This window comes from Plecotus auritus (assembly GCF_963455305.1).
Source record: "Plecotus auritus genome assembly, chromosome: 11".
NCBI lineage: Eukaryota > Metazoa > Chordata > Mammalia > Chiroptera > Vespertilionidae > Plecotus > Plecotus auritus.
Window position 1 is genome coordinate 26,744,438 of NC_137777.1, and position 72,089 is coordinate 26,816,526.

General features: G+C 40.7%; 1 protein-coding gene across 1 annotated transcript; it reads left to right on the forward strand.

Annotated features, from left to right (window-relative positions):
• Nucleotides 1-35,126: 35,126 nt before the first annotated feature.
• MAL2 (mal, T cell differentiation protein 2) lies at nucleotides 35,127-59,268 on the forward strand. Its single transcript, XM_080646129.1, has 5 exons — nucleotides 35,127-35,358; nucleotides 49,567-49,737; nucleotides 53,948-54,103; nucleotides 56,960-57,054; nucleotides 58,265-59,268. Exons 1-4 carry the CDS (start codon nucleotides 35,227-35,229, stop codon nucleotides 57,029-57,031), a joined length of 531 nt encoding a protein of 176 aa, XP_080502255.1. The 5' UTR covers nucleotides 35,127-35,226; the 3' UTR covers nucleotides 57,032-57,054; nucleotides 58,265-59,268.
• Nucleotides 59,269-72,089: the final 12,821 nt, after the last annotated feature.

Genomic DNA, 72,089 nt, shown 5'->3' on the forward strand with positions numbered 1-72,089 from the left:
TCTTGAGACCTTTGCACACACAATGCTTATTTCCCTGAGTCAACATATAGGCATTTGCTCCTCTTTTCTGTGCCAACATCCTCTACATGTTACAAATTAATGATCTCCAGCTCAGGGAAGTTTCCCTTGTTATCCCCACTCCCTCAGATTAGGACGTAAGTATCTCTGTATCATATCCTGGTGCATGGTCAGGGTTCAGAAATATTTGTTCACTGACTTTTTAATTCACTCTCAGCTCCTCGAGACCTGACAGCTACTAAAACTTGATGTGAATCAGGAGCAAGTGAAGACTGTCCACCCTAGCAGGTGCCCATTGTCAGTCATACGCGCAAGAGCTACTGTAGTTGGAAATGGAGAACTCCCTACCACCCAGCTGTCAGAAAAGGCCCATGTTAATTTGCGACATGGCCAATTGCTGTCAAAATTCTCAGTTCCTTCTTCTGCTGAGATGTGGTAGCTAGGCAACTTCAATAACATTTGGAATCCAACCCACAAATATCTCACTCACTCCAAGATGGAATAAAATGCCAAGATAGTTGGTTTCCCTTGAGAGATACTCTCCTAAGGCTATAAATATGGGCCAAATGTCTGTGAAGAAATGTTTATAATTGCATATATTTTAAGCGTGCATGGGTACATTGTATTGACTTAATTATGTGGCATAGTGTGACTCATACAATACGTGAAAGACTTGGATTTTCCTACTATAAAATGAAGTCCATATGTAAATAATTATCCTGTTAATATAGCATTTATCTGAAAAAAAAAACTGGCTGTATATGGCAACACTGTAAATTTAGCAAAACAAGCAGTTATTTCAAGAGAACTTTGCCAAGCATAAAATCCTTGTTGTAAGATTTGTCCTATAAATAACAAAGTTAAATGAAATAAATCAAATGTCTTGTGCATACACACTTTGACTGAAGAAACGTGCCTCAGCAAATAACCTGACCACATAATGATTTTAAAGTAGAGGCAACTATTGCAGCAGGCTTATTTCAGACAAACCTTTATCTTTTCACAAGTTAGCTGGAGATTGAACATATTCACTAAGGGACTCTCTGAATGTCACCAACAGTAATATGATTGAGTTATCATAGATTTTAAAGATGAATAATGGCTACTTAATGCTCTGGACCCTCTAAATTATCTAGTGTGAAGTGACAAGTTCTTACTTTTATTTTTTTTTTTAATTTGTAAATGTATATGTAAAACTGTAATGAGAAAGTGGTAAGCCTAATGATATCCATGCCCTAGTACAAACAGTGTTTTAATACATAATTAAAAATTCCCAACTGGTGAATTGCAGTGATATGGTGGAGCTGGATGAACACAGAAAAGTCATTTTTTCCTAGCTATTTATTAAGCAACCTAGATAATCAACTATTTTTCTATTTCCCAATTGTTTTCTTGCCTGAAATTATAAGCTCATTCTAAATTTCCCAATACTTTTTATTAATACCAAAAAAGTGTTTTATTTCTAACAATGTAATTAATGTTGTTCTTTCCTAAATCTATCCAGCTATTAAACCAAAGCAAGCTCGTTGTCTCATATGATTATTCTTAGCCTCTAATGAATTTTTAGCCTGGGATTTGCTCAATAAAGCAAACACATTGCTATAAACACAATGATTATATATTTCTCAGCCTCACATAAATATATATTCATGGTGCATACATAAGCATCTAAAAATGTAATAAAATCTCTTAACATATAATAAAATATCCAAGTATTTAAATACAGATTCAAGTTTTTAAAATTCTTCTCCAATATATTCATGCAAATTTAACAAACAAAAGTTCTACTCTGTAGAATAAACATATTTTGCTAAATCAGTTTAACATAGACAAATAGCATGAGTCAAATTATCAGATAGAAATTGGGGCATATCTATCAGATATCAGACGGCAGAATCATATCCAAGAGAAGTTTGGTGCCAAGTAATTGAGAAATTGCTTAATGCATTTCAGGCTTTGATTTCAGAGCAATTATCCAGAAGTTCAGTCCTGGGCCAATTACACAGTATCATGCTTGGAAAACAGGAAACTGCCTTAAGAGGAAGTTGTTACTGTCATTTGTAAGCTATCTCAGACAGCTCATTTAAGGACAGATAAGGTATTTTGTTGTGAAGCAGCTGTATTGTACTGGAAAGCAACATAGTCACAAGAAATGGAAATGGATCTTGGCTCTCCTATTCCCATGTATAATCTTGGGTAAGTCATTTAATGTTCCAGCCTCAATTTTAAAAAAAAATGGGGGGTAAGGGGGGGGGCTAGAGTACCCACTTCAAAGGATTGCAATAAGGCATATAAGATTATAAGTGGGAAAGAGTTCTCTATTCCAAAGGACTACTCATATAAGAGATGATGGTTATTATTCTCCATATGATAGTGCTTGCCATAATATTAGTGAATTTATAACCTTGAATGTTGAGTTTTGAAGATCCACTGAAAGACCTATAATTTCTTCCTCTTGATGGTATGAATGAATCAACATATACAGCCCATCTGAGAACTGTTAAAATAGTAATCTGGAATGAGATGAGTTTATGTCCAAATTTTGAACTCTTACATATCATTACAGCAGACAAAACCATGCAATATTAAATTCATTGGACAATTTATTTGTGCTTACAAGTTTGCTTTCTTTATATAAGTGATGTATCCTGAAATGTTAAATACAAAGTGACTCATATTTAACTATTTTGGGGAAAGGTTGTTACCGAGATTAAAGAAATGCTATAGTAAATCTTTTGAAAAATAAATAATCCTTCAGGTAAAAAATAATAAGCTTGCAAATTTGAATTTTTATATGCCAAGTATTCTAAAAGTGGGAATATAACTTCTTTAGGATTTTTTTTTTTAGAGCCTCACTCATGAGCTAGAAGTGCATACATCAGATCAAGAGACGAAACAAATAAAGAATGAAAACATCATTTGAAAATTATCTTCTTGAAATCATTGTCTTGGGTGAGATGATATTCTGTTCATTTCCAAACACCCATTTAACAGCGCCTTTCCCTTCTGCACGTGGTGTCCCAGCCACCCTTGACTCAGAGCACTGGCTTCTTTGTATCATGGCAGGATCTGTGATACAGATGCTGATGCTCAGGCACTGATACAACCACCCACGCTAGCCTGCCTGCTCTTTTAATTATGTCCAGTCACAGACTCTGGCTCCTGACTCCTTTTATTTGTCTGAATGTTTGTTATTTTTATTGTTTACTCTCTGATTGTGCCCCTAATGGCTAGAAGATTCATGTGGATGGGTTCTTACCTCCCAGCATTTTCTTTGCCCCTATCTTCAATCCCTGACAATTTAGGTCCATGTTTAGAGCTAGATAAGGGCAACATCCACTCCTCAACAGCCCTGACTTCAGGCTCTCTTATTCACTCACATTCTAGAACCTCCTGTTGGCCCTGGAGTGAGGATTTATGGGGTCTTGATTTTTTGTAAAGGATTTTCTAAGTCAGGTTTACTTCTAGTTAAAAGTGACAGCAAGCCAACAGAAAACTAGTTGAGGAAAAAAAAAAAAAAAGGAATTTATTGGAAGACTTGTAACCACACAAAAAAGCAAATATGGCCCAGGGGCCAACTGGGAATAGAAACTTCAATGTCTCCAGAAAACACTACATGTCTTCTATCCACATGTTGGCTTTATTTTCTTAGGAAAGGTTTTCCCACTAACAGAAACTATAGAATCTGGCAGCAACTCCATCTTCAATCTTTCATTGTCATCACCAGAAAATGATTGAATCCTGCTGTCTCTTCTTTTCAAGTTAAAAAACTAGTTTGTCCAGTTTGAGTGAAGGGTTCATTCCCAGACCCATCAGCTAAGGTCAGGCAGCGAGTCTTGTCACTCTGGATTTATTTACTCATCTCAGATCCTTACGTGTGGCTGGGACTTACAAGAAGCGCCAGCTAGCCAAAACCGGTTTGGCTCAGTGGATAGAGCGTCAGCCTGCGGACTGAAGGGTCCCAGGTTCGATTCCGGTCAAGGGCATGTAACTTGGTTGCGGGCACATCCCCAGTGGGGGGTGTGCAAGAGGCAGCTGATCGATGTTTCTCTCTCATCGATGTTTCTGACTATCTATCCCTCTTCCTTCCTCTCTGTAAAAATATCAATAAAATATATTTTAAAAAAAAAAGAAGCGCCAGCTCCCATTCAGACTAGATGGCCAAAATGGGAGAAAGACCATTTCCCAGAAGGAGGGAGTGAGAGTGGAGAAACAATTTCCAGGAGGAGGGAAAAATGACCGGACAGACGGGCAATGACTGTTCATTGGGGTATATATCCAGTTGGCATATTATCCTTTCCCTTTTTTGTTTTCCTATTTTCCCCATTAACCTCTGCTTCTGGTTTGTATCAAAAAATTTTTAAGGTCAAGGTGACTAATAGTTAGTAAAAGCAAACTAACCTGAAAAAGCTTTGTAGGAGAATTAACAGTTTTTTAGTACTGGCTACATTCCAGAAATGTCTTCAATAGTCTTTTCTTTCCTCCCCCAAACAGCCCTGAAATTAGATATCTTAATTTCCAGATAAAAACATTAATACTTGGGAATAATAAATAACTACTTCAAGATGATAAAATTAGCGAGGGCTATGCTAGAACTGAAGAGCTGTATCTATCCCATTGGAAAGAGGGAAATGCAATGGGGCTAGGTCCAGTTTAATTCATGATGCCAATTGTGAGGAAATAGTGTTTGGTGTCTGGGGCTTATTTTTACACATCAACCCCACAAACTAGACTTGCTGCTTTGCAGGGATCAAGTCCAAGAACAAACTCAGGCCATCTTATTCCGTTGTTAGTACAAGAAATTTAAATAAATGATTGCTCTCCTTTCTTTTGGGGGGAATCTATTTTACTCACCATCATAGTATTAAGAAGGAAAGTTGAGATTAGTATGTAGATCTAAAGAAATGAGGCCGAGGAGACAAGTTGTCCTACTGACTATAGCCCATGCTAAAAAGACTTTCTCATAGCATTATATGATAAGAAGACTATATCAGGACGTGGTGGAAAGTCTTTTAAAAAAATAAACAGAATGATTTTTCCTAGAATATTCTCTTGATATAATGCATTCTGAATTAATGAAGGTGTTAGCCCGCTATTGGAAAATTCCTGGGCCTTGAGTTCTTGTCAAATACAATTGCAACCCCAACAGCAAGTGATAAAAGATGATCATACATATGAAAGATGAGAAGATATTCACTCTGTATCCACAGAATACAGTCGAAGCCCTTCCTTATATTGTACAGACCTTGTTCTTGGCTCTAGGCATACAAATACGTGTCTGTTCTCTCAACTCACAGTCAAGTGGATGTATGTTGATGCACCCCTGAGTTCAAAACTTTAAATGAATTCTCGAGATAATTTTGTGATGTGAGTACCAAGTATGCAGAGTGCTAGGCATGGATCACAGGCCACTCTGACAACAGGTTTATAAAGTAACTAACATTACTCCCATGTTATAGGTGAAGGAATCATCTGAGAGACAAAGATAGAGACAGTGAGTACCTGACCAAGGCAGGATTTGAGTCTATCTGCCCCGCTTTGGAGCTCACCTACTTATCCCATTCCTCCACGCTTCCATGTTCAAACTGCAAGTTGGAAATGAAGTCTTATCTTTCTCTTCCTCTTCTCCCCTTACACATTTGGCAGAGACCTGGGAAATAAATCTGGGCATGTGTTGATTGACCCAAGCGCTGACACCCAATAGAATTAATTTGCTTTTGACATTTCACTTCATATTTGTTTGAGCTTATATTTAATTTATGATAAACCTGTAAAAGAGCATGGCCTGGAAAATTGAGATAAAGTTAGAAATGTTTCCCCTACCTAATTTTCAAGCCTGGAATTACAACCAAATCTAAAAAGTCAATTTAGTTATTAAAAGAGTTCTGAGATAGAAAAATATTGCTCAATTGAACAGTAATATGCAAAGAAATGGCTCTGATGTAAGAATAACTTCTTGACTTTAGCCTTTTATTCTTGGTACATTCTATTTTAACAAGTGTTACAGAATAGAGAGAGTTCGTCCACCCAGCACTAGCAGAGCCAAACACTAGACACTAAGAATTACAGTGGAGAAATATTGGTTATTTTATTACGAATGGCGCCACCCAGAATGGGAAGCGAATGCTCAAAAGGCCAAACTCCCCAGTGGCGTGTAGGTTACAGATTACATAGAGCAAAATCACAAGATTGTGGGTTAGAGGGCCCGGGGTCTGCTGGGAGCTATTTTGCTGGAGGTGAGGTAAGGGTAAAGAATCATTTTTTCAGGTCTTGGGGACAGCTCTGAGGTCTTGTCTGGCGTCCCCCTGTCCAGTCTCATGGGAAAGTAGCCAGGGGTCCTTCCACCTTAGTGCTCAGGAGCCGAAACATAACTTAGGTCAAGACGTTATCTTTAGCCTGCCAGAGGTTCGGACAGTGTCACCATTGTCAGGGCCAGCTACTGTCTTCTGCTGCATCTGGGGGTTGCTAGTTAAGGGGAAAGGCTAGGTCTAGGAGGGGTATAGACAGTAAAAGAGAGAGAGAGACAGAGACAGAGAGAGAGATGATTTCTAGAGCTAGGATTTAAAACTAAATTTAATCAAAGACATAAGGACTCTGAGTTTCCCAGGAACTTCTCAAATGACCCTTTACTGTATGAACTCTCAACTTTTTCTGTTTTTTTCAGGACATTCTGGTGTTACCTGGCAGTGTTTTTGATGTGCAAATTCTAAAACCCTTGAATAGAACTTTGCCATTTTTTATTTTAGCAAAGCCTCCTGATTAATTTATGCTCGATCGACAACATGTACTACCTATTTTGATTATTTATCTTACATATAAAAGTGGGTCTGTATAACTTTCAGCAGTTTCAAAGATATTAATTCTTAATGGCTTTCCCTGGGAAGGAGTGAGGGGTAAATGTTATGACCTCACTGTTTTCCCCTCTTCAGTTCCCTAGGGGTGCTCTGCAAGCATGGCATGAAGCCAGAGGGAAGTGGCAGCAATTACATCAAGTAGCAATAACAGACCAGCCTCTTGGGTGTAGAGCAAGATGGACAAGGTGGGGGAAAGAACATTTGGAGAAGCAAATGAAAATAGTGGCGGAAACTGAGTTGACCAGGGCTCTGCTGTCTTGTACCTGACCTTTTGTTGACCATCTTGCTGCTGCCTCTCTGTTGCACATGTAATCCTGTGCATGTTCTTTGAGGCAGGGACTGAGAATCTAGCTCTACAGTGAATCCGCTACACTCAAGACAGTGCCTGGTACATGACAGGAGCTCTATAAATACCCATTAAATGCCCATTCAGTTCTTTTTTTTTTTTTTTTTTTTTTTTTTTTTTTGGAGCTTGTGTTTAGAGAAAGGCACAGAGCACCTACACAGTAAATATTTATCAAATTCTCTCATTTGAGTGACTTCCTGAGCATAGACTCAGGCCTAGAGAAGCACACCTCTGACTAAACTCCATTCACAATCCCAGTATAATAAATGCTCAGAGGCAGTCCTCTCGACTTCCGATGTGCTCCAGAAAAGGAGGTTGCTTAATAGCAATCAATCAACAGCTTTAGTTCTTTGCAGTGACTATCAATGTGTCTTGTAAATCGCTGGCTTTCAACAAATACTGCTGGCTTTGACAAAACTGAGTTGAAAGTTCCATTTAACTTAGATGGTGTTACGCATATAGTAAATGTGGATCCCAAGTGCCCCTCACCATCTGTCTCATTTCTGGAGTGAAAAGGAAGGAAATTGCAAGTGGGCATTGCAGTGGGAGTCTGAACATCAGTGCTTCCCTAGATAGTAAAAAGGATATTACTCTGTGGGAACGCACGCTGCAGGAGATAAGACACAGCACACTCCCTCACCTTTGGCATTTTTCATTTTTCATGTAAACTTGGTCTCTTGATGCTTAGAATAGGCTCAACTAAATACATCAGAATAAAACACCTTAGACATTTGTGTCTTCAAATGTTAACAATAAGAAATGTACTGGTATCATGAGTTTAGTCTCAGTAGACTAGACCAATAGCGTCCACTATAATACAACCCCCAGGTCTCAATTAGTGCATTGCAAGTAAGGCAGTGATATATCTATTATCATTATTACTCAAAACCCACCTAACATATTTTTGCTAAACCTTGTTTAATTTTATAAAATAGTAGGTCTTAGGAAATTGTCTGCCATATAAAAATATATATAAAAACTTATTTATGATAAGTCAGATGTAAAAAAGCAAATACTGGGTGGTAAGACTTGTTTGTGGAATTTTAAAAGTCATAGTTATAGAAACAGAGAGTAGAATTGTAGTTGCCATGAGCTAGGGTGTAGGGGAAATGAAGAAATGTTAGTCAAAGGATACAAGTTTCCAGCTATAAGATGAATATGTTCTATAAATGTACACTATGTTAACTTTCCTATATAATAAAAGGCTAATATGCAAATTGTCCCCTCGGGAGTTCGACTGACGGGGAGTTCCACCACTCACTATGATGTATGCTGACCACCAGGGGATGGCATGGAACAAATGAAGGCCCCGGCCGGCAGCCAGGAGGCCCTGATGGGTCCTGATTGCCAGCCAGGGGTAGGGGCCCTACCCATGCACAAATTTCATGCACCGGGCCTCTAGTAGTTAATAATACTGTATTGTACACTTAAAATTTGCTAAGAGAGTACATCCTAAGTGTTCTTACCCCAAAAATAATAGAAAAGTATGTAAAGTGATGGGTGTCTTATTTTGACTGTGGCATTCATTTCACAGCTATACATATACCAAATTATTACACTGTATACCTTACATATATACAATTTTAATTGTCAATTATACCTTAAGCCTGAGAGGAAAATAAACCTATCAGCGGAAATTATCCTAAAAAATCTTATTGATAATGACACAATAATCTAAATTTGTTACTTTACCCAAATATAATTAGTTCTCCAAAGAAAGCTTTGCATACAGTTGTTTTTATTTCCAAAGAGACCCATTCTCTTTGCCTCTTGTTTCCTGTGACCTTTCTGAACTGTTTAAACTTACAGGTCTTGTAAAATGTCAGTTTTCTGGTGATAAATATTAGCTCCTATGCTTGCAGAAAACAACTTACTAATTTGCAGGACAGAGTTAACAGCAGAACTGCATCCTTTTCACACTGGGGCTCATTGTACTCAGATGTACTAGAAAATCCTTTCATGAAATTTGAGAGATTAACCCTCCCAGAGACAGACACACACAAGTGTCTCATATGTTACCTTGTGCTGCTAATGCCTCTGCCTCAGTGATGCTTCTCAAGGCAATGGAGGGTGGGGTTTGGAATCATATAGAGCTTAAATCCCAGCACTGCCACTAGCAAGTAACATGGCCCTGGACAAGCTACTTACACTCTCTGTGTCTCAATTTCTTTGTCTGTAAAGTGAGGATAAACAGCATTGATGTGTAGGGCTATTGCCAAGATTAATGAGCTAATTCCAGCAAAACACTCTACATGATGAAATCCAGAGTCCCCTTTTTTGTCTTATAACTCTGAGTTTGCTTGCATTCAGTAATTAGATGTAGCTATTGTATTTACAGGGCAAGAAATGACTGGAGACGTGGCTTCTAGCCATGGGACTCCCTCATCCACGTGATCTTCCTGGCTTCCATGATTAGGGAACTGAAGAGATGGGGGTGGGGTTCAGAACCAGTCCCTGACACTTAAATAACTTAAATAACTCTTCTCCTTAGATGTTTTTATTCAACACACCTTAATTAAGAACCTTAGATTGAATCATATGAAACTGCCAATGGTCTACATTGGGTAATTTCACACATTTGAATATCATACCCCAGGCAAAAGGTTAAGGAAGCCAAGATTAACAAAACAAACCTGGACTCTGTCTTCACAGAACTGATGATACAGATGGTGAGGAAGACAAACAACATACTAATGGGGGAAAAAAGAAGTGAAGGGGGTTATGGCAGCAAATAGCATTTACCCATGAAACATACCCAAGGGGCAAGAGGCCAGGAATATTCAGAAAAACATCTCTCCTTATGGAAACCAAGTGAATGGGTCGCCATGGTTTGGAGGGTGTATTGCTGTAACAAATTACCACAAACTTAGTGTATTAAAACATTACCTATTTATTCCCTTACAATTCTGGAGGTAAGAAGCCCCAAATCAGATTTATTGGCAAAATCAAGGTATAGGGAGGGTCAAGCTCCCTCTGGAGTCTCTAGAGAGGAATTTGTTTCCTTAGTTTTTCCATCCTCAAGGGCTGCAGTCCTTGCATGTCTTGGCTCATGGACCTGTTCCTCCAACATCAAGGCCAGCAGCACAGCATCTTGCCTCAGTGGTCACTTGCCTCTTCTGTTTGTCAAATCTCCCTCGTGTAAGGATGCATGTGATTGCATTGGGACTCACCTGGATAATCCAGAATAATCTCCTTACCTCACGATTCTTTATTTAATAACATTTTCAAAGCCTCTTGTGCCATATAAGGCAATGTTCACAGGATCTAGGCATTAGGACCTGGATATCTTTGGGAACACTATTCAGTCTATTACCCAGGAGTTAAAAGCTAATTAATTGCAGGAGAGATCTTGGGGGACACAGCAACCTAAACTGAGATCAGTCACATGCAGAACAAGGAAGGATATTGCCCAGGTGGATGGTCTTCACAGAACCCAGGAAACTGAACATTTCACTGACATTAATAATAACAACATTAAGTGGTTACCACCACTTATTTACTGCTTATTATGTGTCAGCACAATGTTAATATTTCACTGTATTATCCATTTGAGCTTCAGGAAAACCTCTAATATCCTAACTAATTTTAACATTTTTTCATAATTTCAATAGGCTTTTATGAAAGCAGATACACACATGTGTACATAAACTATAAGTTTGATTCTATAATGGTACTTCATGGCCTTATAAAGGCTTTTTTTTTGGCATCTACACAATTTTAAATTAGTTTTATTCAAGAGTTACTGATGCTCCAATATGTGCTCTATTACCACCAAAATTGCTCTGGATTGTTTTTGTTGCTGGAAAATTTTTTGCTCAGGGTCAGTTTATTAACAAATATTTATTGAATATATACTCTCTTTCAGGTACTTGGGATACAGGGTTGACCAGATAGTTCTTGTCCCCTCAACATCCACAGTTTTTTGTGGTTGTTGTTGTTTGTTTGTGTTTTGTTTGTTTGTTTTTTGGGGGGAGGGGATAGTATATAGATAATTACTGCACAATGTGATTTTTTTTTTTCCCACAATAGAAGCAAGTACTGGAAACTATAGAAGCACATGGTGAAGAAGACAGTTGGCCCAGTCTTAAGAGATTTGAGGAAGACTTCCTGGAAGAAGTGACTTCCGAAGTAGGATTAAAGCATAAGTAGGAGTTTGAAGACAAACAGTGTGGAAGAAGAAAACTATTGCAGGTAGGGTGAAAATAATTTACAAAAATCCAAAGAGAACATGGGATACTATCGGAATTTTAAATAGTTTAGTTAGGCCTCAGGCTAGTACGGGAGAGATAGAGCAGTAAAAGATGAGGCCACACACTATGCTAAAGGGAGATCATAAATGTTTATCTGACATATTAAAGAATTTGGAGTTTAGCCTCAGGATGCTGGCATGTGGAGGAGGGATGTGGAACACAGGGTTATAACCAAGGAAATGACACCACAGAATTTAATTTTAGATCAACTTTTTATTGTGGAAAATTATTTTTATCAATTCCCGTCCCTTGTAAGCCCACCCTAAATAACACATTATGTAAGTAAAGACAGTACACTTGCTTTGCAAACACAGCTTCTAAATGGCTCTCCTGTCTCTCCATACCAGCCATTGCACACGGATACACTCCTCTCAGTTGCTCCTAGAAGAAACTTCATTGACAATGAAAATAAGGCCAAGGGATTGCAAACAGAAACTGACCAGGATTTTTTTTTTTTAAGCAGTAAGTTATTTTAGTTCAAAATAGAAAGTATCCCACAATCCTGTCCTGACAGAAATTTCCAGCTGAAAGCTACTTCTGAAAGGTACCAACAACTTAAACATACACCTCCCTGCACCTGGCAAATTCCCAGCCCTGTGTCAGTATTTTAGCCTTTTTCTCCTGCTCCTCGCTTTCCTTTCAGCCTACATAAACCACTGACCTTTACTGGTTCTCATCCTTCCTGGTCTCCTGCCCCAGCTGAAAGTAAATATGGAAGATCCTTATCGAAAAGAAGAAAGAGAAGCCAGTATTTACGGAGCACTGGTTCAAGGCATGTTAGGTATTTCCTGATATCTTTACTACATTCATTTATTGTGTCCTTATGTCAACCCTGTGGAGGCAGGTAAAACCCCTGTTCTGTACATGAGAAATTGAATCTCCTGGTGATTTCATTTCTCCTTTCTCTGTGCCTGGCACTGGGACACTGGGCTAGAAGTTCGGGGTCACAAGGCGTGGTTGGGGAGGAATTTGAGGTCAGATTCTTTTGGCTCATGCCTTTCCAACTACATCATAAACAGGGCTTGGCCCCTGTTATCGAGGTCTTTGTTGTTGGTGCCAGTGCTCACACAGCTTGCTGAGTTTCTGGTTCCCTGGTTTTCCCTCCCTGTGGTGTTCTCAGTTTATTACCTGCCCTCTCAGACTTTGGAAACTTCATATTACTTTGCCCTTGGGTGCCTGTAGCCTCCTGATTGCTGGCTGCTCACCTGGGTACACCCCATTTCCTCTTCGGTCTGTTCCCAGCTCTGAGCTACTTACTTGGTTTCCGTGTCTGAGCTCCACTCTGCACACCAAAACCCCTATCTGCCAAGCCCAATATCTTCCTAGTTTCCAAGCACCTGTAGAACTCTCCAACTCGAAGCCTGCAGGTCTGTTGTATCCTATTCTTTAGCAAAAGAGCTTTAGAAACTACGGTCTGTTTCCTGCATCTTCTACCATTGAGCATTTAAAAAATGTTTAGTTCTTTTTCCAAATTAAGTCATAAAAAGCTTTACAATTAATTAGTAATGCTCTCTGTTTTGATCTAATTAAACCCAGTTATTTCTTACAAACTTAATGCAAACAATACAACCTGGCTTATGAGTAAATTTGGTCAAAGAATATAGCTACAACTCTGGCCTGGGGGTCTGGTAGGTTGAGTGCTGTCCCATGCACCAAAAAGTTAAGGGTTCAATTCCCAGTCAGAGTATATAAGGGAAGCAACTGATCAATGCTTCTCTCTTAGATCAATGTTTTCTCTCTCTCTCCCTTCCTTTCTCTCTAAAAAACAATTTGAAAGCGTATTATATATGTATATATATATTAGTATACATGCCCACATATATACATGTGTACATGTATACATATATACATATATATCTGTCCTCGGGTGAGGATTAAAAAATAACAATAATAAATAATAAAATAAAAAGAATATAGCTAGAGAATCACAAGGCTATAAAATCTTTGAAGGTCCATTTGGCTTACCTTTAACCTTGAGAAAGAAATATGAGAGAGAAAATAAGAATTTTATATATATATTAACTTCAGGGGATGATCTGTTTAGGGTATTTTTCATCTAGGACCATTCATACTGGAGCTCAGCAGATTTAAGAAAGAGTCTTAGCTCCATAAAAAGCAGGGTTTGAATAATTTTCATAAAGGGAGTCTTTCCAGTGGCAGTTACCCAACTTGTAAAATTTAGTATGTAATGGCCAAAACTCAGGGCATAGTACTGGTTTGATACTTTAAAAATATATAGATAAATTTTTAACTAATAATAATGTGTTTTCTGATCCAAGGCAAGATATGAATGATCAAATCTCATGCTTCAGGCTATAACGTAATTACTCCAGAGAACACAGTTCCTTTGCTTGTGTTGTGGGGGTCGGGGGAAGAGAGAGAGAATGAGAACCGAGATGCACACTGAGCAAACCCATCTTCCTTCCTGGAAGCCTGAGCCATTCCAATTTTGTAACCAAACTGCCCTGACTTTGACACAGGGGTAATATAGCTTTAGCCACAATATATAAAGTCTGATTTTTGCCAGACCTTTCAAAGTCTTCCCTTTACTTGCCAAGGTAAACCCCTCCCTCTAAGTAAAACAAAAGTATTGTTTTGCTAGTTAATATAAAGACAGTAACTGAATGCCCATGTCAGTACAGGATGTTTTTAAGTAGTGGAAGCCTGGTACGGAGGCTCCTGTTTAAAATGGGTTATAACGACTTCACGGCAGTGCAGGCACTGTGCCAGGTGGCACTGACTTGTAACTCACGTTTAAATCCGATTTGTTATATCCATCATGGTAATCCAACACATAGTAAGTTCATCTGTTTGTTTATTTTTTTATTTCTTAAGATCGTATTCAAACTAAAATGATAAAGCAAAACAATAAGCACAAAAACTTTAGTTTGGGGATTTTCATTTGACAGGCCCAGATTTTAAGTTAATGCTAACCAATTACTAGTTGGATAGCATAAAGCAAGAAATTTAATCTGAAATTCTGCAGCAGAGATTACAATAAGAAATATTAAAAAATCACAAATAATGATACTAACTACATAGTGTTATTGGGAGGATTTAAAGAAATAAAAGGCAGTGTCCAGTATATAATAAAATGATTAGCAAATGATCTTATATTCTTATAACTAATATAAAGTTCTCATGCTTGTACTTGGGTTTAGAAATTAAGAGAAATTCCTATACTGCTTTCACCTAAAATATATATTTTTGTGAGTAGCAGTTTCAGTAAATAGGAGCCAGAAATTCCAGACTGGGTCCACTTATCATTATATCGTTACTTAATAATTAAACCTTCTTATGCCATTGAAATCAGACTCCGTGGCTGAAAGTACGGTTTCTAAGTTCTTATTACTCAAAGCAAGTTCAGACAACCAATTTATAATCTCAGGATTTTCTAGACTACTGAATCAGAAAATGCATTTAAACAAAATCTTCAGGTGATTCATATGCACATGAAAGTTTGAGAAGTATTGTTTGAATTTAGCATGTACCTGGAGAATTGGTTAAAATGCAGATAGTTGGACCCAACCCCAGAGTTTCTAGTTTAGTAATTTTGGAGTAGGCCTAAGATTTTGCATTACTAACAAGATGATGTGATGTTGCTAGTCCAGGGACCACACTTTGATAATGGCTAGGGCATTCAGTAGAGACTCTGGAAGGGTTATACTTGAGTACTAAGACTAACTAGGCTTAGAGTAAAGACCCACTCTAGACCTACTATAATAAGGTTTAAGAATAAGCCTTGAAAGTATCGAATCAATCTGTAAGCAACAAAACTACCTGCCACAAAAAAAGCTCAACGCTCCTTAAAGAAAAATAACAAAATCCAAACAGTCAACAATATAACATTCAAAATGTTGACCATCTAATCAAAAATTACTAGCCATCCCAAGAAGCAGAAAAATGTAACCCTAAGCAAGAGTCAATCAATAGAAACAAACATAGAAATGAAAGAAATGATGGATTTGGCAGAGAAGAGTGTTACAACAGCTATTGTATGTATATATTTCAATATGCTCAAGGATTTAAAGAAAAACATAAACATAAAAAAAGGAAAATGAAAAATATATTAAAGAAACTAAATGAAATTTCTAGAGATGAAAGCTAAACTTAAAAAAATGACTGAATGAATTAGCAGCACATATATATCCAAGAGAATTAAAAATATATCCATACAGCCTGGCCATTGTGACCCAGTGGTTAAGCACTGAACCACAAACCAAGAGGTCACAAGTTCAATTCCTGGTCAGGGCACATGTCCCAGTTTTGAGCACAATCCCCAGTAGGGGATGTGCAGGAAGTAACAAGTTGATGTTTCTCTCTCATTGATGTTTCTATCTCTATATTCTTCTCCTTTCCTCTCTCTCTAAAATCAATAAAAAAATAATTTTAAAAAATTTTAATAAATATACACATAAAAACCTGTATACAAATTTCCATAAGAACATTATACTCAAAAAATAGCAACAACTCAGATGACTATCAACTAATGAACAGATAAACAAAAGGTGGTATGTCCATTCAATGAATAGTATTCAGTCAAATAAACAAAGTATTGCTATAATATGCTACCCATGATTGAACCTTTAAAACAGTGTGGTAAATGTAAAAAGCCAGTCACAAAGGCTATGTTATATGATTCCATTTTTATTAAATGTCCAGAATAGATGAATCTATAGAGACATAAATAGAATAGTGATTTTTTTGGAGCTGGCAGAGAAGCTTGGGGGGGAAATGAAGAATGTTTGCTAGTGGATATGGAATTTCTTTTTGGTGCCATGAAAATGGTTTAAAAGTAATTGTGGCAATGGTTGGACTCTTTGAATATACTAAGAGCCATTGCTTTGTATACTTTAAGTAGGTCAAATGTGTGATATATGAATTATTTCTTAATAAAGTTGTTATATTAAAAGATAGAAAAGAAAAAAGTTAGCACTGGTTCTCACACCTAGGAGATCATTAGTGACCTTGGCTTGAACAATTTCAGTCTGAGATGAGAGAGTAAACAGAAGCCAAATTTATGTTGTGTGTTGTAAAATAAAGGTGTATGGGATAGAGGAAGTGGTAATATGCAAACCATGATAATAGACCTCCCTCTTAAGTTTAGCTGTAAAGGGAAGAAAACACAATGTAATTTCGAGGACTTTGTGTGAAAGGGAATGAGATAATAGGAAGTGGGACAAAAAGAAAGATACAGAGAGTGGGGGTGGGAAAGAGAACTGACTGAGCAAGGTGTGAGAAGAGATCTAACCTAGAGAGATAAAAGGGACTTATCTTTCATATGAGATTACTCTTCAATTGATAAAGGAAGGAAGAAATAAAGAACAAATGTTCTGCCCTTGAGTTTCTCACTTGGGGCAGCAACTTGTCTGTCTGACTGAGAAGATATTGCTCAGAGATCTCTAAGTATCTCCAACGTTTTAGTACTATCCCTCCTGACACCTGGGGTGATACTGGTGGTGGTAGTAGTGGTGATGTGTGTGCATGTCGGGGAAGAGGGAGACCATCCTTCTCAATGAGGAAGTGACAATTCCCACAAGGAAACCTGATAATTTTGAAGGCGCAGCATCTATGGGGGATGATCAAGCCAAATGCAGAGATTCTAAAACAAGAGCTGCAAACTGAACTGTCTACAACGTCCAGGAAGTTAATAATAACACCCAATGTTTATTGAGCACATATTATATGCAGGCACCAGTCTAAACATTATACATTAATCAACTTACTTAATTCTTACAACAACCTAATGAGGTAGGTATTCTTAACCCTACTTGACAGGTAGAAAGAACACTGAGGCACACGAAGGTAAAGGAACTTGCCAAGGACGCAGTTAGGAAGCTGGTAGAGCTAGCTTTTGCAGCTAGGTGGTCTGACCAAGAGCACATGCTCTGAACCATGAAGTTACACTGTCTTTCTTAAAGAGATATGAACAACAAAATGGGGTGGGCTTCTGGGGACAGAAGAGCACATGACCACACTGAAGGGAACAGCCTTATGTCCAACCCATTTCTAACATGCAAAAATGTGGGCTCAGTGTTCCCAGATCATAAGACTTTTTTGAAGCAGAAGGTAAAATCTGAACTTGTAAATAAAATCTAACAATTTTTAAACATGGGCAATTTACTTTTAAAAGTTTATATATTTTATGGCAAACATGCTTATAGGACAATTATGGTTCATGATGAGCCAGTATGTGTCCTCTGCTTTAAAGAGACCTATAGATTTCTAATGTGTCCAACAGAAAGAGAGATATGCATATAAAATATTAAGTTTGATAACTTTAGAACTTTAGAAGTTCTATATGTCTACAAATGGTATTTTACATGTACAGTGTAAAGGGGAAATGTAAACACATTAAGAAATAAGCAAACAGCCCTAACCGGTTTGGCTCAGTGGATAGAGCGTCGGCCTGCGGACTGAAAGGTCCCAGGTTCGATTCTGGTCAAGGGCATGTACCTGGGTTGCGGGCACATCCCCAGTAGGGGGTGTGCAGGAGGCAGCTGATCTATGTTTCTCTCTCATCGATGTTTCTAACTCTCTATCCCTCTCCCTTCCTCTCTAAAAAATCAATAAAATATATTTAAAAAAAATAAGCAATCACACAAATATGCATCAAGAATAAAATCAGGTCATAACAGCCCAAATGCAAAGAAGAGAAGAAGGCAGGCATTCTATTATTTCAGAATAACAGACAACAACTATAAAAAAAAAAATGCTGGGCTACTGTCATTGACAAGGACAATTGCTGTAAAAATCCTGTCCCACTTACATCAGGCATATTGTACTCAATAAGATATAAACAAACAAGGGCAAATCCATCACTACCTCACAAGATCATTGTAAGAAAGAAAGAAAAAAAGAGCAGATATGTGTGGGCCTGATGTACCTGATACAAATAGGTATAGGCCTAAATACACCCCTTAAAATAATTACTTAAAAATATGCCAGATTTTTTCTTAGGGAGATACAGTCATAAAATGTAAACAGTTCCCCAAACCCTCACCTCAAAATAGTTTAAAAGTTAGTATAATTTGCCTGGCTGGCATGACTCAGTGGTTGAGCGTCAACCTATGAACCAGGAAGTCACAGTTGGTTTCCCGGTCAGGGTACATGCCCGATTGAGGGCTTGATCCCTAGGGTGGGACGTGCAGGAGGCAGCAGGTCAATGATTCTCTCTCATCATTGATCTTTTTATCTCTCTCTCTTCCTCTCTGAAATCAATAAAAATATATTTAAATATATATATATATATTTAAATGCAAAATGTTTTTAAAAAGTCAGTATAATTTTAATTTTTTAATATTAAAGGTTGAATTTTTTCATGTGTTCATTAGAGCATTTTGTCCTTATTTTGTGAATAATCTCCTTACCCTTTGCCATGTATCCATTTAAAATATGATTTTGACTATTAGCAATTTTTGGAAAGCAATTTGATATATGTATCAAGACAGTTTCACATATTTTTACTTAATAATAATACTTTTATGAATATATGCTAAGAAATTCACCTGAAAGATAGAAAAAAAGTTCTATGAACAAATATATTAAAAATAAGAGATATTTATAATAGTGCAATACTAAAAACAGCCTACAAACACACAAAAGATAATCACTTGTGAATTTTTTAATAGTGTGGGAAATGTTTATGATATATCATAAAAGAAGAAAGCAGTAAGTTGTTTATATGCTATTATCACCACTGTGCAAATATGCATAGAAAAATTATTGGAAAATGAAAATACAAGTATTGGCTGATATGATTATGGATAATTTTCTTCTACTCTAATGTGTTTTCCCTATTTTTTCTAACAGACATGTAACCTTTTTAATCATACACATTTTCTATCATGAAACCAGAAATGCCATCATTAGAAATGCATTTCCTTAGATCTTGAAGAATTTGATCATAAAGACTTCTAGAGAGATGGCTTTTTGATCAATGGATTGATGCCTGAGTAACGTAGATGGTAAGTGGAAGGTAATAGGTAGGTGGCAGGTAGATGATAGAAAGTTTGTCTTAGAAGATTATTTAATGGATATATATATCCATTAAAGATCCTATTTGAAATTGAGAGAAACTCTCATTTTACACATAAAAAGGTATTCTTAAAAGCTATTGAGTTGCTCAGGGAATCTCTTGAAGAGCCCAAGAATAAAGGTGGGAAACATTGCTTCCCCTCCCCCACCCCCCCCAAACAATACTGAAAGTCTTCCTAAATGCCTGAGGAAAACACCATGGCTGCCTCCACTGGGCTGGGCCACTGCATTTTATCCCACAGATAATGGAAGTTGTTACGAGAACAGCTGTCACCACAACCACGGGAATTCGTTGGTATTTATGCTACATAGATGGTCATTCTCATCATGATAGATTCTGTGTGGTCTCAGCTTCATGTCAACATTGACTTCTATGTCAAAGCCTGAAGTGGGCGCATCTGATCAGGAGATCCTATATAACATGCTCAATCCAGACTACAAGGGAGCTCAGAGAGTGAGTAGCTAGCATTTTTACCTTCTGCACTGGAAGGTGGGCTTTCCCTCAAGGTGGGGAGGAGTCCCCAAACAGGAAACTTGTACTACCCACAAAAATAGGGACAAATGTTCACTAAAAATGGTGTATCGCTCAGGACTTTCGAGCGAACTGCTCCATCGTGTGACCAGAGAGCTCGCATATATCTGGACTAGCAAAGTCTTTTCTGAGTCCTGACAAAAGAACTTGTGATTCACCAGAAACACAAGAAAAGAAAGGTCTCTAAGAAACAACTATGAGGCCATCTACCACTTACCTTCCTATCTCCCCTCCTTGCCTCCTGGACTTCTGTTGAACATGGGGCTTTTAGTCCACCCTCCTCAAAACAGAGATGCAGAATAGAAAACATCTTATCTGCCATTTAGAGTGGGCTCCTCAGCAACAGGGGGTCTTGTGTTCCCTTCATCTGGCTCCTTTTGTTTTAGTGTCATCCTCTTTGGTGCATGGGACACAGACCTGGGGAGCTGGCACCTTTTTCTTACTCTCCCGATTGCTCTCTGTGTAAGTAATAAACTGTCTGAATCTCAAACGGGCCCACTGTATGTTTACCAGTCAAGTCAGTTAGGCTTTGGCCTTGGCCTTTCCCTGTCTTACATGTGTGTCTAACCTACCTGCTCAAACAGAAGGAAATGTACTGATTCATGTAACTGAAAATGGGGCCCAGTTGAACATGATCAGTTCAAATGAAATGATCATGATGCAGTCTTTCTTCTCATTATAGACTCAGTTTTACTCTCTGTTTGGCTTTGCTTTTAGACTGGCTAGCTCCATAGATGGCCCCTGGAATGACCAGGTTCACAAAATCCTTAGAACTAACTATCCAGTGGAACCACAGGTTCTCTTCCCAAACACCCCAACATGAATCACAGGACTGACTTTCACGGGACTGGTTTGAGTTGTGAATGGAATATGAAAATCATCTCTGGCCTTGCCATGTTCTTGCCGTTGGAGGCAAGAATTGAATTATCCCCACCCAGGCTACATGGATTGAGATGGGGGAGTTGTGGCTTATTAAAGGAAATATAAAGCCCTGAGAAAGCCAGAAAACACTGACTTGGTGAACATTCCAATATCTCTGTAACAGAGGCCAAGGTACCACTCATTCCATGATGCATATTTTTTTAATATATTTTATTGATTTTTTACAGAGAGGAAGGGAGAGGGATAGAGAGTTAGAAACATCGATGGGAGAGAAACATCCATCAGCTGCCTCCTGCACACTCCCTACTGGGTATGTGCCTGCAACCAAGGTACGTGCCCGCAACCAAGGTACATGCCCTTGACCGGAATCAAACCTGGGACCCTTGAGTCCGCAGGCCGACGCTCTATCCACTGAGCCAAACCGGTTAGGGCCATGATGCATATTTAAGAGCCTACCTTAATGCAGTTAAATGGGTAGACACTTGAGAAGTCAGAAATAAAACATATGGACCAGGCAAACATTTATGAGAGATCTTGTGATCTTGGTTAAATGTGCATTCTGAGTCTGTAGAGTTGAGGTGAGGCCAGAGACCCTGCATTTCTTACAAGCTCCCAGGCAATACTGAGGCTGCTGGCCCATGCTGGTAGCAAGGATCTAGGATGCAGAAATGTACAATGGAATAGGCACAGTTCACAGGTAGTGTAAATCAAATCCTGCTTTTCGTTGTTGGCTGGTTTTGGTCTCCATGCCAAGGAGCATACATCTAATTGGTCAAGCTTAGATCACATGGTCACCCCTAAACCAAGGAACACTAACCTTAGCATTGCTGGCAGAAAGAAGTTCCCCAAAAGCAAAATTAGACTGCTGCTACCATGAGAAAGAGCAATACATGCCATATGGTCCTGCAGGGACATAGGTAGTAAGGCACCCCTCTGAAAGCTAAAAATAGATCTCCAAATCAGGTCTCTTCCACAGCAGCTTAGGAATACCATACCTAGAATGATGTATCTAAAATAGTGCCATGCAATCTGTTCACAGCCCATTTTCAAACACTTCTGTCTGCATTGAAAAGATGGAAGGCACAAACCAATGTTAAAGTAGGCAGCAATCATTACAACACAGTCACTACAACATGACCAAAGGTATCAACCCACACAAGAGTCCATTGTTAGCACATCATTCACTTCAGGCCTTGGTGCTTGTCTGGGAGAAACGGTTTTCTGTCCCAAGAGATCTGTCTTTTATTCTCACAGGCAAAGTTACCCTTTGTTCCAGTAAAGAAACTCTTTCTGCCTTCAATCCTATGCTACACTTCCTACCACTGACTCACAACTCTCCATCAAATCCCATGACCCTCTCAGCCCAAGGTTCTGTTTCGCAGAATTGCTAAAACAACACAAACAGCAAAATAACAGCAACGTTAAAGCATGACCATTGTATGAATGTGCATCATATGTAGGAGCTGTTCTAAGACTTCACATGTATTGTCCCACTTACTGCAAAATTGGGGGGTTGTACTGGTCAGTGTACCTCAGCTGGAATCCCATTTCCTGGAGTCCCTGACCTGTGTAGTTCCAGGTTACATTTGGCCACAGGAAAGATTTGGTTGAGATCTGAGAGGTGGAAGTGAAGTAGCTAACATGTTCTGGTTATCATTGTCTAGAGGTGATGAGGGGCAGCTACAGAGGTGCCGGTGGGTTTCAGTCTATTCTTGAATTCCCTTGCTCCATACCCAGCTCTCCATCCCAACTTCTGGGCCTGCTGACCAAATGTGACCACAGACTAGGGTTGCCAGATTCAGCAAGTAAAAATATAGCGACATTGAGCTAAATTTAGATTTCAGATAAGCATCATTCTCTAAAAAGTGTAAGTATCTCCCATGTAATATTTGGCACATACTTATACCCCAAAATTATTAGTTGTTTATTTTAAGTTCAAATGAAGTTGGCATCCTGCAGTTTATCTGGTAATCTGCATAGAACTAACTCAAGCGTTTTTACTGAGAATTCACAGAGCCAGCAGCCACAAAGAGCCTTCCATAGACTTCTACAGCAGCTGGAATACCCAGAATCTGTAAACCCTACTTCTTCACTCGTGTCAGGACTGCTGACTAACAACTTTTTTTCTCCTCCTTGCAAATATTTATTTCTCCAGATTTCTCCCAGGGTTGTGTAAGGTTGCATTCCTATAGTGCATTCTTCATTCCATGACACTCACAGATTTCTACTCCCTGATTAAATGCTAAGACTCATTCTGACTTTAGGAGGAAGGTGCTATTACTATTTCTATTTCACTGAAAAATAAACTTTGACACAAAGAGGTAAAGTTGCTTGCCCAGAATCACACGTCTGACAAATAGGATTTAAACACAGGATTTTGCTTAAATAGCTGGCTTACTGGTTAACTACCATAATACATTGCCATAAAAGAATAAAGAGAGAAGTATTATATAATTGTCATAACAGTACACATAGAAAGAGGTACCATATATTATGTATATCTAGTATATATCATATATAAATACATTATGTAGAATTATATATGTGACATATATGACATATGCATATGGACTATGTAACTGATTATAGGTATAGATATTCACCTTATATATAAACTTTAGCTTCAGTATTTCATAGATATTAATTTTTCAACTGTACTCACTAGTGGGTATCAAAATGCCACCATTGTAAAATTGAAAATATAAATACACATTCTCAACTGCATACATTCGGTATTTATTAGGGACAACAGTTGAAAAACCAGTTTATTTAAAATCCTGGAAGTAAACTGTCATATAAACAAGAAAGAATGGGTGAAATTGTTTCTTTGGATAATATTGGTGACTCAAAAAAGGAAAAAGAGTGAGCTCATTAATGTTTGAATGAGGATGCATTTGAACAGAGAAGGTTGATAAGTTCTCTGTGTGGGAGGGTTCCTGAGAAGAGTTTAAGGCTGTGAAAAAAATCAATGCTTAGAAGAAAATGATAGATAATTCCAGTTAATGAGTGCACAACACACTAATTATTGTAATAAAATATGTTTAATTAAAGGGAAGTCTGCTTTCTAATGATTGTACTGACTGTAAATCAGTTTGGAAAACCCCAAAGATAACTAAAGACAATATGTAGAAAGGCTGCAGGGAAAGTCTATGCAATGAGGATAAATATGTGTTTACTAATGTGTTTAGAGTTAGCATTCTAGCAACCCTAGACTCTTAATAAAATGTTCCCTAATTTCTTAAGGCAATGCCCAGGCAAAGAGAGAAGTATTTGGAAATAAATTTTAAAAAGTCTTAAGAGAACCGTTTAAATATATTTAAATATAATTTTGGAAAGAAAAATACATTTTAACATACATTTGCAGAAAAAAATGTGAAATTATAACAAGTCTATTCAGACTAAACTCATTCATATCATCAAAATATCAAACAAGCCCACTCAGTCCCGGTTTGTAGAGGGACTGAGGAATGACATATAAAGCATATTTTCATGCTCTACTACAGTCACACAATCATTGGTGGTTCAGTGGACAGGGAACAACTGTAGAGAGTCATATTGGGAGTTTCAACCCAGAGCTGCAAACACGTGACCCTTTCTGCCTCTGATTCTTATGAGTGTATAATAGTGTGTGTGTGTGTGTGTGTGTGTGTGTGTGTGTGTGTGTCAAATGTTATCAGGCATATCTTCAAGAAAATTTCAATCTGGGGAGAACCCATAATGATTCATTTTCTGGGCGTATTCTGCCCTTGAACCAGCTACTTCGCTTGCCTCTTCCTGGACAAATGGTGGAAGGAGGCAGTGGTGTCCTGGGGCCCGCCTGTACCAGCTCATGAGACTGACTGTCAGATTTCTGAGAAACCCTCAGGCTGCTTATTAAACACAGCCATTTTTTAAAATTAAATTATATAAACTTATAAGTAGGTAAAGTATACCATGATAAAGGTAACAACTATTGGATAATTCCTAATTGTTTCCCTGCTTTCTTGTCATCTGTGCTCTTGAGGTGATCTAATCTGTCATATCTGTGTATTGCTGTACACCTCTTCATGCCTCCACTTTCAGGGACTTCACGTGGATCGTTCGAAATTGACCACGGTGGAAATGTTTGCTCACTGAAATCAGCGTGTGCTACAAATGAGAGCTCACCTGTGCCCTAGATGGTTGTTAACCATTTACCAGCACACACCTGGATAGAGGCCATGGTGGGAACTGAGTCAGGGTCCTCGATATGGAGGGCAATGATAACAGGTGAGTCTGCAGAAGAAACCACACAGATGTGATACAAATAAGTTGTCATTCTGGGGAAGCAAGGCTGACAGAAATTGAGATTCCGGCTAGAAGCAGTTGAGATAAGATCTTAGAAAAGCAAACAAAAGCAAGAAGGTCTAAAGAATTAGGTGGGTGGTGAAACCATAAAAAAGTTATTGAACTAAGTAGATTAGCAGGTTTTATAAGGTGGGAGGCATGGACAGGGAAGAAGCATTTAAAGACAGGGACACTGATTTCCACGTTTACCCTACATCACTTCAAATAAAACCTTAATTTTTGAAATTATTTCTTTTCCCTCAATTCAGAGCTCTTAAATATGCAATGTCTGATCTCACATTAAGAAGGAAAGAAACCAGCCCTGGCTGGGTGGCTCAGTTGGTTGGAGCATCATCCCATATAACAAAAAAGGTTGTGAGTTTGATTCCCGGTCAGGGTACATAGTACCTAGGTTACAGGTTCAATGCCTGGGCATGTATCAGAGTCAACTAATGGATGTTTTACTCTCTCATTGATGTTTCTCCCTCTCTCTCTCTCTCTTTCTCTCTCTCCCTTCCTCTCTCTCTAATCCTATCTAATAAAAGAGTAATATGCAAATTTACCGTACCTCTGCTACACCCACAAGCCACACCCACCAGCCAATCAGGAGTGAATATGCAAATAAACCCAACCAAGATGGCTACGGCCACAGAGAGCAGGAGGGAGGCTTGGGTTTCCCTGGCAATGGAGGAAGCCAAGCTTTCCGCCTGCCCTTGCCGGCCTAGGCCTCCACTCAAGGCTACAAAGTTTCAATGATAGAAGATACATAAATCCAAACAGAAATGGCGGCAGCCATGGAGCTGGAAAGAGCAGGAGGCTAGGGTTGCCCCTGTCGATGGAGGAAGCCAAGCTTCTGCAGCCCTGGCCAGCCCAGGCCTCTGCTTAAGGCTACAAAGTTTCAATTATAGAAGATACATAAATCCCAACAGAAATGGCTGCCACCTCAGAGCAAGCAGAAGGCTTGGCTCCACTCCAGGCTACAAAGTTTCAATTGTAGAAGATAAATAAACCCCAGATACCAGGACCTCCACTTGGGTCGCCAGGGGGTGTGGCCGGCCTGCAAACCACCACAGGCCCCTCACCCAGGCCGCCCCACGCCCCAAGGGAACCCCCACCCTGATCCGGGATACCCTTCAAGGCAAACCAGCTGGCCCTTACCCGCGCACCAGGCCTCTATCCTATCTAATAAAAGAGTAATATGCAGATTGACCATCACTCCAACACACAAGATGGCTGCCCCATGTGGTCAAAGATCCTGCCCCCATGTGGACACAAGATGGCCACCACAAGATGGCCAGCAAGGGAGGGCAGTTGGGAGGGACCAGGCCTGCAAGTGAGGGCAGTTGGGGGTGATCAAGCCTGCAGGGGAGGGCAGTTAGGGGTGACCAAGCTGGCAGAGGAGGGAAGTTGGGGCAACCAGGCCTGCAGGGAAAGGCAGTTGGGAGGGACCCAGGCCTGCAGGGGAGGGCAGTTAGGGGTGACCAGGCCTGCAGGGGAGGGCAGTTAGGGGTGACCAGGCCTGCAGGGGAGGGCAGTTAGGGGTGACCAGGCCTGCAGGGGAGGGCAGTTAGGGGAAAACAGGCTGGCAGGGGAGCAGTTAGGCATCAATCAGGCTGGCAGGGGAGTGGTTAGGGGATGATCAGGCTGGCAGGCAGAAGGGGTTAGGGGCAATCAGGAAGGCAGGCAGGCAAGCAGTTGGGAGCCAGCAGTCCTGAATTGTGATAGGGATGTCCAACTGCCTGGTGGGATCGAGCCTAAACAGGCAGTCGGACATCCCTCAAGGGGTCCCAGATTGGGGAGGATGCAGGCTGGGCTGAGGGACACCCCCCCTCCCCCGTGCACGAGTTCGGTGCACCAGGCCTCTAGTAGTCAATAAAAGCATATCCTCGGGTGAGGATTAAAAAATAGTAATAATAAAAATGAAAGAAGCCAGATTAAAACAATTTAAACAAAGGTATGATTTAATTCTAGAACAAATGTTCATGCTCATACACACCCTCCACATACAGGTCAGCTAGAATAGCATTGATTGGGGGAAAACTATCAGAGATAGAATTAATGGCAAATACACAGGTTCCCAGTTGCTTATTCATTATAGCAGAGCCAGTCATAAGATTCAGTTGACCCTAAACCTTGAGCTGTGAACTTAAGCTCCATGATTAAAGAAGCACTGACTCCTCCCTGGTGTGATCCCCTACTGTGATGTGTTAGAAACTTGCCTTCAACTGTATCCTGCCCATTTAGTGGTCATAAGTGGTGGGATATTGTCTCTACCCTAGGCACTAGGGTCCAGACCTTATAGTTCCAGTTATATAATAAACCAAACTAGCAGTAGGAATTGCAACATCAGGGTTTACACCTGAAGATGCATCAGTCCTTCATCAAAGGTTAGAGACCAACCCTTGCATTTGACTAGGCTGGCTCATCGTGAGGACTGGGGTATGGCCAGCTACCATGGGACTTGAAGAGGCCATCACTCTCAGCCACATTTATCCTTATTTCTCATTGACTTATAGCCTGGCTTCTCCAAGAGATTCAGGGAGTCTAACAGATGAATTCTGATTAGCCTCTACTGGATAGAAAGTTCAAGGATTTTCTTTTAAGCAGAAAGGTCTTCTTTTGCCTGTTTCCCAGTCTTCTAGAATACCTCATCCCCCTAATAGAACAATTATTAACAAATTAATACCCCTTTTATGAACATCTGGTACAAGAATAAAACATTTCTTTTTTTATCCCCACTGTTTTTGATGATAAGGGAATCTTGAATATGTTCATAGAGGGGGGAAGATTAAGTGTAAAGTGGAACATTAAATATTGAACAGAGAGAAGAGAAAATTAATGGATTAATTTCCTAAGGAGAGTACAAAGGGGAAATAATGAAAAGCTGGGATGCAGCTCAACTTTGAATAAGGGAAGAGATTCTTCTTATGAAACAGGAAGAAAGGGAGGAGAGTAATGGTGCTGAAACAGAGAAATGTAAATATAGAGTTTATATGGGCAGCTGATATTATTCGAGCTCCTATTATGTAATTCAAATAAATCTCAGCTGCTCCCTAAATTGTGGGGGAAGGAATGCAGGAGGGGAGAGTAAAGTGATTCCCAGCACAGCTCTCCCCAAAATCGCCTTCTTTCATAATCCTCATTCCTGAGCTTTCATATTCTTTTTTTTTTTTTAAGCCTCATCGAGAATATATTTTTTCATTGATTTTTAGAGAGATTGCAAGGAAGAGGGTAGAGGGGTAGAAAGAAAGAGACAGAAATATCCATGTGAGAGAGACATATTGGCTGATTGACTCCCACACATGCTCTGATTGGAGCCAGGGATCGAATCTGTAACCTAGGTACATGCCCTTGACTGGGTATCCAACCCAAGACCCTTCAATCCACAGGCCAATGCTCTAACCACTGAGCAACCTGCCACGTTGCTTTTCATATCTTGATAGAAGTGAAGGGTTTCTCGATTATCTGATCAGTTCTGAATCAGCCCATTTTAAAACTTTTTATTCACAGCTCACATTGGTATCTGCTATTTATCATCTCTTGATACCTCCACTGAACTTTTCAAATTAATATCCTGTTGCATAAGGGATATGAGACAAGTGCAAATACAATTTCAATTTAGTAAAATAGATGTTCTGTGTGGAGTATGAACATCAGGTTATGGAAACACATTGGGTGGGAGGGGACCCTGCATAATCTTCAATGATCAGAGAAAAGCTGCCATACAGAAATGCCCTTATGACCCAAAGGAATTAGCCAGGAAACAGATGTGGGATCCAGAGTAGTAAGAAGAAAGAATGTCCCATTAGAGGGAGGAGAATGTGTAAAGGTCTGGAGGCAGGAGAGTTACTGGAATTATAGATGGGTCAGTAGGACTTGTGGGGCCAGAGAGCTCATTGGCAGCCACACCCCAGAAATCCCTTCAATGCATTTCTGATGTGTTTGGAATTGATGCTGAAAATAGTGGGGAATTTCAGAGGAACTTTCATTAGAAGGGTGACTGTGATCAATTTTGTGTTTTGAAATCATCCTGATTGGCAGCCTAGAGAATACAAGGATGGGAAACAAGACTTGGAGTATTCATTGTGAGAAGGAATAGAGTGAGAACAGTGAAGAGAAGTGGATATATCCTCGACCCATGGTTGGCAAACTACGGCTCACGAGCCACATGCGGATCTTTGGCCCCTTGAGTGTGGCTCTTCCACAAAATACCTCGGCCTGGGCGAGTCTATTTTGAAGAAGTGGCATTAGAAGAAGTTTAAGTTTTAAAAATTTGGCTCTCAAAAGAAATTTCAATCGTTGTACTGTTGATATTTGGCTCTGTTGACGAATGAGTTTGCCGACCACTGTCCTAGACAATAAGATGGTAGAACTGCCAGACAATATAGCTGATGAAATATGTGGCATGAGAGGAGTTACCAAGGGCAACGCCCACATGTTTGTTTTGAATAACTGGATTGATGGTCCTGTTTTCAGTGAAACAAGTATTACAGGTTAGATGTCCTCAAACTTCTTGTAAAGCAAAAGAAAGCAGGGAAAATTGGAATGATTTGGATTTACTTTCATTTATCATGCATATTTTTACTTGTGCCAGGCATAAAGACGGGAGAAGTGAAAGAAACTATGAAATAATAGGGGAGAGAAATAGAGGAAGGGGTGGTAGAAGAAAGTGACAACTGGGAATTATGTTAATTAGTCCTAATGATAACATTCTTATAGGAACCCTGGGCAATGTATGAGCAGAATTAAAGAGGACACACATAGATGGTGGGTTGAACCCAAGCTGAGGAATATATGGAACAGTGTGGGTAAGTTTATAGTAAAGTACAATATGGGAGGCAATCCCTGGGACTAATATAAGCATCTCTAAAATACCTTTCCATGAGCACGGGGTGAATAGGGAAGTCAGAAAAGTCAGAATGGGGCCAATGTGAAAATAAGGAAAGACAAAAAGACTGGAGACCCAGGGACTGAGAATGAAGGGGTTAGATGAATAGGATGTAGTCATCAGAGAGAATGTCAGCATCTAAGAGAATGGCAGTAGTGAAATCCCAAGTCATAAGGTGGATCTAGATGTTGTGCAGCTTGATTGTTTTGTTTTTTTACTTTATTTTAATTTATTTTTTTAATAAATAAGTCTTTTTTGTTCAGATTATTACAGATGTTCCTCTTTCCCCCCCCCATAGCTCCTCTCCACCCGATTCCACCCCCCCAATGCCCTTACCCCCCACCACTGTCCTCATCCATAGGTGTAAGATTTTTGTCCAATCTCTTCCTACACCCCTCACACCCTCTTCCCCCTGATAATTGTCAGTGCACTCCCTTTCTATGCCACTGATTCTATTATATTCACCAGTTTATTCTGTTCATCAGATTTTTTATTCACTTGATTTTTAGATTCACTTGTTGATAGATATGTATTTGTTGTCACTTTGTTGTTCATAATTTTTATCTTTACCTTTTTCTTCTTCTTCCTCTTCTTAAAGAATACCCTTCAGCATTTCATATAATCCTGGTTTGGTGGTGATGAACTCCTTTAGCTTTTTCTTGTCTGTGAAGCTCTTTATCTGATCTTCAATTCTAAGTGATAGCTTTGCTGGGTAGAGTAATCTTGGTTGTAGGTTCTTCCTATTCATCACTTTGAATATTTCTTGCCACTCCCTTCTGACCTGCATAGTTTCTGTTGAGAAATCAGCTGACATTCGTATGGGTACTCCCTTGTAGGTAACTGTTTTTCTCTTGCTGCTTTCAAGATTCTCCCTTTGTCTTTTGCCCTTGGCATTTTAATTATGATGTGTCTTGGTGTGGTCCTCTTTGGATTCCTTTTGTTTGGGGTTCTCTGTGCTTCCTGGATTTGTAAGTCTATTTCTTTCACCAGGTAGGTAAAGTGTTCTGTCATTATTTCTTCTACTGGTAATAGATTTTCAATATTTTGCTCTCTTTCTTCTTCTGGCACTCCCATAATTCGGATGTTGGTATACTTGAAGTTGTCCCAGAGGCTCCTTATGCTATCTTCATATTTTTGGGTTCTTTTTTCTTTTTGTTTTTCTGGTTGGGTGTTTTTTGCTTCCTCATATTTCAAATATTTGGTTTGATTCTTGGGGTCCTTTGGTCTACTGTTGAATTTCTGTATATTATTCTTTATTTCAGTCAGTGTATGCTTAATTTCTGACTGGTTCTTTTCCATTTTTTTTTGGCATTATCATTAAGATCCTTAAAGGTCTCACTAAGTTCCTTGGAGGTTTCTAGAAGATTCTTCAGTAACCTTATAACTGTGGTTTTGAACTCTATATCCAGTAGTTTGCTTTCCTCCATTTCTTTCATTCATGACATGTTTCTTTTTCTCTGCATTTTAGCTGCTTCCCTGTGTTGATGAGTGGCTTTGTGTGGTAAGTGACCTATAGGGCCCAGTGGTTCAGCCTCCCCAGTTACCTGAGGTGGACACTCTTGGTGCACCCCTTGGTGGGCTGAGTTCACAATCTTGTTGTAGTTAAGCCTTGATTGCTGTTGGTACACTGGGAGGAATTGACCTCACAGGCCAATTGGCTGTGAGGACCCGCTGTGTCTATAATGGAAGAACTGCTGTGCTGGAGACACCCTTATGGGGCTTTGGTGCTCACTGAGTCTGCCTCTTGAGTGTGTCACTTATGGATGTGAGGAGTTGAAATCTGGTGTCATCTCACACTGACCACTAGGTACACTGACTCCTGGATCTCCAAGGAGGTGCAAGTCAGCTACTGTCTGAGACCACCCAGCAGGAGCTACAGCAAGATCTGCAGATTTCTCCTCTTTGCTTGGGGTTTGGAAGTTTTGGAGCTATCTGACCCAGCTGCAGTTTGTTAGGTTAAGCTGTGAAAGGGCAGGCCATTCATATGCAAAAGCCGCTGTGCACAGTTTGGGTGGGTTTGCAAATTGGGTGGGACAGGGTCTCAGGGTGTAGCAAACAGCGATGGCTGCCAGTCAGCTGTCTCTGTGTCTCCAAGTTTCTGTGCCCCATGTCCCGCGCCCCAGCGCAGTAAACAATGATTCCCGTGAGCACCTCTGCAAGAAAGCTACCCTCACTTTCTGACCCGATGGCAGACAGTCCAGCTTCTCTCTGTAGGAGTCTGGGTCCCCAGATCTCGCCAGAAACTGGAGTTCAGAGCAGTTGGGAGCTTGTATCTCCCTTCAGATTGAAAAAAAAACAGCGCACCCAGTCACCAGCCCAATTTGCACGCCTCCGTACCTCTGCTTTTCCGCGCCTGTGCATGTCCTACCAGTCTCAATGAGCTTTTCTCTTTCCTTCTAGTTGTAGAACTTATACTCAGCCAGCTTTCCCATGGTTCTGGGTGATAGACATTTTGTCTTTTAGTTGTAGTTTTGGTGTGGTTGTGAGAGGCAGCATATACAGGTGTTTACCTTATGCCGCCATCTTGGTTGTTCCCGCAAGATTGTTGAAAGTGTCACGGATATGGACATTGACATTCCAAACAATGGAATCCAAAGGACATCTGTGAGCAAGGTAAGAGTCATACTGGAGGTCAGTAAAGCATAGAAACAAGATGAATAAAGGAAGAGAAAAAAGGTGAAATTATTAAGAGCGCATGCTCAATTATGGGAGGAAGAGATAGAATGAGGAATGGAGTGTCGATGAATTTTTTTTCTTTTTAATTTGAAAGAGAGAAAGAGAGAGGGAAACATCAGTTTGTTATTCCACTTATTTATGCATTCATTGGTTGATTTTTATATGCATGTGTCCTGACTGGGGATCAAACCCTGTACCTTGGCATATTAGGGTGGCTCTCTAAACAACTGAGCTATCCCGCCAGGGCCTTTATTAGAATGAAACTGGTATTATTAAGAGAAAACAGGTTTGGGTAGTGATCTTAACAGGGAAACTATACCAGGAAGGAATTAGTTTACAAGCAAATAATACATTACAATAATAGAAGGGGCTCAATGACAGTTGTTTTCATTCCACTGGTCATTGTGGAAGCATGCAGAAGAGGAAAAGCAGGATGGTTGGGGATGGTCAGGGACACCTGGTATAGCAAGGAGCATGCTGGAAGGGACACAGTGAAAATTTGTCCCCTTAGTGGCAATTTTAAAACATGCATAATTGAGGCTCTTCTGGGTCATTAGCACTTCTAGGAACTCCAAAGTCACTGTGAGTTGTTCACTAAAATTGGGGGGAGGGGGGACATTATAGCTACTGTCCATCTCCATAATGAATTCTTTGTAGAATTCTTCCCTTTGAAGATTCTTTAGGTACTTATTGAGCAATGTTAGGCAGAAAATAAAATAAAACAGACAGGGAGATTATTCCCTACCAGTTGGGGTCTGAACACAGAGAGGGTTTACTAATGAAACAAATCAGTTCAGAAAACTTCAAATGTGCTATTAATACCACACATTAAAAATCAGAAAGGGATGACTAAGAGGTGAAGATAGGAGGTGTATTTTCAAAAGGTTTCACCCACACCCTGTCCTGTGGCTTTTTACCCTGATGCTGCCACCACACCTATGAGTTTCGCTTATTAAGATAATAAAGAGGTAGAATGACTAAAATCTGCTGAATAGTGCATAGTGGTAAACACAGTCCCTCAAAGGCTAAACCTGACAGACAAGATCAGTATTCCATTTGGAGAATGTCTGACGATGTTAACTAATATTTTTCCAACCTTGTCTACGTGTGTGTGCTGGTGTGTGTTGTTTTATTTTCAGCTGATCTTTAAGAATATTAATTTCAGCTTCTTTATTTCACTTACAAAACATTGACATTAAAGATAAAAATTGGAATAAACTGGGACAGGGAATTCAAAGTACACAAAGACTTTTTAAAAATTTATTTTTAAAATTTTTCAATTACAGTTTACTTTCAGTATTATTTTGTATTGGTTTCAGGTGTACAGTACAGTGGCTAGACAATCATATACTTTACAAAGTGTTCCACCAATATTTTAAATACCCACCTAGCACCACACAGTTATCGCAATATTATTGGCTATATTCCCTGTGCTGTACTTTACATACCCATGACTATTTTGTAACTACCAATTTATACTTCTTAATCCCTTCACCTTTTCCACCCAGTGCCCCAACCTCCCTTCCCTCTGGCAATTACCAATTCGGTTGCACAGACTTTTTAAGTAAAATTAATGATTAAAGTTTGATATGCAAGATATAACCTCTACAATATCATAGGTACACAAGACCGTGATATGTGTGTGTGTGTGTGTGTGTGTGTGTGTGTGTGTGTGTGTGTAAAAATTCAAAAACTAGCAGTCATCGTATCAACTATCATTTAAGAAGTGTTACTATATGCTAAACTCCTTTCATGTTATATCATGTAATTTGGGCATCCATACCAGGTAGACACCCTCATCCCCATTTCACAGGTGAGCACATCGCCCTACTGGCGCGCCAAGCCGCAGTTACCTGCGGTACATCCTATGCGAATAGGTGATGGAGCTGAGCCATCTGACTCCAACGCAATGCTGTGCTAATGGTGTTTGAAACTTCCCACCTAAAAAGAGTCCCAGTTAAAGCAGATCCGCTCCAATTTTTAGGCGTGACTGGTAACCTTGATTTTACCTTCCGAGTCATGGGTAGGGGAGCTGTGAGTGTTGGGGGAGGACCAGTGGAAGAGAACAGGTGGAAACCATGAAAAGGGATGGAAAGAACAAATTAAGGAGCACTGCGTTGGGGCGGGGTGTTGAGAGGCTCCAGGAGCGCAAGGCACTGGTACGCGGAGGAGAAAGGAGAGCGGAGCAGGTAAACCCCGCCAGGTGGAAGCTGCACCTGTGCACGTGACCCGCGCGGGCGCCAGGTGGTGGCGTGCTCACCTGGACCCACGTGACGGGGTGGGGCTCGCGAGGCCCAGGGTAGCGCAGCCACGCCCCCTCCCGCGCGGCGCGCGGACCACGCCGACCGGAGCGGCGGCGGCGGCGGGAGCCCGGGAAGTGGAGGCGGGCGGAGGGCGGCAGCGGCGGCGCGCGGAGACGCAGCAGCGGCAGCAGCAGCATGTCGGCCGGCGGAGCGCCAGGCGTGCCGCCCCCGAACCCCGCCGTGTCCTTCCCGGCGCCGCGGATCACCCTGCCCGCTGGCCCCGACATCCTGCGGACCTACTCGGGCGCCTTCGTCTGCCTGGAGATTGTAAGTGGGGCAGCCTCCGCGCTGGTCGCGCCTGGGGAGCGGGGACTGACCGTGGCATCCCTGGCCCCCGTGCTGCCTCCTCTGCGCGCGCCCCAGCTCCCTTCCCCTGACCTTTCCTGCGCGCCCTTCGGAGTCCCTTACGATCCCAGCGCCGCCTGAAGCTGGGCGGCGGCGCTGTCGCCCGGGCCCGCTCGCCTGGCACCTGTTAACGCGGGCACCTGCGCGCCGGTGGCGATAGAAATGGCCCAGAGAGGGCGAGCAGGTAGCCCGGTGGGACCGAGGTTTAGGGACTTTGAGAGGAAAAGGGTGTTTGCGTTTGAGGGGTGGGCCGTCAGAGACCCCGTACGGCTTGGCCAGCGGCCGCGCTTGGCTAGAGCCAGAGCAGGCGCTCTCGGCCTTGCCTGTTGCTAACCTGCCATTTTGTTGGGTGGTGCAAAGGTGTAGCGATGGCTGGTGACCAGGAGTAGGCTGCCACGCTGTGGAAGGGGCGGGAGGCTGGAGGTAACAGGAAAAAGAGGAGGAAGGCTGAAAACCTGGGCACATCCCCTGCTTGCCATTCTGCGTGCCCTATGCAATGGCGAGAGGAGCGGGGCTCAGGAGGCAGGGCGGGGAGGAAAGTGAAGTGTGGAAGGTGCCCTGGGCAGTTTCCAATCAGGTGGGCGTGAGCACGTGAGCGGAAGGTACCAACGGAGCTGTCAAGTTCCTGTCTGCCTGCCTTTGCCCTTTGCGCTTTCTTTCTTCCTGTTTCACCTGTACAAACCCAAGCCTCCCTGGCACACTTTGCCGGGCCTAAGTGAAGGGGAGGTCACCTGGCTCGGAGTGCAGCCTTCCTGGGCTGGAGACTGGAACATTTGTAAAGGAATGTTATGGAGTTTGGAGCTTTTGAAGCTTGTCGTGGACCAGAGGAAATTTTGCGAACATAAATTGGGTAACCCAGAGTTGCATCATGCCCTGAGAACTACAAATAGAGTGAAATGTCAGCGCCTCTCTTGCGGGCTAGTTTTGTTTGCTCAGTTTGGGCTTTTCCTAGCTCTCCCCTCTCCCTCTCCTTTTGAGTTTGCATAACCTGGATTTGGGTCGCTTCGGTTTCCCTTTTGTGCTGCTGGGGCTGGAACATCTTGTGAGCATTGGTTTTCTGCCCTATTATGTGAAGGTGGCTAAGTTTAGCTCAGATTTGAATCAGAAAAAGGAGATGAGTGAGTTATATGACATCGTCATCGGATCGTGACTGCGAGGCTAGGGGAGGCTGGTTTGCGTCTGAGCCCAGTTCAGAAGCATCGAAATGCTTTGGAGGAGGCACAGGCATCCATGTGAGAAGCGTGGGCAGTGGATGGAGCTGTGCAGCCGGCACCGCTGTGCGGAGGGAGACCCGTTGAGAACAGTGAAGATCTGGGGAGGAAGGTTGCGCAGGTTCTGGGCTACTTTTAATTCCATGTTCCCCAAACTCCAGTTGACAGCGTACCTCTTTTAGAACTTTGCGCCCTATCCACATGCCGCATGTACTGTACTAGAATTTACAGAATGTTCACTTAAATAGATTCACACTCTAAACTTAAGTGCCTACCTTAGCCTCATCCTAAGCAATAATATATGTGAATTCTCAAATTTGTTATGCTGGTTATGTTTTTTTTCTAATATTTATTCAAATATATAGTTATGTATTTACACATATATGTATATATGTAAAGTATGTAAAGAAACATGCATATAAGGAACTATATATGTGTATATATGCAAAGAAGGCTCATCCATGTGCCATCAAATCAAATTCCAGCTCAAGGATCACCTGTGGACATGTGACACTTTCAGAAGCACTGCCTAATTCTGAGAGGAGGGAGAAAAGAGTGGGGAAAGTGCATCTATTTTCTCTCCCTTACCCTCATCTCTCTTTATCTAGCCCAGTGGTTAGTTCTCAACTCTTGTTGCACTTAATTACTTGGGCAGCTTCTAAAATACTGTTGCCAGCCCAGATTAATTAAATCAGAATCTCCGGGGGAGCACCTGCAGTCCGCTAGATTTTTTTGAAAGCTCCCAGAGGTTCTGATGTAAGGTCCTAGCTGGAACCACTGAAGGGGGCCTTTAGGAGGGTTCTATGGGCAAGTCAGCTCCCTCTTGCAGATGAGCGTTCTCTCTGCTAGAATTTCTACCACTCACCATCCTAGGAGGGACCCCAGACTCAGAAGTATTCAGTTCATTCCTCTAATCTCTTCATTTCCACTGGCTTCTTCCCCAAAAACACACCTAGGACCCTTACCTAGCTAGAACAGAATCCCTTCCAAAAGCCATTTCAGTTTACTTTCACTATGGCCAAACATCTTCATTGTTTTAAATCTTAGGTCTCCATTACCTCTTTTGCTTGAATTATCAACCTCTCTCCTCCCCATCCTACGCCCCTCAAAAGTAAAAGGACCATAATAGTCCAATGAAACTAGTGACCTTAGAGAAACAAGAGACTGCACTGGAGCCAAACTTTGGCTCCTGGATGCTCATCCACCCGCACCATTTGGAGATGCTAGCTTACATGCTTTCAGAGAGCAGGGACAGAGGCCGTCTGGGTACTCCTCTGTCTCAAATGCCCACCCTGAGCAGATGCACAGATAGGAGCTAAATAAACAACCTTTGAAGCACCCTTGGGCCCTGCTTTCTTCATTTCCCTCTCGGTTCTCTGATTCCTTTCAGGGGCTCCACCTGAGGAGGCTCCTCGTCACAAATTCCTCACCCTGTTAGTTAAATGTGAGATTTGCCAGGAGCAGCTCTAAACTCAAGGAAGGTAATCTCCTTTCTGGGGACTGATTGTTTTAGCCTCTTTCGGTGTTTCTGGATGTCTCCACATCTCTTCTTAATTTTAACCTTCTTTTCGAATTCATTTGTCTATGGTAATTTCTCTATGTCCTGTTGCTGTCTGAAACTTCACACGTGAAAACAGCATCACTAAGCTAATGAAACCACAATCTTGGAGTTCAGTCCTCACACTAACCAGTAACTTTGTTCAAAGAATTCAATCCCAATCTCCCTTGCTGCACTCTATTCACAATCTCTCAGGTGGAAGACATCTGTTGGGAGATATTTCAGAAGATACAAAGAGTGCCCACCTGCCCTGGCCTGTGTGGCTCAGTTGGCTGGGTGCCATCCCACGCACTGAAAGGTTGTCAATTCGATTTCTGGTCAGGGCACATGCCCAGATTGCTGGTTTGATCCCTGGTAGGGGGGCATGTAGGAGGCAGCTGATAGATGTTTCCCTCTTGCATTCATGTTTCTCTTTCCCTCCCATCCCCTCTCTCTAAAAATCAATAAAATAAAATAAAAATAGTGCCTGCATAACACCACCAAGTAAAGCAACTTATAGTGCTAACTTCATGGGCAGAGAATACTGCAACCTCACATGCATGGGGTGGTCAGCCCCTCGTTTTTGTACTCAGCTACATTGACCAATGCATGCTTGCCATAAAGTGTTTTATACTAAGTTGGTTTAGCAAAGTGAAGCCTTTTAGTTTAGAACGAAAAACACCTTCAAAAGTTATCACTTTTAAATCTCTCCGCGTTTCCTGAGTTAGGTGTTTCTCATCAGGCGTTTATTGGTTAACTGCTGTGTGCAATGCACTTTTCCGGGAGCACAGGTGTTTATACTGCCTTCCTCACCTCAAAGAGCTTACAACCTGGCTAAGAGGATATGTACAGAAATATCTACCATTCAGGGAAGAAAGGTGTGAGCATGGGAAGTGAAGTACAGTGAAATATTTTCCTGGCTGGTCTCTTTATAAGAAAATGACACTAGAGCATCTGTAATATTAGGCTGAACGAGATATTTCAGGTCTCTGTACTCAAATAGCTTACCTTGTATAATGTACAAGAAAGATCAGACATAACAGTTTTAAACAGGAAAAGAACAAAAGTCCTTATTGAACTCAGTGTTTTACAGTTTCCGTGTTTAGAGAACCAGCTACATTCCCTGAGATATTCATTAACGTTTCTCTTTATGGGAAATACTTTAGGACTCTTATTCACATGCTTCTAACTGTAGTGTTTTTGGATGCCACAATAGTTTGTATTTATTCAACAAATAATTGAGGATCTGGTATGCATCAGGCCTTATTTCATGCTCTGGGGATAGGATGATTAACATAGCTCCTGCCCAGAAAAGAAATTCCTGTACAGTGAAGTATAAAGTCAAGGAAGAAATACAGTGCTGTGTTTGAAGTGATAAAAGTGGGTTATGAAAAGCACACTTGGTAAACAGGGTAGAGAACATCTGGCCACTGCAGAGGCAGCTTTCATGGAATGGTGTCATTTGAGTTTAGCCTTAAATGAAGTGTAGACCTTCGATAGAAAAAGCAGGAAAGAGAATTCCAGGGAGAAAGAGGGCATGAGCAAACTCCAGAGGTAAGAAAAGCCATGGTATGAAGGTTCTGGCAATAGGGGTAGACCTGATCAAGCCTGTGTTTTAGACATCTTTGTGTGGTGAAGTTTGGTTAGAGGACAGATTGAAGGCTGTGAGGTCAGGAAAGGGGCTGATTGCAGTGATTTGGATGAAGGATGAAGAGACCCTGAAGTAGGACAATGGAAAGAAGCAGAGAAGAGAGAGGTTTGAGGTTTAGGAGGTCTAGCAAGTATGTGAAGTTTGACATGTCTTGAAGTGATATTACACCAAACTGTAAACTGTCACTCAGAGGAATTATTGGGGGTGGGGGAGAAGCAAATGTTAATGAAAGGATGATGGGAGGGAGGAGCTGTGGAGCAGACATGTGTAGTCATGCAGATAAATCCATGGAAGGGATTTCAGGTTCTCTTCAACCTAAAGCTTTGACTTTAGATGGACTAACACATGAGTGTTTAGATCCATACACTTTTCTTTTCTTGCCTAGAAAATAGATTTTTAGCAAAGGGAAATTGTATGTTTGCAGGAGTGAAGAGGGGCTAGCCCTAGGTACAGTCCCTCTCTAAAAGGGATTTCATTCTATAGGTAAGACTTTTCCTTTGCCTCTGAGTTACACATCTTCATCCCTGTGAAAAGAGGCTTTAAAACTTCATACGGAAATAAACCAGTGGCCCTGCCAGGGATTACTTTCAGCAGTCATTGGCCCTGACTGGCACCCCGGTAAGAAATGTGAGGAACTGAAGTATGGAAAACTTTAAACCAAGTTACCGAAAACCTTGACCTTGAGCTCCCGAGTAAAAGGTCAAGGAGAGGAGATTTGTTCTGTGGAGCTCTATAGAAATGTTGTACCCGGTAGTAGGCGCCATGGACATGGCTTATCTGCTTACTGATATGGATGAATAGAAAAGACTGGAATGATAAAGGACCAGGCTGGCGTACCAATACCGAGCACCTGCAGGACTTAACAGACACGCCTTGATTGTTCTGTAGGGCAGAGTGCACAGTGTGTGGAAATATTCTAGGGAAATTGGCTGGAGCGGAGAAGGGCAGCCCTCTTCAGTCCTGTCCGATTCTTTAAATGTCTTGATTCTTCTCCAGGAATTTGGAGTTTGACCTGGTTTCCTGTGTCCTATTTTATATGAAAAGGGCCATGTCCTTTCATAGGCACCATATATGACATTCTTAACTTTTGTATAATAGTTTTCAGAAAGGAGAGAAATAAAAAGGCAGGAAAGAGGTATGCTTTGCACAGTTCTTGCTGACATCAGGGCCCTGGCATGAACATTTTAAACCTTGGGGATAACTAGTTACCAACAAACACCAAAAGAGGATTTTAAAAATCAAGGGAATTTTTAAATAAGAATAAAAAGGAGCCAGAGCATATTTCTCCCATATAGTATGTGCTTTCCATTACAAGGTGAGCCTCAGCTATTTGAGAAACCAAAATGAAAGTTTGGGTCACATGGGGAGGATGAAAGTATAATCCTTTATAGCATCCTCAAACATATTTCTAAAGCTTTCAAATGTAAATCTGAAAAGCAACACCTCTTTTGCATTAGGCTATTTTATTCGTAGGCCTCTTCTATATATGTGATTTCTCGTTGCTTCCCAAGACTTATATTGTTTTTCTTTCCCTGATTAAAAAAACCCTGCTCACTTGTACCTCTAATTCAGAACTGTACCAGGGCTAGTCAGGACCAGTTTGGATGAAAGTCAGCATGGTGGGAGAACAGATGGGGATTAATGGAGGAGAGCAGGAGGAGGTGGGGGTGGGGGGGGTGGTAAGGCACAAGTTCCAATGGCAATTGCAACAGAATAGGTAAACTGAACAAATTTGGGGCCTGAAGAAGATTGAAAAGGAGGTGTCATGAGCTCAACTAGCAAAAGGTGCCAACTTCTCCATAATTTTCCACTCTAGTCGTCTGAGATCTTATACCAGGTGATAGGCGTTGCCAATGATAACTTGAAAATTGAGAAGTACATGTTTCTGCTTCAGTAGATTTATGCCTATTTTCGAATACCCACCGTGTGTCAGGTGGTGAGCTAGGCTTCAGACCGCAATGTGTTCCTAGCATCCCCACCTGCACTTCTGGAGCATTTACTTCTGGAACCACTCGTTACACACGCTGGTTGGTTTCCATTCATTTCAAGTTGAGTGCAATGGAGCATCTTCTGTAGAAAGCACTGCCCTAGGTTCCGAGATGCTTAAGGCGAGGCCACCCACTCTGGCTGCACAATCCAGTGAGTGAAACACGTGTGCCCAGGATTTCAAACCAGTGGTTGTAAGCTTGGAGGATATACACATCAGTAACCATGGCAGCACCAAGGGATGGCACCGAGCCACGGAAATTTTTCTGGAAGACATTGTATCTTTCTAGAATACATGGAATTTAGTTATCCAGCAACATGTTGATGGCAGCATGACCAGTGTAATGGACTCTGTGTTCAGGGGATAAGATATAGGCCAGAGTGCAAAAAAACAACAAAGGGTGGTAGGAAAAGGAGCATTGCAAGGACCAGGTGAACTTGGAGAGAGAGGTAGGCCGCTGTGTTCTCTAGTTCTGTCACCACTTGACTGCAGTCACATTGTGAATGAATTTACTTTCATGGGCCACCTTGTAAATACATCTGTCAGTTATTGTATCTTATCTGTTGACTAAAATACACTGAGTGGCCAGATGATTATGATCTCTGAATGCATAATAATTTGGCCACTCATTGTATATCCTATATAATAAAAGGCTAATATGCAAATTGTCCCCTTGACCAGGAGTTCAACCAGCAGGCAGGCCAGCCAACCGCCCATCTCCCCTCCCCCTGGCCAGGCTGGCTGGACCCCACCCATGCACAAATTCATGCACCGGGCCTCTAATACACACACACACACACTCACACTGAGTGGCCAGATTATTATGCATTCAGAGATCAATAATCTGGCCACTCGGTATATATCCTATATAATAAAAGGCTAATATGCAAATTGTCCCCTCGACCAGGAATTCAACCAGCAGGCAGGCCAGCCAACCGCCCATCTCCCCTCCCCCGGCCAGGCTGGCTGGACCCCACCCATGCACAAATTCATGCACCGGGCCTCTAATACACACACACACACACACACACACACACACACACACACACACACAAACACACAGAGTGGCCAGATTATTATGCATTCAGAGATCATAATAATCTGGCCACTCAGTGTATGTTCCCAGTTTGTAAAAAAAAAAAACAAACAAACAAAAAAAAAAACTTTTGGATTACAATTTGTGTATAAATGGAATTTATTGTAGGTCCTCTGTTTACCAGGGGATCGATTGTTGAACATATTAACCAGTTCCTTAACCATGTTGTTTCATTATAGGTACCCAGTAAATAAGCACCCATTAAAATAGGAGGGGTTATTGAGTCTATAAGGTCTTCTGAACTTTTGGAGGGCACCACAGATCCCTTTGTGATTCTGATAGAAGTTGTGGATTGTGTCCTCAGAAAAATTACTCTGCACTTATCTACCCATTTTGATATCATTTCAGGGAATCAACCTTCTCCCCTCCTCCCCCAACCAAGCCAATCTATGGCAAAAGGATAGAAGCCCTGCTCTAGAATGAATGCTAAGCTTTGGGAGAGGCAGAATAGCATAATATTGAGTCCATAAGCTCTGGAAGCCAATTGCCAGGTTCAAATCCAGGTCTAACATTTATTAACTGTGTAAGTTAGGGCAAGTTATTAATGGCTCCCTACCTCAATTAACTTATCTATAAAATGGGAATGGGAATTATCTGTCAGTGTTTGTGAGAATTAGATTGGTACAAATAAAACACAGCATTGCTTGGAACATAAGAGCTCCATAAATGCTAGCTAATATTTTTGTTATCCTCATTAGCTTCACCCTCTTACTCAAACTAACTCTATAAGCCAGTCTGGGAGATAATATTTTTTTCCCTCTAGGCTTGCTGGTTTGTTGATTTTTCACTGCTATAAAGTGATGAACTACCCAATATGTAAGTAGTAGGAGAATTGGAAAGAGAGGGTTATATGTTATATACAGAACATTCTAAATAATGAAGTATTTTTCCTTCAGGGCAGTTGAACAGTCCTTTATACCTTCGCATTCACTTACCTTGCCCTGTTCTCATTCCAAACATTGACTGAAAATAGGTCAGAGTCAGAATTGGCCTGTTTACTTGATGAATAATAAGAGTATACTAAGATGAAGGTGTCAAATTGGTCTGAAAATTATTAGCTAAGATGTCGGAGGGCATGTTTAAAAGCAGGCTATTAGAGCCCTAGCCGGTTTTGCTGAGTGGTTGAGTGTTGGCCTGCAGACTGAAGGGTCATGGGTTCGAATCCAGTCAAGGGCATATACCTTGATTGCAGCTCGAGGATTCCTGACCCTGTGTGGGAGGCATCCAATGGATGTGTCTATCTAGCACTGATGTTTCTCTCTCTGTCTTTTCTCCTCCCTTCCATTCTCTCTGAAACATTAATGGAAAAAAATGTCCTCGGATGAGGATTAACAATGAATGAATGAATGAATGAATGAATGAATGCAGGCTATTAGGAAATAAGTTACCTTTGAAAGGAAAGGGGGTATTTGCAAAGAGAATCCTTTGGGGACATAAGAATGCCATCCAAATAGGAGACAAATTGAGAAGTCTGTAGTCCTTCCAGCCAGAATTACAAGAGTCGCTGTTTGCTCAATTTCTTAGTTTCCCCGGGGCTCATGTGTTTTATCAGCCCAGAGTTTCTAGGGGAAACACATTTTAACTTCAACTCTGAGGGCTCAGGTCAGTGTGATGTGGGGATGAGTGCTTGCACAGTTTTCCTGTGGGAAGGCGGCAGCCAAGTCTCACCCTTCTGGCCTGCAGGCACCAAACTAAAGTGAGAAGTATATGCTAAGCCACAAAGGAGAGCATTCTTTTTGGTATGTGTAGCAATTTAATAACTGCACTCAGAATGTAATTGAGCACTGAAGGTGTGTCCAGGTGCACTTACAGTGGAGCTGGGAAGCTTAGGGAAACAGCCACAGAGAAGGCTGACAGCTACTTCTAGGAAATGTTTGCCTTTGCATGACCTGCGAGTCCGGGTGTCTTTTAGTTAGAGCTTGAGGCACAGGGTCATGAGCCCCAACTTAGTTCTTGAGAGAAATTTCAGAATGTGATACATTTGGTGTGAGAGGATGGATGATCACTTGCTGTGGTGATCTTTCACAATGTAAGTCAAATCATTATGCCAGACACTTTAACCTGTATTGAGTGCTGCATTCAGTTATACCTCAGTAAACCTGGAAAAAACAAGTTTTGAAAAATGTGATACACTTGGGAATTTTATACATAGTCAGACAATTTTGGACACCAAAGAGCAATGAAAGGCAGTGACAGACAAGAAGTCAGCACGTGGTTCTGTATCCAAGATGAGAACAGCATAGGTGACTGGCCTCCCACCCTTTGCAGTGGGTGTTCCCTGCAGTTGCCACAACTCTTATCAGCTGGTCTCCCTCTGATTGGAACCATTTTTGTGCTCTGCTGTTCATCTCTGAAAACAAGGCTCCTCCCGAGTGACATCTACTGAACAGGATACTGACGGTGACCGTGTGTTTGGTAAATACTCTGAGCTTGGCAATGCCCAGAATTAGGTGAGGAGAATATGTCGTTCATTAGTAATGTCATTGAAAGAATTTGTTTATTTTTTTAAAATACATTTTTATTGATTTCAGGGAGAGGGAGAGACCAAAACATCAATGATGAGAGAGAATCACGGATTGGCTGCCTCCTGCACGCTCCCCACTGGGGATTGAGCCCACAGCCCAGGCATGTGCCCTTGATTGGAATTGAACCTGGGACCCTTCAGTTCACAGGCCCACGCTCTACCCACTGAGCCAAACCGAATAGGGCTTGAAAGAATTTTTTAAGGGGGAACCAGGTTGGGAAGCTCGGGAGCAAAGGTAGCTTTTGGCAAAAGGACACCAGGAGGAAGGGAAGAAAGAATTGTGTCAAGGCCCTAGTGACGCCCGTGTGATAGTGTTACAGCGAGGCAGGGATCTCCAGAGCAGGCTTAATTATGTTCTCTGGCCCCTCCTCCCCCTTCCAAAGCTACCGTGGTGAGCAGGACTTAAATCTGAACTTCCCAGGATCTCTGACCGAGGGATGCAGTCTATGCTTATTTATATGCCTTCCTCCCTACCTGCCCATCAGCACACACACCACAGATGGGTAGCTAAATCTGTTCTTTTCACATAAGCACTTCACTTCCTTTCCAAGCCTTTGAGGTGTGGGAAGGGCTATAATTTTGAGTATGACAAGAACAATTCATGTACCTTGTGTCACATTAGCATCCCATCAAAGCCCTGCTCTGCCTGGAAAGCCTGCTTCTAATCCTGCCTCCCCGCCTGCCACCCAGAGTCCTCCCAGCATATTCCTCTCCAGCCTCCGGAGCACGCTGTGTGGAGCTCTTTTTATAGCTCGCTCCACAATCTGCTTCTGAATCAGATTTACTGGTGTCTGTTTCTCCCTTGTTTGGAGCTGCTGTAGATAGAACCTTGCCCTTTTTTTTCTTTTTCTTCTTTTTTTTTTTTTCTGGAATATCCTTCTGTAGTGCCTGGTAGTAGATTTGAGGCTGCCCTGTTTGAGGTCCTGTCCAGTTTTACGAAATATTATGTTTAGTTCCAAGGGATCAGATACCCTCTTCTTCAGAAGTGTCAATTTATCACAGTTCCTATATCATATAATTATGCCCATCTGTTTGAGTCTGCCTGTGCCTAATAAACAATGGCCCATTGTTCTTGATTACCCTTGGTACTTGTACCTTCTCAATAAATGAATTAATAGATAGTTAATAATGATGCATTCCTTAAATAGTATTTAAAGTAACATGAGTTATTTGTAGTGGAAGAGGAAGAGAAGGCTACCAGGAAGAAAAGGTTGAGAAAAAAAACCAAACAAGAAATTTGAAGATCTTATCACCATTAAATATTTATTAAACAGTATGAAGAGTAGAAAATATTTTACCGGGATCACTGTATCTTTCATAGCTTACTAATAAAGTTGTGGTTAAATTTTTTAATATGCATTAATATTCATGACTTAGATTTACTTCATAAAACTGTCTGGGCTGGTTGTTCGTGCTTGATTTGATAGTAGGACTTAAGATATATCACCACAATTAGAAATTTATTAGGCTGGTGCTTTATCATTGTTCAAGTGATGTTATTATGCTTTTCAAAATGTTTTTCAAAGTAGTAATGAATTATATAACTGGGCCTTTTTTTTTTTTTAGAAACTTAAAGCTTGTGTTTTTAACTTTCAATGGCTTGTGCAATTGGGATATACTTAAGAAGTGAGACATAGATGATTGTTGGTTTTTAATATCTAGAACTCCCACTGTTCTTCTATGGGCACTAGGCATTTATTTGTTCACTGAGCAAATATGTGAAGAGCCTTGTGCCTGCCAGGTACTCATGCTTCTGTGATGTCATCTGTGGGTGTGGGAGGCGACAGGTGGGGTTGAGGTTGATTCCCAGTGGCCTGTCCGTGTTCAGGGCAGGTATATAGCCTAGATTTTTGTGTTTACAAATCTAGCATGAGGCCTGACAGTTAGGAAAGGATTATCCCGCAGACTAATAAATGGCTTCAGATGTGGAGACACATGGCTGCCAAGCAGGTCTGATAATGTGACTGGACTGGAAGCCAGGACATTCAGTTACAGTGTTTCTCATCAATGTAACACGTTCACAGTAACCAGCGTGCCCAGAGGACAGAGGTTCCTGAGCATGGGTGGGACTCTGGAACGAATGCCTTTTTGGATCATGAGCTATCCCAGATGAGCTGTGAATGGGAGTTTCTCAAGTACACGAGGGGGAGGGAGTGGCATTCTTGGCCAGCGTAGGTCAGGCCACTCAGACATGAAAGAGCGTTATCTTTGGACTGTGGATTTTGTTTTTTCTATGGTGTAAAATGTGAGAGGCTTAGTGACAAGAGACAAGGATGTAAAAGACAGGTTAGATCCTTAAGGGGCCTGGCATGCCCTGCCAAGGATGCCTGGCCGTAATGGTTTTCGTGATAGTGTGGAGGAGACTGCCGCTGTTAGATTCAGGAAACGTACCGCCTTCACCCCCTAACCATTTCTCCCCTGTGTTCTCTCTCTCACTCCTAGTTGCCCAAGTCAGAAAGCTGAGTATCTTCCGTGTCTGATCTTTTGCTGTCATGCCCACATCTGATCCACTAAGCATCCTGTCTACTTTTTAAAATTTTGTCTCATCTATTCACGTCTCTCTGCAATCAGTGCCCCGAGTCTGGTTTATACTCTGTTGTTATAACAGTCTCTTGTGCGGTCTCCAGCTCCATCCCTTCCTCTCCAGTCTGTGTCACACTCTAGACCAGTGGTTCTCAACCTTTTTAATGCTGCGACCCTTTAATACAGCTCCTCATGTTGTGGTGACCCCCAACCATAAAATTATTTTCGCTGCTACTTCATAACTAATTTTGCTACTGTTGTGAATCGTAATGTAAATATCTGTGTTTTCCGATGATCTTAGGCGACCCTGCTAGCGGTTCTCAACCTGTGGGTCGCGGCCCACAGGTTGAGAACCGCTGCTGTAGAGCCTAGCAGAGAAACTTCTAAAGGCAAATCTGGTCATGCTAGTTCCTGTTCAAGATGACCTGTGGCCTCCCATTGCCCGTGGGTGAGGTTCACGCCTTCACCTGACCTTCAGGACCTTCAGCTGGGTCTCCAGCTCCCCGGGCTCGCTCTCAGCTCCCACCAGGTCCTCTCAAGACTCACCTCCTGCCCTGGATTAGCCTTCTCTTCGCCCTCCTTCTTCCCCCAGCCCTGTTCTTTGGATTGTTGCTTCCATCGAGTATTTTCTGACTTTTCAAATCTGGATTTAGAGCCCTCCTTATATGTACCTGCAACGCTCAGATTTTGCCCCGTTCTGACGTGTATGAAGCAGCATTTTAATCACTTGCTTAATTGGCTTTTTGCTATAAGAGACTGTGAATTCTGTGATGGTGAAGACCAAGTGTAGCTTGTTTACCATTTATTCCTAGAACCTGGCACAGCACCTGATGGGCAATAGGCATGTATTAAATTAGGTCTGTGACTATCTAAAGCAGCTGTCGCCAACCTTTCGGACCTCACGGACCATCAGTGGTCCGCGGACCACTGGTTGGCGACCACTGATCTAAAGTACCTATTTCCATGCCCAGCACATAGGAGAGTATCAATAGGTGATGATGTATTTTATTGGTTACCATTATGTACGACAGCTGAAACTTTTACTCTCTACATAGGCAATAATTTCACATGAACAACAATTTCCTGATAAGAGCTGAAACATGGCCATTAAAAGTGACGAGCTAGAAAGTTATGGCTGATCTTTACTGATAAAACTCTGAGACGTGGCGAGAGCAGAGCCACTGTCCAGTGGTTTGAAGAGTAACACCAAGAAGAGGTGGAGACCAAACAAAGATGAATTTATAAAAATGGTTACTGAAAAGGAAAATACTTAGGAGGGCAGTAGTTAGAAAGGCAGCAGGTCAAAGGAAATCTGTTTAGCTGGTGAAATCTGTTTAGGGGCCTGTTCGCGGGCTGAGGACGAGAGTCCATGCAGGCAGGTGCAGAAACAGGTGTGCAGTCGGATCGGGCTTGCGAGTAAAAGCGCTGGGCTGGCACCTGAGGGAAGAAGGCATCTCACATCATGATAAAGAAAAGAGGATGGGGCGGGGATGTGGAGTGTGTGTGGGGGCCTGGGGAGAAACAAGAGTCATGGTAAGAATGATGAACGTGCATTCTATTCTGTTGCCCAAACTTACTGCCATTTTCCTTTTTCCCCTTAGCTGTTCGGGGGACTTGTCTGGATTTTGGTTGCTTCCTCCAATGTTCCTCTACCTCTGCTCCAAGGATGGGTCATGTTCGTATCCGTGACGGCTTTTACCCTTTCCCTCCTCTTCCTGGGGGTGTTCCTCTCTGGCATGGTGACTCAGATCGATGCCAACTGGAATTTCCTGGTAAGGGATTTTTAAGTCTTTTTCAGGGAAATGTGGGAAACATAACTCTCTCATTCTGTCCCAAAATGCCTGATCTCTGTTCTAGCTGTTGCCGCTAGTGGGAGAGAAAAGGTCAGGCAGCAGCGTCTGCTTTGCCCAGCTTGAGAGATCCCTGTGCTGATAGAGCGGAGCAATCTTTCTGTTGCTCCATTATGAGTTAGATGACCTTTGCTCACAGTTCACACAACAAATAAATTGGATTGTAGTTATTGAACAGATGCCTTTGACAGGTTCTGTGACATATAGCTTGAAATTTTCCACTGATTTCTGTTTCAGATATTAAATACATATATTCTTTTCAGAAAACAAGCAGCTATATATCCTACTCTCTGAATATTTAGGGGGAAAAAGGGGGGTGATGTTTTGTATTTACAGGCATAGCTGAGAGATGTTGCAGGTTCAGGTCCAGACCACTGCCATAAAATGAATATCGCAACAAAGCCATTCACACAAACTTTGGAGTTTCCCAGTGCATATAAAAGTTATATTCGCACTACTTAGTGTGCAATAGCATTATGGCTAATAAAAGAATGTATGTGCCCTTAATTGAAAAAGTACTTTATTGATTAAAAATGTGAGGGTTTTTAATTGGCCTACTTTTAATATTCTTGTGTCTCATGGAAAAGGGAGGCCAGAGGATAGGGAGAGAGTGAGATTCAGCCAGAGCAGAGCATACAACATTTATTAAGTCTGCCATCTTGCATGGATGCAGTTTATGGCACCCCAAAACGAATACAATGGTACTAGTAATATCCAAAATCACTGATCTTGCCCTGGTGGATGTGGCTCAGCTGGTTGGGCATCGTCCAGTGCACAGAAAGGTTGCTGGTTCAGTTCTCAGTCAGGACACATATCTCTGTTGCAGGCTAGATTGCTGGTAGGGGGCGTGCAGGAGGCAGCCAATCAATGTTTCTCTCTCTGCATAATGAAAGAGTTTGAAATATTGTGAGAATTACCAAACTGTGACAGAGAGACATGAAGTGAACAAATGCAGTGCCAAATAGTGCAAAAATACTCAACTCAGGGTTGCCACAATCTTCAGTTTGTAAAAAGCACGGTACCTGAGAAGCGCGATAAAACAAGAGCACAACAAAATGAAATATTGTCTGCATTTTCGATTCCTGTGTTAAAGATCAAGAATTGGTAAGTTTTAAGAAATGAATTTGCAACCAGCACAATTCTTAACATTACGACACCATTAAATTGGATCAACGTATTTCCCTTTTTTCTTGTAACACAGGGGGGCCTCTTTCATGCTTGTGGTTATTCATTCTCTCATATCTCAGAATGGCCCAGTGGAGCATGAATTTCAATCCGTGGTGGACATGCTCTCAGAAAGTTCATGACGAACCCCCCTTTGGTTTCCATCCCACAAGGGTGTTTAGAAACGTAAGTCAGGCCTTTTTAGTCTGGTGTTGTATGTGTGTCCCTTTCAAGTATAGCAACGTTTTACTCAGCAGCTTTAGGACAGCTGTTAGAGGAAAATTATTTGTTCTTGTCTTACTTGTGGAGCATGAGGAGGGCTGTCATCCCAAGTGTTATCAACAGCGAAGTCTAGTGAATGTGGCTGCCTGCCTTAAACCAAATGGCAGGAGTTAGGGTAAAGCTAAGGGGCAAGTGTGGCAGCAGTGACAGTTCGAGGTTAGATCTGGTTCACTTGATAAGTGTGTAGCCTTAGGCAAAATAGTGAACCTCTATAAATTTCATTTTCTTCCTCTGTAAAATGGTAATAATCGTACCTACCTCACCAGATGCTATGCAGGAATCACGGAATTAATGTACTATATTATAAAGTGGTCAGCTTTGTGTCTGGTTCATAGGAAGAGATCAGTAATCATCATTCCTCAGACATGCTGAGGCTTGCACCAGAAATCTCTGAGATTCCTTGAGTTTCTTGGGTTGCTGGTGCAGTGTGCTCTGACCTTTTTGCTTTAATTTCTCATTAATGAGAAAATATTTCTAGTAATTGGTCAAGTGATGAAGATCAAAGGTCCCTATTTAAGTTACAGGTAGATGCTTAATCTCCTCTTTCTAAATGCCTGGCTTTCCCATAATATGTATGAATGAATCCGTAGTCCCTAATATTGGTAAGCACCACCAGGCTATTGTAGTATCAGGCTCAAGGATGGTATTAGACCAGTGTGTACCAGAATAGTCCTATTGCTGCTTTGGTACTAGTTAATACAGTCATTGCCACAACCTACTGCCTTTTCCCAATGGTTGTGACCTTCATCACCCTAGCCCAGTGGTCGGCAAACTCATTAGTCAACAGAGCCAAATATCAACAGTACAACAATTGAAATTTCTTTTGAGAGCCAAATTTTTTAAACTTTTTTTAACGCCACTTCTTCAAAATAGACTCGCCCAGGCTGTGGTATTTTGTGGAAGAGCCACCCTCAAAGGGCCAAAGAGCCGCATGTGGCTCGCAAACCACAGTTTGCCGACCACTGCCCTAGCCCGTCCTCTGGGACCTTCCTGGACCTGCTACCAGCCCAGCAACTAATGTGTTAATTATTGGATAAGTACTGAGTCTCCAGGATCCTGCAGGGCCCAGCATTCTTTCTAAATGGTCAAAGCACATTCCTCATCAATGTTTAAATATTTTTCCAGTAACACTCCTGATTTTATTAGACATATGTCTATACCATCCTTTTCCTTTTTGTTCATATTGCTTTATCATTGATATTGAATACAATCATTCATACCCTTTTTAATTTATTAGGTTTCCTAAGAAATTAGACCTACCAGTCTGTTCTATAAGTCACCTACAAAGGTTATCCTGTGATTTGTTTTTAGCTGATTAGTCCATACTTATATGCTTGCCCTGTTTAGAAATGGCTCCTTTTTTTTTTTCCTCCTCTTTTGAGATTTTCAACATACTCTGCCTTTTTGACTACCTTGTACTCTCTCAGCCAGGAAAATTTTTGAGCCATGCATATTATAGTGTTGTCACCAGACGGTAACAATTTTAAATTGCTACATTCTAGAATTGTTAGACATTAATTGCTGAAAAAATAATTGTTTCCCCCTGTGATAATGGTTTAATGTTGCCTATATACCAGTCATGAAAGAAGAGTGCATTTTGATAAAGAATTTTCTAGAAGTATTTGTTTAGCATATCAACTAAAATACTGATAGCCTCTAGCTTTTATTGATCTTGAGATTAAATTAGTATGCTTGGTAGATGTCTCTAGAACTTTTTCTCAAGATTTCTAGTGTTGGTAGAAATGGTGAAATAAAAATATAATATGTAATAAATAAATAAAAAGTGGACTCTGGAAACAGACCTATTTGGGCTTGAGTTCTCCCTCCCAAGGTTCATCTTTGTGTGGCTTTGAGACAGTCACTTAACTAAAAAAAAAAAAAAAAAAAAAAAATTTCTTATGAGTAAACTGAAGATAATAAATAGAGGTTGTAAGGATGAATGATAATGAATGTAAAATATCTGGTGTTGGGAACTCAACAGAAATACAAAGCAATGTGTTGATCTATTAATTCAGGTAAGATGATGTGAATTTTAGTACAATAGTGCTTTACATTAGTGCCAGCAATAGCTTAATAACAGTTGAGTTTTATATGAAAATTTCTTGTAATTTTTGTAGAAGTATATGATTTTGTTTTTTTTAGAATGTTTGGAGATATCTTATTGAATTCTGTGATTTCACAGGTCTTCTGTATCTTTTAATGTATAGTGTGACAATCTAATAAAAATAATAATTGCTAAAAAATATAAAATGCTTAATTATAAAATGTGTATATAACTATAATATATTGCAGCAATAGATCTTATATAGTTATTATATAATAGCTATAACTTAAATGCCATTTTACTTACATTTTAAGGACAGCATATGTTATTCCTTTTTATGTTACGTTAATTAAAATTGATCTCTATGGCACCTTAATATAAACAAAAATTATAGACTTTATTATTAAACTCAGTAGGCCAGAAGGTTTGCCACTGCACCAGTTACATTGGGGCAGTTGATTTTCATTTGGATTCTAATAGCTTGACATTGCTAACGCAACCAAAAGAAATGGCTAATGTAGTTCAAGATTGATTCAGTGTTCTAATCTTCCTGAACCTAAGCTTCATCATTGAAACAAGGAACAGAAAAAATATAGATTATTATTTTAATTGTAGACATCTCTCCTTTCCCTCCTCTTTCAGGATTTTGCTTACCATTTTACAGTGTTCGTCTTCTACTTTGGAGCCTTTTTACTGGAAGCAGCAGCCACCTCCCTGCACGATCTGCATTGCAATACAACCATGGCCGTGCAGCCGCTCTTGAGTAATAACCAGTATAACATAAACGTAGCAGCTACAGTAAGTGTTTGATGACTACACCTTACCCGCACTTCCCTTCCACTGTCAAGGTCTCCAAGTAGCTCTTCAGGCAACAGTTTTTTTTTTTTTTTTTTAAATATCTCTTAGCATTAAACATATAATAGCCATTTATCTGTACAATACTATGAGCAAAGTACCTCGGTGTTGTGGATGATGAAACTGAAGTACAAAGAGTTTGACATTCATGTAAGATTAGAGCAGTCAGTGGCAGTGGTTGGCTTTACACAACAAAGTCTACTTTGTGGAAAGAATTACTGTGCCTTTTACTTCTTGTAACTTCAGACCTGGTAAGGGAGATTTGTTCTTCAGTGTTCAATACCTATTTGTAATTCATTTGAATTCACTGAGAGCCTACCACGAGGCAGGTGATTTGCTGGCAGGTGATGGGACAGGGATGCATTAGGCACAGTTCCTGCCAGTGAGGAAAGTTCAGGTGAGTGGGGAGGTAAATATGCTAGACATCACGTAGATGGTATAGAGGTGAAATGCCATCCATGGGGACATTTTTTGAATTGTTTTATCCTTCTAAATTCATATACTTAAATGAGTTTATCATTTTGTATTGACATTGGTCATTTTAAGGTGACAGGCATCTAAATTATTCCCTGAAATCTCTTGATAATATGACTATATAGCAAGTGGTTGATTATAAACAGTTCAGATTCCCCATGTAGCCATTTAAAATATGTCTGGAGCTATGCTGTCCAATAAAACTTTCTAAAATGATCTATATATGCACTATCTAATATGGTTGCTACTTATTAATAATTAAAAATAATAATAAAAAGTGCAAAGAGGTTGTGCTTGATGACAAATACACAATTTACATTTAAATAGCCACGTGCAGCTAGGAGCTATTGGACAGCACAGGTCTAGAGTCTGGGTTTCAAAGGGTAGAGGACTGATGATTCCAAGACCTACTGCCCCAAGTTTCTGTTAGGATTGCCAGAGTTTGTTCATGGTGTACAATGAACTAGACTGAAGGTGGCTGTGAAAGGCTTATAGGTCAGTGATGATTATCCTTTCTTTTATAAGAAATGTAACTGTTTTACTTAATGAAATCTTACTTAAAACCCAATAAGTGTGGAAGGTAAAAGCATACATGCCCTAGCTCAGTGGTCGGCAAACTCATTAGTCAACAGAGCCAAATATCAACAGTACAATGATTGAAATTTCTTTTGAGAGCCAAATTTTTTAAACTTAAACTTCTTCTAATGCCACTTCTTCAAAATAGACTCACCCAGGCCGTGGTATTTTGTGGAAGAGCCACACTCAAGGGGCCAAAGAACCGCATGTGGCTCGCGAGCCGCCGTTTGCCGACCACTGCCCTAGCTGAAGTGTGGAAAGAGGGTCTTGTATGATGCCCATCTTTCCTTCTCATAGAGCCACCTCTATCCACCTCATCATCTCTGAGATACTTTCATAGAACCCATGTGATCCAAAGATCACAGTTAGGAAACCACTATTTTTAACAATTTCACAAAGTTCAGGGACTCAGAATTGACATCTATTAGTCATCTATTCCCAGTAGATTTTCCTTTACTACTTCCATCCCCTCCTTTTCAATGGTGCAGGCTAATTCTCATTATATCCTTGGATCTGTGAAGTCACCACATATTTTTTTTTTTTGTAGTTGCTCTAAGATCCTACTTTCATAAGAATAATAGGCACTCAAGTACTTGATGATTGGCGGTGGATATCACTAACTTTTCACTAATATTCCTTTGCCCTAAGAGCTCAGTTTTCAATGTTCTTCATAGTGTGAATCTGTTCTGTGACTTTGTCCCTGTTATCCTTCCCTTTGTCTTCCTACGTGAAGCTGCCTTAGCAAACCTCTAAGTGCTTGAAGTGCCACATTAAGTCCCAGTGTATTCTGAGTTTTAATACTTAAATGTATGATCTACTCATTTATGACATTATATTTAAAGAGAGAAAAATTCCAGTTCCCTAATAATAGAAATCAAAAGTGGTCATTCTCATTCAGCAATGTCTGGATTAGAGATATAACCGGCTCCATCCCCAGGTCCTGACAGTTGCACTTTCCTTGCCTGTGAGATCACTATATGAATAGACACCTCATAATGAATTTTTGAATACCATATTGGGGGTATCACAAATATTTGATTCTAGTATGTGAGCAAAAATGCTCAGCCTAAGGCTGTCTACAAATGAAAAAATTATTAGAGGCTAGAACAGCCTTGGGCAAACTACGGCCCGGGGGCTGGATCCGGCTGTTCTATCCGGTTCTCTTGCTCTCCCCTCCGCTCCTTTACTTTGAATTTATATTAGTTCACACACACACTCCATCCATGCTTTTGTTCCGCCCTCCGGTCCAGTTTAAGAACCCATTGTGGCCCTCGAATCAAAAAGTTTGCCCACCCCTGGGCTAGAATCTTTAAAAGAAGGGTTAATGGTGTAAGGAGATAAAACAGTTGTACAAATCAACAAAAAGAGAGATGAATATGGCCCTAGTTGGTATTTCTCAGTGGTTAGAGCATCGGCCAATGGACTGAAGGGTCAGGGGTTCAATTCCTGGTCAAGGGCACATATCTGGGTTGTAGGCTCAATCCCCAGCCCTGGTTGGGATGCATGCAGGAGGCAACCAATCAATGTTTCTCTCTCCCTCCTCTCCCACCCCTCTACTCTCTCTTGGAAGGATCAATGGAAAAAATATCCTCAGGTGAGGATTAAAATAAGAGAGAGATGAATAGGAATGGCTTTCACAAGTGTGGAAGTATCTTTAGGTTGGTCAGTCTTCAGATGATTGTAAGAATGAGTGTTTTCTTCAAGTCAATGTTCTAACTTTAATGAGAATTTTTGTTTCTCTTCTCTCAGATTTTTGCCTTTGTGACGACAGCTTGTTATGGTTGCAGTCTGGGTCTGGCCTTACGAAGATGGCGACCATGACACTCCTCAGAAGCGCACTGTGTGTTAGTGTCATTTGTTACTTCATTCCTCTGATCAGTTTGGATGCCATTTTGTTCAGATATGATAACAGTCCAAAAGCTGTGTGTTTAGTAAGTGGAGAGATTCTAAGTATGGTTTTGGTTTATTTCAAAGATAGAATTTTAATTTCATTATGATATTAAACAGAGAAATGGCCTTTAATTTTACATAAGTCTATTTCTGTATTTTTTATGGATATAAAAAGTTTGTCTTTAAAGATACTGTTTATGAAAAAAAGGGTATCTCTTTTGTTTAGTTGCTAAGTCATGTGAACCTTAATTTCGATAGGTAACTAGAAATCCCTAAAAAAAACCCCACATTTCAAATAGGCTTCCCACTGAACTCTATCTTTCAGTGTAAAACAGATTGGCATCCTTTTTCTATCATGGCCCAAAGCATTTGAACAAAAATTATGGCATTTGAGAATTTCTTTTTAGATCTTAGCCCAAATGGTAAATATTTTAGGCTTTTTGTGGCCCATTATAGTCTCTGTCACAACTACTACTCTCTGTTGTTGCTACATGAAAGCAGCCATAGATAATATGTAAATGAATGAGTGTTCCCATAAAACTTTATTTACAAAAGCAGGCAGCAGGCTGGAGTAGGCCTGTGGACTACCCGCTATAGTTCGCTGACCTCTGGTGTAAAACCTTATTTACGTGTCCTGTATGTTATTGAACTGATCCCAAAAGTATAAAGCTAATTAGAGAAACCACATACTATTTAGTCTCCTTATGCAGTAATCACACTGCCTTAGTGTTAATGGTCAAATACTTACCCTTGAAGGGGGCAAATGGTTTCTCCAGCTAATTCAAGTAGCTTCCTGAGTATAGGAAAAAGTAATTTATGAAGTGAACAGTAGTTGCTTAATCAAACTTAGGGTCTCCTAACACCTGAGCAAAACTCTCCAGACAGACCATTAACCACTACTGGGACTGGTTTCCAGCTACCTGTGTCTTACTTTGGATTTATTTATGCTTCGAAGTACAGCTGTTTTCCCTGTGCATGAATATACGAATATTTGTGTGTGGGCATGTGAGGCTTTACCAAATAGAGCTCTCCAAAGAGTTAACTTTTTATATGTTTTACATTACTTTCTGAGTTAAATCTGAGTAGATTATAACTTAAAGTTGTAGATTCTGACATGTTTTGAAAATAGCCCTGAGATCTGTGTTGTTTCTGCATTGGTAACAGATACACAAAATCCATTTTAAAACAGCCGCCGTCACAAAACCTGTGTCTGGTGGAAATGCACAGGAAAGTGGTGTAGCCCACCTGCAGAGCCCCTGCTTGTGGAAAGGTGCCAATGGCTTGAGTGGGAGAAGTCAGGCCCCCCCCCCCAACCCCCACCTATTCAAACAAGGTACTCATCTCTTGCCCAGAGAGGGCTACCTCTGGGAAAAGAGGACTTTGTGATTGTTCTGCACTTTCAACCCTTTGCTTTTTGTGGCTGAATCACCCCGTACGAGTGCCATGGATAAATTGGGCTATTAGATTTCATGGAGCATAGAACAATCCTGAATGAGTAGCATGATCAATGATCAAACAGTCTGTCCTAATCCCCTAGAAGGAGGAATCTTATTAGAGTCCTTTTGTGATGGTTTTTCTAATGATAAAAGACATGATAAAAGACATGTTTCAATATGTGGCAAAAGGATATCAGTTGTAGGACTTTATACTCATGCTGTATCTGTTCTATAATATCTGACTTCCTTGGTTTTTCTAGCGCCATACCACACACTGACACCTGTATTATGAATTGTATATTACTAAGTCATAAATGTGCCATAAGAATATATAGTCCATTCTGGTCTGAATTGTTTAATTAGTCTACTAGGTTTAGTCGTGAGATTTTATCTTCCAGAGTATAACAGGTCCGTGCTTGGTGGCATTAACTTAAATGATTTCACGAAACTGCTTGATGGCACTTTGTAAATGGATTGCTTCTCGATCATGAAGAACCAAGCCTAAAACTCATCTAACTGTGAAAACGTAGATTTGCAGATTAATTGTGTTCTAGATTTGTGACTTGTGTGGCAAAGCACTTGAACAAAAATTATGGCATTTGAGAATTTCTTTCTAGAGCTTAGCTCTAAAAATGAGAAAGTGCTGGTTGGTTTTAAAATCTGGTAACTCCATGATGAAAATAAATTTATTTTATAAGTGTTATGCTAATAAAGTATTCATTTGATAATCTCTTTTGGTCTTCTATTTTTTTATTCAATTCACTTTGAAATTCAGTTAATCTTTTTTCTTTAATAAAGGTCAAAGAGGTATGTCTTTGGAAGTAATATAAAGGAAGTTTCTATTTGTACTCTATTTTATTTTAAAAGCATTTATATAATGCTTAATGTATGCCTGGCAGTGTTCTAAGCAATCTTTTCCTAATATTAGCTCATTTAATCCCCATCATGGCAACTCTATGGGGTCTGTACTGTCTCATTTTAAAGATGGCAGAAGTAAAACACAGACCTTAAGGAACACCCAGGGTCATGTACCTAGCAAGGGGGAAAGCTGGATTTTAAACCCCAGCATCCTGGCTCCAAAGTCCAGGCTTAATGACTGTGTAGTCCTCAGTTTTCCCAGATTTCACATATGACCCTTCTCTCCCCCCGCCCAAAGAATGTTTAGTAACAATCATGTATGGTAGATGTCATCTTTTAGGCCTTTTTTTAAAATCATAACCAAGAACTCACCTTCTTCCACTGTGTTCCTTCGCAGTTCAACTAGGAGTATGCACCATCTGGCTCAGGGTAAGAAATTCTTTCTCATCCAGTCTTATGTTCTTTGCTTGATCAGGCGTCCTTAGAATCCAATCCCATTGGTACTCCCCTGGCTCCTGCTAAAAATATGTGCTAGTTACATTTTGCAGCTGCTTTGGGATATAATCTCTTTATCAGACATAACATGAATTCAGCTGTTTTTCTGTTTTGGTCACTTGATAATTTCCATTTTTATTAAATTCAGAATGGCCAAAGAGCATGCAATGTAAAACCCATGTTCATTACTTTTAGCTGTTCTTCCATTCAACCAGGAGAGGGCAGTCTAAGTACATTTTACATACTTGGGAAGCAGCTGCTCAAGCGTGGGAGACTTCAGAAAGATTTTCCATTTCAATATGATGTACTCTTGAGTCTCTTTCCTCAGGGTAACATGTAACACACGCTTAAGGCCACATGTAGCATGCTGTTCTAAGCTGAGAGTGATGGCCCCTTTTAAGGCACTAGCCAACACCTGACTATTAAAAGCCTAGGTAGCAATAATTGTAATCACAAAACCTGTTTCCGTTAGGGTGAGAGGGAGACCCTAAAAACATCGGAGCCTTTCATGTCCTTGAGACACTCTATTACAATTAAAAGTCATCTTTTCAACACCTTTCAATATATTTCACTGTTAATCATAAATGCAATTTTGGAAAATACTCACTGGGCTCCCTTTGCAAACTTTGGCTGTCCCTTCTGAGGTTGGGCACTGTGCTTTCACTTCAAACCTTGGCGGTGAGTGAATTATTACAACAACACATACTTAAGATCATTGTGCATTTCATGCAATGATCAAAAATGTCTTAAAGTGCTGCATATTTTAGTGAACTTTCTATTTGATGAAAGTCACATTCTCACACCTGGCTTGGTCGGGTGGTGCCATGGAAAGAAGACAGTTTGGAGCCAGGTGGAATTTGTTTCATATTTTGATTCAATCATGAGATTTGAGGCAAGTTTCTTCATTTCTAGGTCAGTTTTTTTCCTCCAGTCTGGAAGAAAGGGCTCTGGTTTTACTGAGTAATAAGAATTGAAGCAGGAACTGCTCCTGCCATTGTTTTTGTTACTGTTATTTTGACCAAATTACCCAAGAATTAACCAATGACTCCCCTCCAAAGGGTAGTGGAGCCTTCGCTTTGCTCTGGTAACACAGACATTAGCCCCAATAAACCTGGTTTTATTGAACCACCCAGTTTTCAATGTTAAGGAGGAAAATTCAAATTTTGTTTTCATTCGCAAAAAGTCATATACCTCAAATTTCTCTTTTATATAAAACCCCTTTCTTCTATATGCCTTTTTTTTTCCCCTTTGGGAATACCAACACCAAAAAAAGTAAGAAATAGCAACTCTCTTAATATTTCTAGTTAACTGGGTGTATGTGATAGTTACCTCCTAGAAAGGAACCTAATTTGGTCTTAAAGAAATAATGTTTGCAGGAAATACCACAAATCTATCTTAGGTGCTCTGCATATTTCACTGTTTTATATATGCAAATTGCATGCAGAAATCAAACTGTCAATTTAAACACTTTCACAAACATAATTTGTTATTTACGACAAGCTTCTAAGAAGGCAGATATTAACATTCTACTGAGAAATAAACTGATGCTACCAGACCGCACCATTAACTCTACATAGATCTTATGAAACAGGTTTCCAGACTCCAGTATCTTTCTAGAGGACAGCATTGTTTTTATAGCCCAATTTCAAGCAATTTAAACAACAGTGCATTTATAATGGATTACCAGGTGAACCACCTCTCTCAGCGAGTGCCCCAGAGTCTGGGGTCATCCCCTTTAACACTATATACATCCAACCCCAGGGGTAATCAAAGAGCTTTGCAAATTCTTACATCCAAGGTGGGACGGAGTTAACCTCTGAGGAAACCCCAGCAGCTAAAGAACAAAGGAAATTTTTTGACCTTCAAGTTAATGCCTTTGAGTGGCTGCTTCATTATTGGAAATCGCAGTGGAACGCAGCAAGACTAAGGACTATATATGTGTATGACACCACTTGGTTGGTAAGACCTGGGATTAGTCATTGCAAAGAACTGAATTATAACTATTGATCTAGTTTTCCTATATGGAAGATTGGCATTTATGTGTTGGTTGGTATACTCTTTTTTTAAAAAAAATCCTCAGCTGAGGACATGCTTAGAGAGAAGCGGGGGGGCAGACAGAGATGAGAGAGAAACATTGATCAGTTGCCTTCCATATACACCCTGACGGGATAGAACACGCAACCCCATTTACGTGTCCTGACTGGGAATCGAACTGGCAACCTTTCCGTGCACCAGACAGTGCTCCAACCAAATGAGCCACTCGGCTGCGGCAGTTAATAAACTCTTTTATTCTCAGGGAGTACTAAAGAATGAAGGATAATGCTGGCATACTACATAGGCACGGATAACTATTAATGCAAGTGTCAGAAAGGTGTAATATGTGTTTTTAAACACGTGCCACAATAATACCAAGAGCGACTGTAGGTCGGGGTGGTGTGCTAGGAGTTTTTGTATTTTGTATATTGTTTCATCCACCAGCCTTTATGACAGCCCTGTGATATAAGCACTGTCATCATTAAACCAGTGCAGATAAGAAAAAGACGGCTCAAGGAGGGCCCTGGATCATGAGCCAAAGGCTTTTCACAGGGAGATAATGAGCAAATGAGGTCACAGTGGAGCTGATGAAACAAATTATAGCAGGCCTTGGATGATAAGCTGTGTGTTTAATATTTTAATCTGTAAGGAACACTATGTGCTTTCATAGGGTTATTCTAGCTGCAATGTGCAGGGACAAATTGAAGGAGGAGAGACTGAGGATAGTCAGCAAACTAGAGGGGGCGGTGTGTGTGTGTGTGTGTGTGTGTTTGTGTAAGGCAGTGAGAATATAAATATCTTGACCTCTGCTCACAAAAAGCTCACAATCCTGTGAAAGAAAGATATCATAGGTATGTTATAATCGGATTGTGAATACAGTGCTATAGATGTGCCGAGGAGGACGTTGATCCCAACCAGCCATGGTCAGAACAATTCTTGGACGAGCAGATGTCTAAACTGATCTGAACCATGAATATGAATTATTTAGGCACTGGAGGGCTGGAGCAGTTTTAGAAAGTGACATGATGCTATGTGCAAAGGAACAAAATGACTTGAGATTGCTGGAAGAACTATAACTAGTTACTCTGATTAGGTCTCCGCATGGGACCTGCGATCGAGCCTAGAAATTAGAGGTGAGGTGACGTGCAGTATAGTATTTCTATTAAGTGTTGAACTTGATCTTGAGGGTGAGGCAAGCCATGTGTTGGAAGAAGAGTCATGATGTGGTAAGATTTTTGCTTGAGAAAGATTTCTCTGATGCTGATGGAAAGAATGGCTTGTAGGGAGTGGTGACCGGGAAGTGATACGACCATCGAGGAATCCCAGCAAGAGATGGTGAAGTTCAGAATTAAGGTAGTGGCAGAGTACACGATGGAGAAAAAGAAATGTACAAAGAAGATAAAAAGGGTATAATTGATAGAACTTAATTCTGTCTTGAGCTCTGGAGACTGAGTTGAGTGCTTCTGTTGTTTTATTTTGTTTTGTTTTTCAAAAATCTGGCTAGAATAGGAGAGTCTTTTTAATCTTTCTCTCTCAATGTAAACATTCATATGTTTTCCAGCAGAAATATTGATAGAGATGATTACAGGGTGCCACTTTGTACCCCACTTCAGGTAATATCTGATACATGTTCTGCATTTCTTTTTAAAATAAAAAATTGAATTCCAAAACAGTTTAAGGATTTTAGATGAGAGATTACAGACATCTAGAATTAGAGCACTTTCTTAGAACACCTCAGAAAACACACATTTTTTTTCCTCTGGATTAGGCCCTGCTGATGGGAGCCATATATAACATTTATTTTGAGTGTGAACTCTCTGGCAGAAACCACATTATTGCACCAAACAACAGTCTATTTATCGCTCTCTATGGCAACTATCACCAGTGCTCCAGAGCACTCTGTCAGAGTGCTGAGCAGAGAGACCAGAGGGCCCTCCTGGGCCTTCAGAGAGAGGGCCTGTCCTGGAGTTGACCTCGCTCCCCTGAGCCTTCTCTCTGCTTCCTTCGCTCTGTGGCCCAGGGTCCGCTGGCTCCCTTTTCTGCCTTGCACCTGGGCCTGCTTCCGTTTTCTTTTCCATGAAATCTTAGGCCAGGAGAATCTTCCCATTCTCATTTGGCAAGCTTGAGGTCATTACCATTTTGGACTTGGAAGCAAACTGAGAGAGAGCATTGAGTTCAGTCCCCTCCTTTTAGAAATGGGGATAATGGGGCGCAGAGAAGTGAAGGGACTTGGCCACATCACCTAGGTAATTTATGACAAAACTGGGACATAGATCCAGACCACTTCCCTTTCCCAAGCCAAGGATTCCAACATTAGATGAATGGGTGCAGTAGGTTATATGGCGGACATATTTGGCTTTGTTTATTTGATAGATCACTTGCTTGACTCTCCAATTTTTCTCTGGAATATCACTTCCCCATTTTTATCCCTGAGGTTCAAGCAAAATGCACTCAAATCCCTAGTTCCATGGGTAGAACATAACTGAGGCCACGCCAATCAGATAATCATATCTTTCAAACACCGTGATTAGCTCAGAAATGAACTCCTGACTCAGTCATTTGGGAGTTTTGGTACAATTATCAAGATGGGGCATATGCACATGTCTTTAACCTCCCCTGGGACTTCAGCAGAACTAGATGCCCTTGGCTTCAAGTTACTTAAAGCTAACTTGTCATTGCATGAAACCAAGAGAGGAAGTCAAAGCTTGGAGAGGCAAAGACACAGAATTCTGATGACATGGGTCTCTAAATTCTCCCATCCCTGATAGACTCTTTACCTTTGACTTTTGCAGTCCCATATCAATGAATTTCTTCCTTTGTTTTAGCCCACTCTGGGTGTATTATCTGTCACTTGCTAATGTGCCTTACCCAGTAAAATGAACTTTTATAAAGCCTCTTCAGTCAGTCAGTTTTCAATGTGATGACTTTTTCTTAAAGGTCTGTTTTTTTGTTTTTTTTCCTAGAATCTCTTAAGAATTTCTTCACTTCACCTTGCTGAAATGAGGTGAAGTGAGGAAATATGCATTGTGAAATTCTTATGTCTTAAAATCATTTTATATCTACATAAAAACACCATTGCTCATTATATCATAGATGTGTGAATCTATTAGTTTAATTTGAAACTTACACTAGCATAATAGCTTCTTATGTTACAAACTGAATGCTTAGCATCGAGCTTTCCTGTTTGTTTATGTTTATAAGATCATAATTTCCTGTTCTTACGAAAAAAGTGAGTTTAAAGGGTTTTAAAATTAAATAATTGTGTGTGTTTTTTAAACAAATAAGTCTCAAGAGGTTTCTTAAACTTCAAACCACTATACAAAAATGACATGGTAATGAGCTAAATGTAAATGAAACAGAACCTTCCAGATTAAATTTGCCTTCAAATCCACATGAATTAATAAACTAAAGGGAAATTTTTTGATGTGTACAAAACCCCATGGGAGAATGGATAATACTTAACATGTTGGTCTATGCTAAATTGGGCCATTTTTATTGAATAATTACCCTGTTTGCATATGAAAAGTGTCTTCCCAGGGCCTCCCAAACAGGAGGTTTTTCTGTGTAAAGTCAGTGGAGATAAGTTTGAGGTAGAAAACACAACTCTTACACCACGGCACCAAACTACAGAGGTTGAGGTATCATTAAGAGGTACACATGTATACACGTTTAATATTTATAGATTAAAATATTAATTGTTCGAGATTCTGAAGATGGCGACCAGCAGGAAGGTAGGGAGGGAGAGTGTGAGAGAGTGAGGGAGCGATAGAGGAGTGTGTAGACGTGTGTGGTGTGTGTGTGTGTATGAGCTAGGGACAGCTAGATCCTGCAGGTCTTCCACGGGGCTGCCAAACCAGGCAGTCTTAGATGGTGAAGCCGCGCTGCCACCGCGGACACTCCGGGGGCGGCCAGCGAAGGCACAGAGACCACGCCATCTTGATAAACAGAGCTTCTTGAGACTAGGATCCTGGCCTCAGCACCACCCAGTCTGGTCTCAGACGGAAACCGGGACCCTGTAGCCACTGGGAACAGAGACCAGTGACCACAGCTGCAGACCCACAGACACCAAGAATCCAGACATCACGGCCGCAGATTTCTGTGAGTCACAGTGCCCATCCCCCTTCCCACAGGCTTGCTGCAGCTCCATAGGAACTGCTAGACCCGCCCCTCACACAGGGCTGCAGCTCCGCTACAGGAATTTGAGCCTGGAAGCACACGGACCCTGGGAATCTGTTCCCCATGACGCAATCGGATGAACAAACCCCAGTGCCACCTGACTTCAATTCTGGGCAAGCGCACACAGAAGTCTGTTTTCCACAGCGCAGGAGTGGACCTCCTGTGGACACAATGCGAATGTGCAACCCAGTCCCCTAAGCAGACCGGGGACCCTGATTCTCCACGTGAGAGGCAGCACTGAGCACCAGTGACTTGACTCTGTTTCTCATTGCGTGTGCCTGGGATCCCTGATTCCCAGTACATTCACAATAAAAGCAGTGACTCCAATTCTTGGCGCATGCACACACAGGGACCCTGAGTCTCGGTGTGAGGCTACACCAAGCAACAGAGATTCTGATACTCTATTCTTGGTGCGGGCACAGGGGGACTCTGACTCCTGGCACGCACTAGGGGACTCTTATATTCAACACACGCCAGTGGGGCCTCTTTTTCAGCTCAGCACAGGTGGGGTCCCTGATTCTAGATGCGCACACAAGGCCACACTGAGCACCAGTGACTCTGATCCTGGGCGAGCATGGCTCCCACCAACCTATGGCAGCCACACGTCTTGGTGTCAGAGCTCTTCAGTGATTATTGGGTGGTGGAAAGCTCCCACTGCACATGGCCCAGGCCCATGCAACTCGACATTTGAACCTTTTGGTGATGGTCAGAATGGGGAGGCAACGACACAATGCCCAAAGGAAAGAAAATGAGGAATTGCCAAGAAAGGAAATAAGTGAAACAGAAGCATGCAACATGACAGAAAAAGAATTCAGAGTAATGGTCATACAGTTCATACACGGGATGGATGAGAAAATGAACAACCTATGCAAAAATCAGGAAGAAATCAAAAATGATATAGCTACAATCAAAAACACCATGGAAGGTTTCAACAGTAGGCTAGAAGAAGCAGAGGACCAAATTAGTGAGTTACAAGATAAGGTAGAGAAATAAGCCCAATCTGAACAGCAACTGGAGAAAAAAATTAAAAAGCAGGAGGAGAGCCTAAGGGAGCTTTGGGACAACATGAAACGAAGTAACATACATATAATAGGGCTGAGAGAAGGATAAGAAGAGCAGCAAGGATTAGAAAACCTATTTGAAGAAATAATGACAGAAAACTTCCCAGATATGGGGAAGAAAAAGTTACACAAGTACAGAGAGTTTCAAGCAAGATGAATCCCAAAAGACCCACACCAAGACACGTCATAATTACAATGGCAAATGTTAACAACAAAGAGAGAAATCTTAAAGGCTGCAAGAGAGAGACAGAGAGTTACCTACAAAGGATCCCCCATCAGATTATCAAATGATTTTTCAACAGAAACACATCAAGCTAGAAGGGAATGGAAGGAGGTATACAAAGTGATGCAAAGCAAAGGACTGAATCCAAGAATACTCTATCCAGCAAGACTATCAATCAAAACTGAAGGGGAAATCAGGAGCTTTGCAGACAAAAAAAAAAGGCTAAGGGAGTTTATTACTACCAAGCCAGCAATGCAAGAAATGCTAAAGGGAATGCTGTAAAAAGAAGAAATAGAAAGGGAGGGAGGAAGGAAGGAACACGGGTATAAAGTAGTACAGAAATGGCTACAAACAAGTATCTATCAATAATAACATTAAACGTAAATGGATTAAATGCTCCAATCAAAAGACATCAAGTGAGTGAATGGATAAGAAAACATGACCCATATATATGCTCTCTACAGGGGACCCACCTCAGAACAAGGGACTCACACAGGCTGAACGTGAAGGGATGGAAAAACATCAGGCAAATGAAAATGAAAAAAAAAAAAAAAGCTGGGGTAGCAATACTTATATCTGACAAAATAGACCTCAAAGTGAAGATCATAACAAGAGACAATAAAGGCCACTTCATAATTCTAAAGGGATCAATACAACAAGAGGATATAACTCTGGTAAACATTTATGCACCCAATGCAGGAGCACCCAGATACATTAAAAAAAAACTTCTGGAGGATATCAGGAGAGAGATTGACAGCAACACAATCATAGTAGAGGACTTTAATACCCCATTAACATCACTGGATAACTCCTCTAGACAAAAAATTAGCAAAGAAACATCAATCCTAAATGACTCACTAGATCAGATAGACTTAATTGACATCTTTAGAACATTCCACCCCAAAACTACAGAATATACATTCTTCTCAAGCACACATGGGACATTTTCAAAGATAGACCACATATTGGGACACAGGCAAAGTCTCTCCAAATTCAGGAGGATTGAAATATCAAGCATCTTCTCAGATCACAATGGCATAAAGTTAGAAATCAACTACAATAAAAACAATCACAAAAATTCAAACACTTGGAGGCTGAATAGCACACATTTAAACAATGAGTGGGTTACCAAAGAGATCAAAAAAGAAATAAAACACATCCTGGAAACAAATGACAATGAAAACACACAATCCAAAATCTTTGGGACACAGTGAAAGCAGTCCTGAGAGGGAAGTTCATAGCATTACATGCCTACCTCAAAAACAAAACAAAACAAAACAAAAAAAACAAAACAAAACAAAAACAAGAAAAACTGGTAATAAACCATCTAACTGCAAATTGAAGAATTAGAAAGAGAGCAACAGGAAAAGCCCAGTGTGATCAGAAGGAAGGAAATAATAAAGATCAGAGTGAAAATAAATGACATAGAGACCAAAAAAAAAAAAAAAAAAAAAAAAAAAAACAATACAAAAGATCAAGGAAACCAAGAGCTGGTTCTTTGAAAGGATAAACAAGATTGATGAACCTCTAGCCAGGCTCACCAAGAAGCAAAGAGAGAGGACCCAAATAAACAAAATCAGAAATGAAAGAGGTGAAATAACAATAGACCCCACAGAAATATGAAGAATCATTTAAAAAAAAATACTATGAGCAAATTTACCCCAACAAAATGGTCAACCTAGAAGAAATGGACATATTCCTAAAAAAATGCGACCTTCCAAAACTCAACCAGGAGGAATCAAAAAATCTGAATAGGCCAAAAACTATGGAGGAAACTGAAGCAGTAATAAAAAATAAAAAAAATAAAAAATAAAAAACTTCCAACAAACAAAAGCCCTGGACCAGATGGCTTCACAGCAGAATTTTATCAAACGTTCAAGGAAGAACTAAAACCTATCCTCAGACTATTCCAAAAACTTCAAGAGGAAGGAGCACTTCCAAGCTCATTCTATGAAGCCAGCATTACCCTAATCCCAAAACCAGATAAAGACAATGCAAAGAAAGAGAATTAGAGGCCAATATTCCTCATGAACATAGACGCCAAAATCCTCAACAAAATTCTAGCAAATCGAATCCATCATTACATTAGAAAGATCATATACCATGACCAAGTGGGATTTATTCTGGGGATGCAAGGATGGTACAACATCCATAAATCAATAAATGTGATACACCACATAAACAAACTGAGAGATAAAAACCATATAATCATATCCATTGATGCAGAAAAAGCATTTGACAAAGTCCAACACCCTTTCTTGATAAAAACTCTCAGCAAGGTGGGAATAGAAGGATCAGACCTCAGCATAATAAAAGCCATATATGACAAACCCACAGCCAACATCATACTCAATGGTCAAAAACTAAAACCATTTCTTCTAAGAACAGGAACAAGACAGGGATGCCCACTCTCACCACTCCTGTTCTACATAGTACTGGAAGTACTAGCCATTGCAATCAGACAAGAAGAAGAAATAAAAGGCATCCAAATTGGAAAAGAAGAAGTAAAACTGTCCTTATTCACAGATGACATGATATTGTACATAGAAAACCCCAAATACTCTGTCAAAAAACTACTAGACTTAATAAATGAATTCGGCGATGTAGCAGGATACAAAATTAACACCCAGAAGTCTATGGCTTTCTATACACCAATAATGAACTCACAGAAAGAGAAATTTAAAAAGCAATCTCATTTACCATTGCAACAAAAAAATGAAGATACCTAGGAATAAACTTAACCAAGGAGACAAAGGACCTGTACTCAGAAAATTTCAGGACACTAAAAAAAGAGAGGAAGACATGAACAAATGGAAGAATATACCATGTTCATGGATTGGTAGAATCAACATCATTAAAATGTTCATATTACCCAAAGCAATCTATAAATTCAACGCAATCCCCATTAAAATACCAATGGCATACTTCAAAGACCTAGAACAAATCCTCCAGAAATTCATCTGGAATAAAAAAAGACCCTGAATAGCTGCAGCAATCTTGAGAAAGAAGAACAATGTTGGAGGGATCACAGTACCAGATATCAAGCTGTACTACAAAGCCACTGTTCTCAAAATTGCCTGGTACTGGCACAAGAACAGACATATAGACCAGTGGAACAGAACAGAGAACCCAGAAATAGACACAAGCCAGTATGCTCAATTAATATTTGACAAAGAAGCAAGAGCATACAATGGAGACAAGACAGTCTCTTCAATAAATGGTGTTGGGAAAACTGGACAGATACATGCAAAAAAATGAAACTATATCACCAACTTACACCATACACAAAAATAAACTCAAAATGAATAAAGGACTTAAATGTAAGATGGGAAACCATAAAAATCTTAGAAGAAGCCATAGGCAACGAAATAGACATTTGTTGTAGCAATATCTTTACTGATACAGCTCCTAGGGCAATGGAAACTAAAGAGAAAATAAACAAATGGGACTACATCAAAATAAAAAGCTTCTGCACAGCAAAAGAAACCAGCAGCAAAACAACAAGAAAGCCCACTGCATGGGAGAATATATTTGCCAATGTTATCTCCGATAAGGGTTTAATCTCCAACATTTACAAGGAACTCATACAACTTAACAAAAGGAAGATAATAAATCCAATCAAAAAAATGGGCAAAGGACCTAAATAGACACTTTTCAAAAGAGGACATTCAGAAAGCCAAGAGACATATGAAAACATGCTCAAAGTCACTAATCATCTGAGAGATGCAAATGAAAATGACAATGCGGTACCATCTCACACCTGTCAGAACGGCTATCATCAACAAATTAACAAATGACAAGTGCTGGAGAGGATGTGGAGAAAAAGGAACCCTTCTATGCAGACTGGTGCAGCCACTATGGAAAACAGTATGGAGTTTCCTCAAAGAATGAAAAATGGAACTGCCATTTGACCCAGTAATACCACTTCTAGGAATATATCCCAAGAAAACAGAAACACCAATCAGAAAGGATATATGCACCCCTATGTTCATTGCAGCACAATTCACCATAGCTCAGATTTGGAAACAGCCTAAGAGCCCATCAGCAGATGAGTGGATTATAAAACTGTGGTACATCTACACCATGGAATACTATGCTGCTGTAAAAAAGAAGGAATTCTTACATTTGCAACAGCATGGATGGATCTGGAGAGCATTATGCTAAGTGAAATAAGCCAGTCAGTGAAAGATAAATACCACATGATCTCACTCATTTATGGATAATAAAGAACATTACAAACTGTTGAACAAAAATAGACAGAGGCAAAGAAGCATCGAACAGACTGTCAAACTACAGTGGGAAGGTAGGGGAGGTTTGGGGGGTGGTAAGAGACCAGACACAAGATACTGGGGGGAAGGGGGATGAGGGCAAGTGCCGGGGGTTTAGGGGAGGCTGGGGGGGGTGTCAGTGGAGGGGGGAAAGGGAGACATATGTACTAGTATTTGTAATACCTTAAACAATAAAATTAAATTTTAAAAAAATGTTCTTTCTTACAGGGCAGCTTCAAGTTTAGGAGGAAAGTATATGTGTGGCTTAAAGTATCAACAGTAATTGATTAGGTCCATCTTCTTATGAAAGAAGACTCCATTCCATTCATTCAGTTTCCAAACCACATTCCTACTCATTTCTATTCCCATTTCTATTCCCATTCCTGGTGTTGACGAGCTGCTTCTCCAGATTTGCTCCATGCCACTCTCCTCGTTTGT

Bases quoted from the DNA above. Each gene is read 5' to 3' on its own strand.
- MAL2 (XM_080646129.1), top strand. From the start codon at position 35,227: ATGTCGGCCGGCGGAGCGCCAGGCGTGCCGCCCCCGAACCCCGCCGTG. The intron at 49,738-53,947 runs GTAAGGGATTTT...CTCCTCTTTCAG, and splicing joins ATGCCAACTGGAATTTCCTG to GATTTTGCTTACCATTTTAC. The intron at 54,104-56,959 runs GTAAGTGTTTGA...CTCTTCTCTCAG, and splicing joins ACATAAACGTAGCAGCTACA to ATTTTTGCCTTTGTGACGAC.